General features: G+C 39.9%; 6 protein-coding genes across 24 annotated transcripts in view; 4 read left to right on the top strand and 2 right to left on the bottom strand.

Moving 5' to 3' along the window:
• Positions 1–6,456, top strand: part of cacna1aa (calcium voltage-gated channel subunit alpha1 Aa) — a 66,203-nt gene extending 59,747 nt beyond the window's left edge. For all 14 annotated transcript variants that reach the window (XM_089019160.1, XM_089019166.1, XM_089019163.1 and 11 more), the window contains 3 exons: positions 265–484; positions 1,960–2,219; positions 3,203–6,456. In XM_089019160.1, the coding sequence (XP_088875286.1) occupies positions 265–484; positions 1,960–2,219; positions 3,203–3,910 (1,188 nt within the window). In that variant the 3' untranslated portion in view covers positions 3,911–6,456. The remainder of the gene's footprint in view (positions 1–264; positions 485–1,959; positions 2,220–3,202) is intronic.
• A 9,137-nt stretch (positions 6,457–15,593) lies between these two features.
• Positions 15,594–26,498, bottom strand: nacc1a (nucleus accumbens associated 1, BEN and BTB (POZ) domain containing a). Its single transcript, XM_089018487.1, has 8 exons — positions 26,224–26,498; positions 22,586–22,740; positions 21,456–21,710; positions 19,633–20,254; positions 19,389–19,559; positions 18,515–18,620; positions 17,602–17,699; positions 15,594–16,697 (listed from the first exon to the last, which is right to left on the bottom strand). The coding sequence occupies exons 2-8, from the start codon at positions 22,709–22,711 to the stop codon at positions 16,387–16,389; spliced, it is 1,689 nt and encodes a 562-aa protein (XP_088874613.1). The 5' UTR covers positions 22,712–22,740; positions 26,224–26,498; the 3' UTR covers positions 15,594–16,386.
• A 2,112-nt stretch (positions 26,499–28,610) lies between these two features.
• On the bottom strand, positions 28,611–48,187 carry ighd (immunoglobulin heavy constant delta). 4 transcript variants are annotated; one of them, XM_089018230.1, is made up of 8 exons: positions 40,400–40,506; positions 40,041–40,334; positions 38,522–38,542; positions 36,405–36,455; positions 35,320–35,613; positions 33,918–34,262; positions 32,233–32,559; positions 28,613–29,722 (listed from the first exon to the last, which is right to left on the bottom strand). In XM_089018230.1, exons 1-8 carry the CDS (start codon positions 40,440–40,442, stop codon positions 29,577–29,579), a joined length of 1,521 nt encoding a protein of 506 aa, XP_088874356.1. In that variant the 5' UTR covers positions 40,443–40,506; the 3' UTR covers positions 28,613–29,576. The 4 variants fall into 4 exon arrangements, with proteins under 4 accessions (XP_088874358.1, XP_088874356.1, XP_088874355.1 ...); XM_089018229.1 differs by lacking the exon at positions 28,613–29,722 and adding an exon at positions 29,758–31,191; XM_089018232.1 differs by lacking the exon at positions 32,233–32,559 and having other exon boundaries at positions 28,611–29,722.
• Positions 42,064–46,301, top strand: cabp5b (calcium binding protein 5b). The gene is made up of 6 exons (XM_089018399.1): positions 42,064–42,129; positions 43,322–43,349; positions 43,449–43,592; positions 43,980–44,089; positions 44,156–44,303; positions 44,923–46,301. Exons 1-6 carry the CDS (start codon positions 42,079–42,081, stop codon positions 44,949–44,951), a joined length of 510 nt encoding a protein of 169 aa, XP_088874525.1. The 5' UTR covers positions 42,064–42,078; the 3' UTR covers positions 44,952–46,301.
• A 108-nt stretch (positions 48,188–48,295) lies between the features above and the next one.
• Positions 48,296–65,536, top strand: sez6l2 (seizure related 6 homolog (mouse)-like 2). 2 transcript variants are annotated; one of them, XM_089018228.1, is made up of 19 exons: positions 48,296–48,441; positions 49,193–49,271; positions 50,367–50,459; positions 50,538–50,756; positions 52,201–52,340; positions 52,456–52,648; positions 53,859–54,044; positions 54,143–54,326; positions 55,883–56,046; positions 56,155–56,349; positions 57,459–57,597; positions 58,830–59,026; positions 59,103–59,297; positions 59,496–59,690; positions 60,794–60,985; positions 61,071–61,109; positions 61,265–61,382; positions 62,204–62,315; positions 63,471–65,536. In XM_089018228.1, the coding sequence occupies exons 2-19, from the start codon at positions 49,214–49,216 to the stop codon at positions 63,498–63,500; spliced, it is 2,649 nt and encodes an 882-aa protein (XP_088874354.1). In that variant the 5' UTR covers positions 48,296–48,441; positions 49,193–49,213; the 3' UTR covers positions 63,501–65,536. The 2 variants fall into 2 exon arrangements, with proteins under 2 accessions (XP_088874354.1, XP_088874353.1); XM_089018227.1 differs by having other exon boundaries at positions 50,535–50,756.
• An 827-nt stretch (positions 65,537–66,363) lies between these two features.
• Positions 66,364–70,881, top strand: part of kctd13 (potassium channel tetramerization domain containing 13) — a 7,175-nt gene continuing 2,657 nt past the window's right edge. Inside the window, exons 1-7 of one of the 2 annotated variants that reach the window (XM_089019296.1) lie at positions 66,364–66,762; positions 67,462–67,533; positions 67,880–68,140; positions 68,634–68,803; positions 68,904–68,993; positions 70,143–70,195; positions 70,314–70,509. In XM_089019296.1, coding sequence (XP_088875422.1) covers positions 67,530–67,533; positions 67,880–68,140; positions 68,634–68,803; positions 68,904–68,993; positions 70,143–70,195; positions 70,314–70,509 — 774 coding nt within the window. In that variant the 5' untranslated portion in view covers positions 66,364–66,762; positions 67,462–67,529. The remainder of the gene's footprint in view (positions 66,763–67,461; positions 67,534–67,879; positions 68,141–68,633; positions 68,804–68,903; positions 68,994–70,142; positions 70,196–70,313; positions 70,510–70,881) is intronic. The other variant, XM_089019297.1, reaches the window with a different exon arrangement.

Below are 70,881 nucleotides of genomic sequence, written 5' to 3'. Positions count from 1 at the left end.
GACTGACACGTCAATGCCTTTTTTTTAAAGAATTTTCAGAAGCATGAAATGAAGGCATGGCTGCTTGCCATCATCGTAAATTTTCTTTGGGATATTTGTTGTACCCGCAAGCTTTTCGCAGTGCTATGAGGGCGACTTTACTGCAAACTTTGCAATGACGCAAAGGGGGATGAAAGATGGCGTCGGTTGTCAATTAAGCCCCTCCCCCCCCAAAAAAAAAAAACAATCTCTCATCAAACGTCCCTCCCTGTTTTTCTCCCACAGACCATCGATGACAACAGCCCCATGAAGCGTTCGGCCTCGTCGTTAGGTCACAGCAGGTCGGGACGCGGCAGTAGAGACAAAGGAGGCCCGGATGGCTACAATATGGAGCGCGTTATACCCGAGGAAGGTCGTGCTGCTTCCAGGCACGGGCATAGAAGAAAAGAACGCAGCCATCGTGCCTCCGAGAGGTCGCTGAGTCGCTACGCGGAAGTGGACGCAGGTTGTGTTCAACTTTATACTCATTATATGATGGTGAAAACCCGATGAACACTCACATAGGAACACCATTCAATTACTTAGCTGAATACGTACTAGTGAACCTATGACATTTTCAAAATACTTTCACTATTTTTCAATGTTAGAAGCTTTACAGCATCAGCTCCATTTATTAGCTAGCGAGCTTTCTATCTGAGTTACTTCCGGGTTGAGTGAAGGCTATTAGCTAGCTTTCTATCTATTTGAGTTACTTATATTCTGGTGTGCCTTATAAACCGTAAAATATGGTAATAGAATCTTGAAAAGAACTTTAATATGCATTAAGAGCCAGTGAAGGGATGCTAGAGTTACAGTATATGCTCCCTCTTACGAGTACCAGTCAAGATACGTCTGTGTAAGCTCTCAGTCGTACCTGAGTGGTCCATCGATGAAAAGGTTTCTTCAGCCGTCATCTGTACTTCTTTGAAGGTGTCGGATGTTTCGCTTCTTATCCAAGAAACTTCGTCAGCAAACTAAAGTCTTACTGGTAGTTTAACTAACTAACTACCTAACTACCAGTAAGACTGAGGGTTGAAGGTTAGGGTTGTTTACGGGGTGCAGGTTGTCGTTAGGTAGTTAGTTAGTTAAACTACCAGTAAGACTTTAGTTTGCTGACGAAGTTTCTTGGATAAGAAGCGAAACGTCCGACACCTTTAAAGAAGTACAGATGACGGCTGAAGAAACCTTTTCATCAATACCAGTCAAGATGCAAGGAGCATTATTCTGGATCAGCTGGAGACGCTTCATGGAGGATTGGCTGACTCCAAAGTAAAGCTAGCACGACAGTCATCGAGCAGAGATATGACAGAGGGTTGAATTACTGAAAAATATGATGATTATTATATACAGTAAAGTCTCGTTATATCGATATCGGATATATCGATAGTCCCGGTTATATCGATACTATTTCTATGCACGCACGGAGAAAATTACATGCAAACAGGGTCGGATATATCGATAGTCCCGGTTATATCGATATTTTTTCGGACTCCCTTGAATATCGATATAACGAGACTTTACTGTATAATATATATGATATATAATATATAATACAGTAAAGTCTCGTTATATCGATATTCTCGGGAGTCGGAAAAAATATCGATAAAACCGGACTATCGATATATCCGATCCTGCGCGCATGTAATTTTCTCCTGGCGTTCATAGAAATAGTATCGTAATAAGCGGTACTATCACTATCGATATAACGAGACTTTACTGTATATGAAAACTAGTCGTTAGAGGGCAACAATATTGGCATTAGGTGATTGAAAAGTAACAAAAGAAGTAACTTAACATCAGGACCAGTATTTCAGGTAATGCAGAATGTAATTATGATGCACCCCCTCCACCCCAAAATATGTAAACCTATCATTTCCATCAACTACTAAATGAATATAATTTACCGCTGTACTAATCCTCTGCTGTCGGGTTTGGGCGCAGACACCCAGTCCGGAGACCTGATATCCAGGGACAGGGATCGGGATCGAGATCGTGGTCGGTCTAAGGACCGCAAGCACCATCACCATCATCACCACCATCACGGCTCGGTGGATAAAGAACGCTACACGGCGGAGCGTGGCGGCGATTACACCCGCAAGCCTTCTTGCGACAGAGAGCCCGACCGGGAGAGAGAAAGGGAGCGAGACCCGCGATGGTCGCGATCCCCCAGCGAAGGTCGAGACTGCATCGCGCATAGACAGGTAGGATTCTGGGTATTTGGGTGATCTAGGGTCTTCGGTTAAAGCCACGTGATTGGTCAAAAAGGCTGCAGTGAGGGGGTGTGGGGGGGTAAACAGAGACAGGCAGACGACAGAGAGTTACAAAATGGATAGAAAACAGTGAAATTTGGACTCGTTTCAACTTTGATGGTTCAAAAGCAGAGTGTAGACCGCAAGGTTAAAATATCCCATCAATCAGGCTCCACAAATAAACCGCACAAGCAATCTGTACACTTGATGCAAAATGGATAGAAAACTGTGAAATTTAGACTCGTTTCAACTTTGATAGTTCAAAAGCAGAGTGTAGACCGCAAGGTTAAAATATCCCATCAATCAGGCTCCACAAATAACCCGCACAAGCCATCTGTACGCTTGATGCAAAAAGCTATCAACTCAGCTAAACAGAACACAATTAATGAGGAACAAGGTAAAATTATGGCAGAGAAAGCACCTACAAGGGATTATTCCTCAAGATGGTGAAAGAAGAAGGCTACGTTCCTCATCAACTGTTTAATGCTAATGAAACCGGCCACTCCGTTCCATCAAGCCATCAATGACCATCACAAAGGTAAATAAAAAAAACTTTATTATACCGCAGTTTATTTCTTTAATTATAATACCATAGCACATTTATTATACATAAAATAAGGTATATTTGGTGTACTTTTAAGGCTTAGAAAATTACAAAGTAGAAAATTATGTTTTATGGGGACCTAGGAACGGATTATTCTCATTTTAATGGTTTCCTATGGGAAATTATTTTTTGGGATACACACTTTTCGCCTTACATACTGTCTGAGAAGCAATTAAGTTCATAAGCCAAGGTATCACTGTACTTTATCACTGGCGCTTGTCTTTACGTCCTTTTCACCTTCTGGTTCTTTGTCCGTCATCCCGGACTCTATGTTGCGTCATTGACTCTGTGGTTCGTACTTTTTATTTGCCTTCTTTCACTTTTGCTGTAGGGCAGTAGTTCGGTCAGCGCAAGTCCCGTCCCATCAACCTCCGGGACGAGCACGCCGCGCCGAGGCCGCCGTCAGTTGCCTCAGACGCCCGCAAAGCCACGCCCCCACGTGACGTACTCCCCTGTAGTCCGTAAGGCCGTGCCCGCACAACCTCGCCGATTGTCTCCGGACGTTCCCCAAGGTCCGCTTCCCGTTGGCGGCGTCCCGCCGGCCCACCACGGCGTTCCGCGTCAGAGTCATCACCCTCCGCTTCGCTGGGCGGACGCGGACGGGGGATCCTTAGAAGGGGACGGTAGCTTTTACAACCAAAACTACCACCACGAACCGCCAGCCCATGAACCGGGCGGTAACCCCCACCTTCACCCGTTGGTCAGCCACCAACTGCCGCCTCCTCCGCAGCCGCGCAACGTGCACCCCGTAAACAACCCTAACCCGCACCCCTTGCCGCCACACCCGCAGCCAAACCGTTCCTCGCCCAGGACCGTCCACCACATGCCTCCATCCGGCGCTCCTCTTCAAGGCCAAGCGCAACCTCCCGTCCAACGTCGCCTACCCAACGGTTACCGCTCTTCGTCACCTTCCACGCATCTTCACGGACCCCAACACAGTGGGCCTCATAAGGTCCCGCCCCCGGCGGGACACCCTCGGGGACCCCGCAAGGGTCTGCATGAACCTTATTGCGAGAAGGAGCAGGACGACTGGTGCTAGCCCACGTTTGGTGGCCAGTCTTAGGGCAACGAATGAAACAAGAACGCTCAAACGTGAAAACAAACAAACACACAAAAAAATCATAAAGGAAAAGGAAGTAAGAATTGACGACAAATGCCAAGGGACAGTTTTGAAGGACGATTGAAAGTTTTGTCTCTGATCAAGAGCTACAGCCACTTACAAGATGTCAAGAGTTGCAATTAACTCATTCACTGCCATTCACTAATTTATTCGGGAAATTGAAAATAGGACGTTGAGCGCCATTTTTTTCTCAATACTTGGGTGCTGATAAAGCGCTGACCATGGCCTCTGGCAATGTTTTTTTTTCTTTTCCACAATGGGGCAGTATTTCCCTTTTTTTACATGTTTGCGCTTTGTTCCAGCTTCAGCTGTTGTTAAAGCGCTATATAAACCAATACGTATGTATTGCATTGTATTTTGGACAGTCACCCTAATTTCAAGCTCATATAACTCCAGACCCATATAATTTAGGAATTAACTTGTTTTTTTTCTGATGAAAAAGATGTTAGCGCTTTATTCCAACTTCAGCTGTTGTTAAAGCGCTATGTAAATTAATACGTATGTATTGCATTGTATTTTGGACATATGCCCTCATTTCAAGGCCACATAACTCCAGACCCATACAATTTAGGAATTAACTCTTTATTTCTGATGAAAGAAGAAAGTTTAAGGCACGGGTGTAAAAGTCATTTTTTGCCACGGGCCACATTGTAGTTATGGTTTTGTCCTGAGGGCCGTTATGAATTTTGGGAAGCCATTAGAATCTTTAATCCCCTCCACATATTACATATAGAGCGCACAACAAATTAATAAATAACTAGTTTTCAAATCTGAAGTCAAGAATAATGACTGTTATTGTGGTTTACATCCCAAAATATGACATTTTGGTTAGGATTTTAGCAAGCATTATGGAATTTCACAAGTTTGATTTGCTTTCGCGGGCCGAAACAAATGATGTGGCGGACCGGATTTGGCCCCCGGGCCTTGACTTAGACATCCCTTCCCAAAGGTTTCTTATGCTGCATTGCATGTTGTCCTAAAACTAATGTATCTTTATTCATCTCGCAGTGGAGACATTTACATTTCACAGCAGCAATATTCTGCGTGTCCTGGAATTATAGTGACAATGACAAAAACCCTGGCACTGGATCGGCCACATTTTTTACACGTCTGGCAGTGAATGAGTTAAAAAAAAAGATACACTATTTTTATTTATTTATTTTACTTCCGAAAGCTAACTTGAATTATGTTAGCTAGGAAGAATGTCAACTCTAAAAGCCACCCAGCCACTTGTAGAAATATTGATGAGTTTTATCATCTCTTTTTAAATTAGAACAAAAATAGACGACGAGAGGCTACGAGAGTTCGTATAGAGGGGGGGGGGGGTGTTGACTTTAGGATCAGATTCCAACTGGGAGGACAAAAAAAACTATTCACGCCCCTCCCCCCTCGTCATGATGGAGAAACAAAGCGATGACGGGTTTTAAAGCACCAAACTAGTTCTCTTCTCGTCTTACTACAACGGCCTGCTTCTTCCGCTTTTTTCTCCTCTTTCAAAACACGCGAGCTTGAATCTCCTCTTGCAACCTTCACACGCCTTTAAAAAAAAAAAAGACTTTAAACCCGGTTTGATCTTGCATGAATGACCAAGAAAAAAAAGTAACAAGGAATTTACTGTATGTCAGGGGGGGTGGAGGGACATTTTTCTTCCGGTTGTAGCTTTTCAAAATGCAATGAATCGCCGTTTGGTTTCTTTCTTTTTCGCCCCCTTTTTTGAAATCCGTTCAAAAAAATCTCATCTTCACTCCAAAAAAATGACGTTTCGTGTCATTGTATGAAAAAAAAAAGACTTTTTTTGCTTGCGTGCCTCCATGTTGTGTGCCAAATGCCTGCCACTCATACAGATGGAAATGCACTTTTTTTGAAAATGTTCGAACAAAAAGTGATCATTATACAACGGTCAACTTGGCAAGCAGGGTAAAGTAAATATGGCGCCGTTTATGTTTATTGGAAATATTTAAGAGCTCTTCCCTAAAAAGAGATTGATGGAGAGAAAGTTGGAGAATGAAGAGAAACTGGTTGTTTTCTTTGACCATAATAAATAAGGGAGCGCAAGTGACATGCAATAATAATAATAATAATAATAATAATAATAATAATTGTCCCTAGGTGTGGTTGTTTGTCCCCCACTTAATGCCTGAAGACCAACCCCGCAACCCTAATGAGGATAAAAGCGGTCTGGAAAATTGATGCATATAAAATATAGTATAAATATAATATAAAAATAAAATAGCAATATAAAATAAAAATATTGGACTTCAACTCGCTAGCTATTAGCTATCTATTTGCTAGCTAGCTACCTAGCTAGCTTGTATTCTATTTGAGTTATTTCCGGGTTGAGTGAATGCTGTGGCTGCTCACCCACAGAAGAAAAAAACTTATCCTGTGACTGTAAAGTGACCTTGAGAGTTTTGAAAGGCGCTTATAAATGAATTATTATTATTATTATTATTATTATTATTATTATTATTATTATTATTATTGGATTGGCCTTTATTAGTCTTGCAGTGAAGAAATTTACATTTCACAGCAGCAAAGTGTGATGATGATGATGGATGATTATTATTATTATTATTATTATTATTATTATTATTAGACTGGATTTGCCTTTATTAGTCTCGCAGTGGAGAAATTTACATTTCACAGAAGCAAAGTGTGATTATTATTATTATTATTATTATTATTATTATTATAAAACTTACAGGCATTACGGAATTAAATAAATATAAAAACATTTTGTTTGTCCAGTACTTTGAATGGCCATTGTGCTGCTCTCCAGCTTGACCACTAGGGGGCAGTATATGACAGGCAGACTTAAAGTGTTCAACAGTATCGAAGTACATTGAAGTACATACAGTACAGTAAGAAGTACATACAGTATTTGAATAACATGACGTCACTCAATGCCACTGAAAAGATGTCGGAGCTTTGTTATGGTTCAAGAAAACACCAAATGCTTTGTTTGCCTCACGTGTATATAGTGAATTTCTTTCTGTGTGATTCTTCTTATACGTGTGCCTCCAACTAACACCGCTGTCAGCGTTTTTTGTTGTTTTTTTTTAGCGTTATGTGTCACTGTTAATTTCTGTTTGATCACCTATTGACCACAGAATGCACCACAGGGAGAAAAAAAAAAGATAAACCTATCAGTGTCTTTCCAACTTGAGCGGAATGTCACTTTTTTTTCATAACACTTTGGAATGAGACTGCACACAAGGTATGTCGTGTGAATATTTGCGGTATGTGTGTGTAAGTGAGGTAGAGTGATGTAGTGACATTTTTTTTCTCATTGGTTGCACACTTTCTGCCTCAACACACACAAAAAAAAATGCGGGTGTGTATGTTTGAGCGGTCTTTCATTGTTTCTGTGACACAGTTTTTGACATCCCCACCTTAAAGGACAACCGACACCTCCGGACAAGTTGTGTCCATAATTTGTAAAATCATTTCAAATGACTTCTACTGAGCGTATTTTACAAAGATTCCACCGCATATAGCTATATTTTACCTTTTAAGACTCACGTTGAATATTCAGGAAGTCTTGTTTTCGAGTTGATGACGATGCCTGATGTGACGTCACGGAGGGAACGCCCCTGACAGAGAAAGCAACACACAATGCATTTTAGGTACTTTGTCTGGTCTGAAAACTTTGTGTTGATCCGTGTTGATGGCGAAATTAGAAAGAAAAAAAAAACAAATAACGCGATGGTGAATCGTTGTGTGTTGCAACAAGACTACTATTTGATACTAGTTGACACAAATTCCCAGCAGACAAATCAGCCCATTTCCAACGGAGCTTGGGCACCATCTTGTGCATTTTGTGGGTGCTACATTGGAGTCCAGACGCCTCAAAATGAGACGGAAGGACTTCTTAAATTGATAGAAAACATGTATGCTTTCCTCTTCAGAACTATTTGAATCGTATTCATAACTGGATGAGTAACAAGAAAGCATCTTCTCCGAATCTGAACTCTCTGAAGCCATTGTTTTGATTCTGGAGCAAGGCAGTCTGTGACCAAAAGTAACGTCACAAACAAGGGGGCGGGACTTTCTCAATCTGCCCAGTTCCGAGCTCATTTTGTGGCAGTTTTGGGACACTTTGAGTCATTTTTATTGGTGTTTTGCATTTGACTAAAACTATCATACTGTGTGTTTTGGGTATTTTAGATGCTATAAAACATTTTTCTGATGTCAGTTAGGAAACAATAAAAGGGTGTCGGTTGTCCTTTAAATTTGGTGATATTTTTTTTTGGGGGGGGGGGGATATTTTGACTGGTCTATCGAGAACAAACAAAAAAAGATGGCGTGCGTGTGTATGCATGTGTCAGTTGTCGTTATCAATCACCATCCTTATTTTTTTTTGTCTATGCTGCAGTGAAAGCAACACTAATTAACCACACTGAGTTTCAAAGAACAATGTAAAGCCGTAAATGAGAAGAAAATGATGTTTTTTATTTTATAAATAGGAAAGTTTAAAAAAAAAAATCTAGTTCAAGAACTGCATGTGCTATGTGCATGCCACACTGTGGGTTAACAGTCATCTTCAGGACAAAAAAAAAAAAGAAAAATAGACGAATGAATTCATAGATATTGAAAAAAAAAGATATATAAATAGATGTTTTTTTTAAAGAAGCAAGCTTTTTTTCCTTCTATTTTTGAAAACAAAAAATATTATGAAAACAAAGGACCAAAAAAAACGGGATCAAAACACAAAAGGACACTTTTGGTGAGAGTCTATTTTTTTTCTTGTTATGGGCTCGAGGCACAACACAATGTTGAATGTTGAAGACACTACTGCATATATGGAGGGAAAAAAACAAAGAAAAAAAGTGCAGATCTAATGATGATGATGTGTTTTGCCGATATTTGTCGCGTATGAGGGGAGGGGGGGGGACCAAACTGGAGCATACTTGGCTATATGGGACCCTCTGATCTCTCACTCTCTCTCTCCTTTTTCCTCTCCTTTTCTGTCTTTCCGACGCTGTCTCTTTCACACTCTTATCTCTCCAATCACTCTCGACCTGTCTCACCACAATTTCTACCAGTGCATTTTGTAATTCCAAGCAACTCTTCCTAAAGAATTAAAAAAGTAATAATAATAAAATATTTAAAAAATGAGAGAATGCACACTGGATTCCCTGAGAGTCATTTCTACGTCACCGGGTTGTTTGCCACTTTTACCACAATCACCTCGAACACACACATATTTTTAAACAGGTACACTTGTACCATAAGAAAAAAATAGTTAAATGATATGAGTCTGGAGCAGGCAGGGCAGGCCATGTCAAAAAAAAATAAATTTAAAAACGGATGGCAAGATGGCCCTAAAACGCTACAAACATGAAGAAGAAAGCAACATGATGGGTAAACTATTGGCATATCAACCCAACGCTAGACAGAAAAAGGGACAAATCACCCCAATTGTGCTTTTGTTATTAATGTAGAGTAACATGCCAGCGGTAACATAAAATAAAGAAACTTCCTTAAATCGTTTTCTTGTTCTTTCATTTTTACACCCAAGTATTCGTCTATGAAAATACAGACCGCTACATTAACTTGCAAAATGGCCGCCCATCGTGGATAAAAAAAAAACGGTTGCCATGAATATCGGACTTGGACTATTGTGGCTGCCATAGACAATATTTTTGTAATAAACATTTTTATGTGATGAATACACTCGTTTTGGTCATCAAGAGTAGTTTGTTATTGGCTTGCAATCTGTTTACTCGCCTAAAGAGGGCAGCACTGCCTTGCAAATAGAAATGTGCATGGCTTTTCGAAACAAAATGAAAAGGATGCTTCTAAAAATGATGAACGACAGTGTCGTAAAATTTATTCAGATCGTGTCGGACCTGATCTGAATACATTTAGATTTATATATTAATTGGCATATTTTATATTAATAAAAACACTACTCGGAAAGTAAAAAATATGTATATGACATGTAGGTATTACTTTCAAATAATGGTATTCTCACAAACAAATATTAGGGATGTGACAATATTTTTCAATAATTCATCACACATTTTTAAATACCATATTAAAGTGCATTTAAATAGCTTTCAAATCATGTATAGATTATTGTTCTATGACAAATAATAAGGAAATAATGGAATTTTTATTTTTTTAAAATATGAGTGGATTTTCTGCCTGTAATTACAGTTAAAAAATGAAAATAAGTGACCGAGTGCATTATTAAAGTTTAAACTGTATCATAACTTTCTTAATATTTGGCAGATCTTAACGAGTAAGGTGCCATTGGAAAGCTTGTGAAATTCTAAACAAGAACAGAAAACAAGAAATGATTCAAAATATAAATTAGCAAATATCAATGGGGTGACATCACGAACAAGGAGGCGGGACCTTCTGAAACTGGCCACTTCCGGGTTCATTTTTTGTTGCAGATTTTGGACACTTTTAAGTCATTTTTATTGGCGTTTTGCATTTGACGAAAAATATCATACTGCGTGTTTTGGGTATTTTAGATGCTATAAAACGTTTTTCTGATGTCAGTTAAGAAACAAAAAAGTGATGTCGGTTGTCCTTAAAATATCTATATTTTGCTCACCACAAATCCCGCCCCAAATGTGAACTTTTGGAATAATTGGAATTAAATAACAGCGATCAAAAATCACAACAACTCATCAAAAAAAAAAAAAGAGTGAAAACTTGTTACAAATCTTTTATTAAGATATTCATCATTGATTCCATTTGGACATGTCTTTATTTTACAGTTTGTTAATGTGCAATTACCGTCAATAAGGTCGGGGGGGGGGTCACAGTTACAGGGCTTTCACGAAATTATTGGCACTTAGAACACAGAAAAAAAAGAGGTGAAGAGGTGGCGGCGCTGCTGCGGGGTTTGACACAAGGGGGGGGGGGGATGAGGGGCCAAGCCAGTTACTGCAAGGTTAATTAAGCAGCGCCATTTTTTTTTTTCAAGGTAAATACTGGATACACCTCATGCTGTGAGTGGACAACAAACAACCTGACCTCTACGCGTGTCTATGCGTTATATACAGTATTCCTCTATACATGTATATATATATTGATCATATTTATATATGTACCGTTGTGTGACACTAGGACACACTTTATACGTTCAAGTGTGTATAGGTTGACGTGCGTGGAGTGTAAACACATTTTGAGGGGGGGGGAAGGGGCAATCATTCAAAAAGTCTTGTCGTTGATAGACACGTGAAGATAAAGGTTGACATAGAAAGGTTCCACCTTGAAATTAGGAGCGGGCGAGGCCGAAATCAAGCACTCTGCCCAGACTGCTGACGTCAAAGTGAAAAAAAAAAATGCTCGCTTCCTTGGACAAAAAAAAAAAGACTGCTGATTCACAGCGTCGACTGCAGCAGCGCGGGAGCCAATGAGTCATCAGTTCGAAGGGAATCCGGATCAGTCAGTGCATTTGTGCCATGCTGATTTAGGTCCTCCTTGTTAGTCAGACGTCTCCCGTCGCCAATGTTCTTGTTTTTTGTTTTGTTGTATTTTTTTTTTTTTGCAGTGGGACGAGAGAAAAATTCAGTGCATTTCTCCAACTACAGTGATACATTGGCTCACAAACTTAATTGGTTCGCAGACAGAGTGTGTAAGGCGAAAAGAGTGTATCCCAAAAAGTAAGTTCCCATAGGAAACCATTAAAATGAGAATAATCCGTTCCCTGGTTCCCGTAAAAACATAATTTTCTACTTTCTAATTTTCTAAGTCTTAAAACTACACAAACTATAACTTACTTTATGTATAATAAATGTGCTATGGTATTATAATTAAAGAAATAAACTGTACTGCATAATAAAGTTGTTTTATTTACCTTTTTGATGGTCGTTGATGGCTTGATGGAATGGAGTGACCGGTTTAATCAGCATTAAACACTTGATGAGGAACGTAGTAACCTTCTTCTTTCACTATCTTGAGGAATGATCACTTGCAGGTGCTTTCTCTGCGATAATTTTACCTTGTTCCTCATCAATTGTTTAGCTGGGTTGATAGCTTTTTGCATCAAGCGTACAGATGGCTTGTGCGGGTTATTTGTGGAGCCGGATTGATGGGATATTTCAACCTTGCAGTCTTCACTCTGCCTTTGAACTATCAATAAAGTTGAAATGAGTCAGAATTTCACTTTTTCAATTTTATCACTCTCTCTCTCTGTCGTCTGCCTGTCTCTTTAATGTTTAACCCCCCGCCTCCTTCACTGCTGCGTTCTTGACCAGTCACGTGGCTTTCACCGAACTCTGGGGGCGGGGAATAGAGGACAAAAACATTCGGCTGCCATTTTATTGTGAGGAGAACGGGCTCGTTCGCGAACGACACATCACTCATTGTGGCGTTCCGTGTGTATCCCAAAAAAAAGTTCGTATGCCAAGGTAAAATTTTCATAAATTTAACGTGCGTAAACTGAAAAGTTCGTAAGCCAAGGGGTTCGTAAACCGAGGTATCACTGTAGTACCAGACTACAACAGTGCAGGTACACGGTCAACTCACAAAAGGGGGATGAGCATCAAAACGCTTTTGTGAAGAAATCTGCTGATTGTAGGGAACTGATTGTTGATTAATTGGGGAGGGGGGGGGGGGACACAAACTGGAGTCCAAAATTTGGCACTGTTGAATCAGTCTTGAATCATTTGCAAGCCCTCGACGTAGCCCACAAGTAGCCCGCAGATCCCAGTTCTGAAATTAGCTTAATTTCATGGGAGATTGGCAGCAGAATAAAGCTGACTAAGGGAGTTTTTTTTTTACTCAATTCTCTGATGACAATTCCAAACAGACAACAAATACATGTCACGATTACAACCTAAAAAAATAAAATTAAAAACACACACGGGAGAAAATCGTCGTTAAGTATTTGAAAGTTGAGTCCAAGCACAACGTGAACAAAACACCGGGAAGCACAACAGTCTAAAAGATTCTGAAGAGGTATGTGGAGTGTTCATTATGAGGTTTTGTAGTTATTTACTGCTTCATCCCCAAAAAGTACTGCATTACTTTCTTTGCATTTTCTTCCTGTTTTTTTTTAAATCTCACAACACACATTCTTGTGGTTTCAAAAAAAAAAGGATGAATGGGGGCCTTGATGCGTATTTTAAAGTGAGGTTGAGCAAGCCACTAAAGGACAAGAGACACCTCCGGACAAGTTGCGTCCATGATTTGTAAAATCACTTCTACTGAGCGCATTTTACCAAGATTCCACCGCATATAGCTATATTTTACGTGTTAAGACTTGCAGTGAATATTCAGGAAGTCTTGTTTTCGAGTTGATGACGATTCCCGAAGTGACGTCACGGAAGGAACGCCCGTGAGCGAGAAAGCGACACACAATGCATTTTGGGTACTTTTTTTTCATCTGAAAACACTGTGTTGATGGCGAAATTAGAAGGAAAACTAAATAAATAACACAATGGTGAATCGTTGTGTGTCGCAGCCAATTGCGGTAACACGCATAAAGAAGGTGTAAGTTCACACAAATTCACAGTGGACAAATCAGCCCATTTCTAACAGAGCGTGTGCGCCATCTTGTACATTTTATGGGCGCTACATTGGAGTCCAGACGCCTCAAAATGAGACAGAAGGACTTCTTTAATCGATTGCAAACATTTATGCTTTCCTCTTCAGAACTATTTGAATCATATTCATAACTGGATGATTAACAAGAAAGCATCTCCGAATCTGAACTGTCTGAAGCCATTGTTTTGATTCTGGAGCAAGGCAGTTTGTGAAGGAGTATCCTGGCGTGACGTTACGAACAAGGGGGCGGGACTTTCTGAATCTGCCCAGTTCCGAGCTCATTTTGTGGCAGTTTTGGGACACTAAGTCATTTTTATTTGTTCTAAAAATATCAGTGTCATGATCTGGTTGGCGACCAACGGGTGGTGCTGTCGGCTCCGCCTGCACCTGCACAGGTGCTGGTCGTTCCAATCAGTGGCAGTCAAAAGGACTCCCGGCACGACCATTCGGCGTCGGGTCATTGTATGCTGTGTATGTGTTTGTTTCATCTTGGCAGACTTTTACTCTTGGTTTTTATTTGATACGTTGTATTTTTCTGTTAGATTTTGTTCCTGTTGACTTTATTTTAATACAATTTCTCAAATACAACCTGCTGCTCCCTCTTGCCTGCTTTTTGGGATCCACAACTTCCATCGCCACCTTGCAAACCGTGACAATCAGCCTGCGTGTTTTGGGTATTTTAGATGCTATAACACGTTTTTCTGATGTCAGTTAGGAAACAAAAAAAATGGTGTCGGTTGTCCTTGAGGTGGGCGGGAACAACAACAACAACAAAAAAAACGCTTTCGTGTCAGGCGTGTTGAGGATTTTCCCAAAGACAGGAACGACACATTCAGTAACAGAAAAAAACATTGAAATCATCAGGTCTTGCCATTTTAGAACTGATCCGGTTGCAGATTGGAGGGACAAATTCTACCTTGACGGGTTCAATCAAAACATCACTTTGTCAATAAGGTGCACGAACTGCCGGTTCTTCTCCCTAAGGTGCGAAAATCTCCACCCCCTTTGCCTCATATGGAAGGACCTCCAAAATAAAAGGGTATCAACACACCCGATTCCCCTTCACATCCACACAAAACACAGAGAAAAAGTCAACCGGAGTGATTTTGCTGCAGACGATTTGGTACAGAGCAAAATGACCGCATATTGTTCTCCATTTTAAAGGCACATTCCACTATACCGTAAAACGACTTCCCCCACGAGGAACACAATTGGAATACAAAGTACAGTAGTCATTTTTTTGGGGGGGGGGGGGGCTTAACTTCCCTGCACGTCATTGTCAAAACAGTCAAGCCAGCTGATTCCATCCACCGATTTTTCGGCTCATCAACAGAAGATGAAATGCGTCCATCGTGGCAGTTCCACTGCCCATTTCATCCGTAAAGCACGCCGTAAAATAACCAATAATTCATTATTCACTGTGCCGTCTCACACTTCTTTTCACTGTATAAAATTAGCACTTCTCCTCACGAGTCGTCGCCTCCTTCAACAAAATGTCAAGAATTTAAAACAACCCCATCCACCGACTCCCCCCCCCCCCCCCCCACGTGGGCACGCGTACAAATATAGCTTCTCTTCTAAAAATACAGTATGACCACCTTTTTGATGTACCTGTTGACCACCAAATTTTCATTGGAGTCATCCCGGTAAAAAACGACTCTAATTGCACCGGACAAGCTTGCTAAAAATATATAAAACTAAAGATGGGGGGGGGGGGGGGATATTTATATAACACTGCACAGTACAAGACAGCAAAAGGTAGATTTGGTCAAAATCAGTCATGGGGGGGGGGGGGGGGGGGGGGGGGGGGCACACGAAAACTTGCAGACGAATAAGTGGCGGATCAATAGGAGGACAATATATAGACATATATATAATTACATATACTGTGTATATGTACTATATATACTGTGTATATGTACTATATATATTGTATATATATATATATATATATATATATGATATAATTATATATACTGTGTATATGTACTATATATACTGTATATATATATGTTGTATATAGTATATATATATACACAAAATATATAAATATATATATTTGTGTGTATATATATATATATACACACATACACATTATGTACTGTAAACATATACACCCATAATGTATACATACACTGTATACGCACATTGTGCACTGTATAAATATACACACACAATGTATACATACACTGTATACACTAAATGTCTACATATACACGTAACGTATACATGTACACATGTAATGTATACATATAATATATGTGTGTATATACATATCCATACATACATACACACATTTACTGGCACTCTCATTTTTGGAAGTTGTGGAACAAAATCGGCATTCTTGCACTGGGGTTAATTTAAAATTTAAAATAATGCCACCAACATTTACATTCAATAGAAACTACGAACTATGGGGAGCTTTTGCGCATTGCAAAGATCGTCTTGATATTTACAATTGCGGAATACTTGGATTTTAAATTGAACACGGCTTTAAAAGTTCAAATAGCTTACTTGACACTTTGGGGCCTCCGTAGTGCAACACAGACGTTCCACTTCTGGTTCAATTACGTACTATAATAGGCCAAAAGTAGTCCATTGGACTTCAAACGGGATATTCAAGTCTATCCAAAATAAAGGGTCCAAGTTCCAGAACTAAGTGGCTACCTTGTCATACACACCCCTCCCCCGTCAACTGCGAGCACAACTGGGAATGTATTTCATATGAGACAACCTTAAAAGGACAAGGAGAGGCAAAACGCGCTTTACAGTCTGAAAAGAAAAGCAAAAGGTCGCTTGCGTGTCCCGGTATAGACAGACAGTCATGTGTGAGAGTGAGGAGGAAAAGCACAAGTGGGAAATAATCCCTCGCCCAAACGCCACGTTTAAAATAACGCTCCCACGTCCCCGCTCACGCCCGGTAAGGATTCACCTGAAGAGCCGCCCGACTCGGCGCCGGCTGAGGCAGACGCTTCCAGGGAGGCGGGGTCGAACGCCGGGTCGGGGCCCAAGGCGTCGTCCTCCGTTTTGACTCCGTCGGAGAGGAAGGCGGAATAAGCGTCGCTCTCGGCGATCAGTAGCTTGAGTTTGGGGATCCAGCTCTTGCGCACCACGCGCCGGGCGTTGGTGCACATGTCGGCGGCGATGGCGTTCATCTCGCTTTCTTTGAAGCTGGTGGCAAAGTTCTGGCAGTAAACTGGCGGCGGGGGAGAAGCACAATGTAAGCGGAGATCTCGCTGCTTGCCCATCAAATATTCAACATTGCTTGTTCTGGAACCAATTACAGTGATACCTCGGTTTACGAACTTTTCGGTTTACGAACGTTAAATTTATGAAAATTTTACCTTGTCATACAAACTATTTCTTGGGATACACACGGAACTGACTCAATGAGTGATGTGTCGTTCGCGAACGAGCCCGTTCTAACAACAAAATGGCAGCCGACTGTTTTTGTCCTCTATTCCCCGCCCCCAGTCTTCAATTAAAGCCATGTGATTGGTCAAGAACGCAGCAGTGAGGGGAGGTGGTTTAAACATTAAAGAGACAGGCAGACGACAGTGAGACAGTGACAAAATGGATATAAAACTGTGAAATTTAGACTCGTTTCAACTTTGAGAGTTCAAATTTAAGGTGAAGAGTTCAAAGTTCAGGCGCCACAAATAACCCGCAAAAGCCATCTGTACACGTGATGCAAAAAGCTATCAACCCAGCTAAACAGAACACAATTGATGAGGAACTAGATAAAATTATCGCAGAGAAAGCACCTACAAGGGATCATCCCTCAAAATGGCGAAAGAAGAAGGCTACATTCCATCATGTAGCTCGATATCTATTACCTATATAGCTAGCTAGCTATCAGTCAGGAAACAGCTAGCTAGCTAGCTAGCATTCTATCTTTTTGAGTTATTCCAGGTTGAGTGAACGCTGGCGCATGACAGAAACAATTATCCTGTGACTGTAAAGTGACCTTGAGAGTTTTGAAAGGCACTTATCAATGAAATGTATTATTATTATTATTATTATTATTATTATTATTATCACATGTCCAATTTGCCCGGTAAAAAAAAAAAAAAATAATAATAATAATAATGTATGCTCACATTTGACTGCATGCAGAACTCTGTTGTCCAGGGGCTTGCGGCTGGGGTCGTTGGTGGATGAGCGGATGCCGGTTCCGCAGCTATTGGCCAGTGTGTTCCTGATGAAGGATGTCAATGGAACGTCCAGAAATAAGAAAAGGCAAATATAACATCATAAAGATGATATAACAAGTCCAAGATGGCGCCCGAGTAGGCAGCCGTCAGCATTTTTTGGCCAAAACTTTCATCAAGGAGGAGACTCTGCTGAGCAAGGTTACGCCTTATCAGCAGCATGAATATGCCAGCACAGTTTTTGATTTGGGAGGAATGTCAGTGCCATTTGACTGTCATCGCTGGACAGCTCTGCGGCCATTGTGCTTATTTTGCGCCTGTAATGGGCAGCATTTACACAGCCCCGCTTTGTTCAGCGGAAAGAGCGTCGACTGCATGGAATGTATGTGGAACTGCCGCGGCATGGAATTGAAGCGGATTTACGTGAGATGTGAGGCAATTTCTTTTCGTCAATGGATGCTTCAGCTTCGTGTTTGCTTTTCAACATTTAGCTTGTGGCAGACGTACACATTTCACCGTGACGTTCCTGATCCACTGGTGAAAAGGACGCTTTGAGCCTCTCCTCTTTCATCTAAAACTGCTTCATGCAAAAAAGAGGGTGCAGAAAGTGCTTAATATTGAAGACCGTCTTTTGTGTTGCAACACATTATTTGTTATTTGATGTTTTTGTTGTCGTTTTGATTTCAAGATGGCGCCATGAGAATGGCTGGCTGCCTTTACAGCAGCTCCTGTATTTTGTTTTTCTACTTCTTCCTTTCCTCACTTTGCTGCAGTGAAATGTAAATTCCTTCGCTGCGAGACTATTAAAAGCTAATCCAATATTCATCCAACACTGAAAGCAAGATGGACACGGGGAAGCAACCTGTCAAAGAAGGCGGCCAGCAACCTCCTCAGCAGCACCTTGTGTCTGGTCCCCGCACTCACGTGACAGTTCATCAGCTGGGCCCGCGAAATGAAGACGGACGTACCTGCGGACACGCGCGTCCAAACAAGAGCATTAATTAATACGGGGGTGTCAAAATATTGGTATTATATTTTACATTGTAGTTACGATTTCCTCTCGAGGACCTTTGAATGAATTTGGGGAAACCATTAAAATGTATCATTTCCTCCACATTTTGCATACAGGTTATGAATAATAAATAACTACAGTATTTTCCAATGTATAATAATAATAATAATACATTCCATTTTTAAGCGCCTTTCAAAACTCTCAAGGTCACTTAACACTCACTGTTAGATGTTTTTCTGCGGGTGAGCAGCGGCAGCCACACGCGCCAGCGTTCACTCAACCCTGAAGTAACTCAAATAGATAGAAAGCTAGCTAGCTAATACATAGCTAATAGATAGCTAGACAGACAGCCAGCTAGATAGCCAGACGGCTAATGGATAGCTTGTGAGATAGCTAGCGAGATAGCTTGCGAGATAGCTAGCGAGATAGCTAGCGAGATAGCCAGATGATTCTGATTCATTGAGGGTGCGCCTTATACACCGATGCGCCTTATAAACCGGAAAATACGGTAGTTTTCAAATCTGAAGTCAAGAATAATGACTGTTATTGTGGTTTAGATACGACAATTTGACATTTTGGTTCACACTTCCGCAAGCATCATGGCACTTGACATGCTTTATTTGCTTTTGCGGGCCCAATAAAATGATGTGACGGGCCAGATTTGGCCCACGGGCCTTAACTTTGACACCATTTTTTTTTTAACCTATCGGTGAGACACGAGTACCTGAAACCAGCTCGAGTTTCTCAGCAGGATCCCCCTCTTCATACAGTTTAGGATGACAACGGTTGCCGATTTGGGCAATCAACTCCGTCGGCAGACAAGTGAGGTCACGGCCACGCATCCGCCCCCGTGTCTCCGTGTGGTCGGGAAGGGCTTCCACCCGCTCGCCGGCAGCTGAGACAAACGCCACGTTGACATATTTAGAAGCGGCAAAATTCGGATTGCGATCGGGTGTCACGACGGTTACCTGCGGCGCCCATGTTGAGCATGCTGTACATGGTGTACATGTTGCAGATTTGCCTGTACTGCTCTTCGGCACATTCCTCCGTGCCTTCTTCCTCTTCTTCGTCGTCGTGGTAACTGATGGGTGAGTCGCTAGCGTAGGTGCTCAGGGTGCCCGGGCTGGCGCCCTCCGACACGCCCACCCCGGATGCGGAGGTCCCATTGGCGCCGCCACCCGCCACCATGCCGGCAAGGCTGGTGGTTGTGGTTCCCATCCCCATAGCCAATCCCAGCGCTCCGGGGCTTTGGATGGTACTTCCTCGTACCGCCTCTTGGGAATAACGCGCGGCCTTTCTGGCGCTTCCTCCCGCCCCGGAGCCGCCTCCTCCTCCGCTTCCGGCTCCGTCGCGGCTGCTGCCGCCCTCCCAAAGCCGCTTGGCGACAGGAGTGCAGACCACGGAATGAGCGGCGGCTTCGGGTTGGCTTGCGGGTTGCTCCGTCTTCACCCGTGACACTAACGGGAGAGGCGTCAAGCAGGCGGCGGGCCGGGTGGCGACGGGAGCCGTTTGTGTGACGGGGCTCTGAGGCTCCGACGGTGGAGCCTCTTCGGCGTTAAGGCCTTGGGAGTCGCAACTTGGGGAGGAGACCTGGAAATTAGCATGTCGACAAAAATCGCAGTCAGGATTGTATTTTCAAGAACAAATGAACAAATCTGCTGTCAAAAAATATATTAAAAAAAACTCATTGACTGCCATTCTAGAATTTATTTGGGAATTGAAAGTATGACGAAGAGCGCCATTTCCGAATTTGTTCGTGTTTTGTTTTTTCTTGCATGGGGTGCCGATAAAGCGCTGGTCAGACCTCTGGCAATGGTTATTCAGTTCCATGAGGGGGAAGCATTTGCCTTTTGTCCATGTTCGCGCTTTGTTCCAGTTTCAGCTGTTGTTAAAGCGCAATATAAACCAATATGTATGTACTGTATTTCATTGTATTTTGGACGGCCGCCCTCATTTCAAGCTCATATAACTCCAGACCCATATTAATTAGGAATTAACCATTCCCGAATTTGTACAGGTTTTGGTTTTTCTTGCAAAGGGGCTGATAAAGCGGTAGTCAGACCTCTGGCAATGTTTTGCCCCGCTCTGTTTAGCTGGGTTGATAGCTTTTTGCATCAAGTGTACAGATGGCTTGTGCGGCTTATTTGTGGAGTCTGATTGATGGGAATTTTAACCTTGCAGTCTACACTCTGCCTTTGAACTATCAAAGTTGAAACAAGTCCAAATGTCACTGTTTTCTATCCATTTTATCACTCTCTCTTTGTCATCTGCCTGTCTAATGTTTAAACCACCTCCCCTCATTGCTGCGTTCTTGACCAATCACGTGGCTTTAACCAAAGACTGGGGGCGGGGAATAGAGGACAAAAACAGTTGGCTGCCATTTTGTTGTTAAAAGAACAGGCTTGTTTGCGAACGACACATCGCTCATTGAGGCAGCTTTGTGTACGAAAAAAGTTCGTATGCCTTTCATAAATGTAACGTTCGTAAGCCGAAAAGTTCGTAAACCGTGGGGTTCGTAAACCGAGGTATCACTGTATCAGACTTGCAAAGGAGATTAAATCCCACATGAACAACACACGTGAAATGTAAATCAAGGCAAATCCAATCCAATCCAAATTCTCACAAAGCTACCAACGGTCAGAGTCGGCACCAATCAAACGTTGCCCTTTTATAATGTTGGCTGGGGAATTAATTTTGAATGAAAATCTTACAGTGTTCATTTCTATGATTGGCCAACATGGACAATTGAACATGCGACAGCAAATCGAAAAGAAACGTGGGAAGTTTTGACCTTGAGGAAGAATTCGGTGCCTTTTTCCATGATCTGTTGGATCTGCAGGAAGCCAGCGGTGTACATGAGAAGAAACTGGTCCCCCACCGTCATGCTGAGACGGCCGGTGTAGCAGAAGGCCAGGATCTGTTGGAAGCTCTGCGGCTGCACAGCCGGTGGAAGCTCCACCACGGTGGGGCTGCCCTCATTGCCGCCGCCGTTACTGAACAGATCCCGGAAATAAGAACTGCTCGCAGCCAAAACAGCACGGTGAGCCTTTCACAAAACAAAACAATCAGAATCAGAATCAGAATCAGAATACCTTTATTCGTCCCGCAATGGGGAAATTTGCAAAACAAGCCGGTTACAATCTGATTCAATCCGATTACAAAAGCGTAAGAAACCTTAGACTCTCTTTTTTCATCAGAAAAAAATACAGTGAGACCTCAACTTACAAACTTTTTGTCTTACAAACGTCAAATTTATGAAAATTAAACCTTATAATAAGCACTATTTTCAGAATACAGACCCACCACGGCTGGCGGAGTGATCTTCGGCGGAACGACACGACCGAACAGCACTAGAGGTTAAGTTACCAACAGTCCTTATGGAAGGTGACTCTCCTTCCATAAGCCATCAACGACCATCAAAAAGGTCAATAAAACTTTATTTTACAGCACAGTTAATTTATTTAATTACAGTCGTCATGTAATACGCCTCTCTTTCCAAACAGCAATTCCCTTTGACCTTCGACCTCCAACGCCATTCCATCAAGCCATAAATGACCATCACAAATGTAAATAAAGTGACTTTATGATACAATGCAGTGTATTTCTTTCATTACAATACAATAGCATAAGGTATACATAGAATAAGGTATGTTGTGTGTAGTTTTAAGGCTTATTTAGTTGAAAAGTATATTTTATGGAAACCCGGGAACGGATTATTCCCATTTTAATGGTTTCCTATGGGAAAATCTTTTTTAAGATACACACTTTTCGCCTTACACACTCTGTCTGGGAACCAATTAAGTTCGTACGTTGAGGTCTCACTGTAGTTCCTTCCGAAATTATACGAGTTTTGATTTATTTTCATTTATTCCCATCTTTCGTTGGAATGTTTTTGAAAGGGAGAAAAAGCACGGTCCCTACCTTGAAGGCGTGCCCCTTCACCACCACCGAGACGTCACAATAGAGGCCCTGCAGACGTTGCTCGTTCAGACATTCTAAAACGTTATTGCCAAAGTTTGGGATCGCCATTTGGAGGGTTTGGGCCATGGTGCGCCGATGCACACCAACAAGGGGCTCTGTTTGGGAAGAGAAAAGACAAAAATGAGTACTAGTATGATTTACGATCAGGAATTCAGAGTCAGTGGTGGGTCGTCAGCTGTCGTCTATTAGCTAGCTTTGTACCGACAGAAAAACTTATCCAGTGACAGTAGAGTGACCTTGAGAGTTTTGAAAGGCGCTTATAAATACAATGTATTATTATTATTATCATCATTATTATTATTAGCTATCTATTAGCTAGCTAGCTTTCTATCTTTGACAGACTTCCAGGTTGAGTGAATGCAAGCGCGTGTGGCTGCCACTGCTCACCCACAGAAAAACTTAACCTGTGACTATAGAGTGACCTTGACAGTTTTGAAAGGCGCTTATAAATACAATGTACAGTAAAGTCTCGTTATATCGATATTCAAGGGAGTCCGAAAAAATATCGATATAACCGGGACTATCGATATATCCGACCCTGTTTGCATGTAATTTTCTCCGTGCGTGCATAGAAATAGTATCAATATAACCGGGACTATCGATATAACCAGGACTATCGATATATCCAATATCAATATAACGAGACTTTACTGTATTATTATTATCATCATTATTATTATTAGCTATCTATTAGTTAGCTAGCTTTCTATCTTTGACAGACTTCCGGGTTGAGTGAATGCAAGCGCGTGTGGCTGCCACTGCTCACCCACAGAAAAACTTATCCTGTGACTATAGAGTGACCTTGAGAGTTTTGAAAGGCGCTTATAAATACAATGTATTATTATTATCATCATTATTATTATTAGCTATCTATTAGCTAGCTAGCTTTCTATCTTTGACAGACTTCCGGGTTGAGTGAATGCAAGCGCGTGTGGCTGCCACTGCTCACCCACAGAAAAACTTATCCTGTGACTATAGAGTGACCTTGAGAGTTTTGAAAGGCGCTGATAAATGAAATGTATGATGATGATGAATTCTTTACATTGGAGGCACTGACGAAACGACGATATTTGTTCAAGATTTGGCGGACAATCGACATTCCATTAATCCCATACGTCACGTCGGCCTCTCAGGCGCCGCGACTGACCGAGCTCAATGAAAGCCTGTTTTATGTTCTGTCTTCCATGAGCCATAAAATCCAGTGTCCTTAGCTAACTGGGTCGTGTGCTGTCGTTCTGTCTTTGTGTGAGCGTGTAAACAGTTTGCTTTAGTCAATCACATAAAATGATGTAAAAACATGGAGGTATCGTCACGACTGAGACTTGTATGGCTTTTTCTGGGATGAGCTCACTTTACCGTCGTCCGTCATGGAAGGCGACAGTGGAGACACTTGAATTACCGTATTTTCTGCACTATAAGGCGCACCTAAAAGAAAAGATTTTTTTTTCAAAAGCTGACCATGCGCCTCATAATGTGGTGCGCCTTATGCATGAAAAATTATTTAAAATGTTATTGGGTGAAGGTGCCTCTTATAATGCGGTGCACCTTATGTATGGAAAACGTTTTTAAAATATGTCATTCGTTGAAGGTGCGCCTTATATTCCAGATCTCATCAGTACGGCACTAGTTTATTGTTCAGGATTATCTTTGCGATGCAATTTTATGTTTTAATAGTCATTTAATTTTTGCCAACTTGCCCTGCCTAGAAAGTGGGGTTACTAATAACCTCTCAATTACTTTCTGATCCCATCAATACGGCACTAGTTAATTGTTCAGGACTATCTTTGCGATGCGAATTTGTGTTTGCATAGTCATCAAATTTTTGCCAATTTTGAGGTGTTACGTGTCCCGTCTTAGAAAGTGGGGTTACTACTAACCTCTCAATTACTTTCTGATCTCATCAGTACGGCACTAGTTAATTGTTCAGGACTATCTTTGCGATGCTAATTTGTGTTTGCAGAGTCATCACATTTTTGCCAATGTTGAGGTGTTAGAAAGTGGGGTTACTACTAACCTCTCAATTCCTTTCTGATCTCATCAGTACGGCACTAGTTAAGTGTTCTGAACTATTTTTTTCAATGTTTTATATTTGAGTTAGTGGTGTACATTCCCGGGTTGAGTGAACGGTGGCGCGTCTGGCTGCCGCTGCTCACCCGCTGAAAAAAAAAGTTCTTATCCTGTGCCTGTAAAGTGCCCTTGAGAGTTTTGAAAGGCGCTTATAAATACAATGTATTATTATTATTATTATTATCAGATGCGGAAAAGCTGAAACGACCCCCGGTCTGACATTATGCCTTTTGATGTCCACAGCAAACAAAATGAATGTATGGATGGGAGTGACCGGAGAAGGCCGGTGAGAGCAGCCCCATCATATCCAAAGCCTTTAATTTGGGACGTCGCCAAGCTCCAGGGTAAAGAGAAATGCTCTCTTTGTCTCACTCCAACTCCCTCTCCCTCATACTAAAACACAGATGCGCATACACAACAACTCAAACAAACCCACAAAAGACACACTGACTCGCACACAGACAATACAGCTTGTTTACGGATTGGCGAGCCGCAGTGTGGCACACATACTTGCACATGAAGACACACCAACACTGGGTTTAGAGAGGAGGGGCCTGGTGGTGGTGGTGGTGGGGGGTTTGCACAGTTTGCTCTGACAGCAAAAGAGATGTGACGAAGCATGCATGCGTCTTTATGCACCAAGGAGGGGCAACCGAGTCTTGGAAGAGAACAGAGGGGGATCATCCCAGGTCGCCTTTCCGTTCAAGCGAGTGCTCAGAATGTCATTTAACTTCAAATCAAAACGCTCAACTGAGCTAGGTTGAGGAAAAGTGGGTCAAAAGACAAAGCACACACATGATATTTTAATCATGTCGAGCGAGTGACTTGCGTGCTTTTTCAAATTGCACATTTGGGTGGTGTGACGGTGAGCACTGGAGAAAATGAAGCAGCTCTTTTTTGAGCTGCTGGACTGTGGAGTCATTGCTGCAGCTGGCACACAATGCTGATTTTTTTTTCTTCCTGCAGGAATTTCCTGGTTCTGGTGTGCCCGCATCAAGTTATGGTAGACGTGTTCGCTCATTCCCGCATTGAAATCCGCCTACTGTACGTTAGTCTCGAAACATTAGACATAAAGCATCTGCGTTTAGATGTTTTACTCGAAAGGGATGCTGGGTAACCGGGGGCACACGAGGACTCGGTGCCAGTCTACCAAGCCGGCTGGGCTCTCTCGACTGTCGGCTGGCACCGGAGGCGACGCGAGGGAGGCGGCACAGGCTGGCAGCGAGCGCCACGTCGGTTAAATTGTACTCCCAATGCACCCCCCCTTCCGCCCTTAAAAGCCCCCCCACGCCGCCCCGTCGCGAACGACGACGTTCGTCGCGACAGTCTCGTGGGACACACCGCCGTCCTCTCCCCTATCCGCAGTGGGCCTGCTAACGGCTAAAGCTAACTGTTAAATATTTTGGGCTCACCATCCACCTCGTGCGAACACAATCCAACAAATAGTCAACATTCCCACGTCGTCTCGCACTCCTCAACACACGTTTAAAAGAAAGACACAAAGCACTTACTGTCAAGGCGGGCGAGGTAGCTCGGCTGCGACGTCGCTTATCAAGCGCCCAAATGTGGCTTATTTAAATATTTTGGTGATGGGGGAAATCGCTCCCCCTGCCAGTCTCCATTCTACCGACATCAACAGGTCATCCCGGGACACGCAGCAGCTGAGCGCGAGCCAGACGGAACCAGTGCGGCAGCGAGCGGGGGTGGGGGAGGGCGCACAACAACCAGTAATTCTTCCCAAGTGCACTTAGCGAGTGTTGTCTCGACGCACACCTGACCGATGTCGCATTTTGGCGTGTTAGTGACAAAGGGAAACGTGGTAGGGGGGATTTCACACCCTCGGTTTATGAGCAACAGGCGGCTAAAGAAGTCGGGGGGAACCTGGAGTCGCCCCCTTACTTTCTCCCGAATTTTAAAGGACAACCGACACCATTTTTTGTTTCCTAACTGACGTCAGAAGAGCGTTTTATAGCTTCTAAAATACCCAAATCGTGCAGGTTGATGTTTTTAGTCAAATGCAAAACCACCAATAAAAATGAGTTAAAGTGTCCCAAAAAGTACTTCAAAATGACCTCAGAAAGTTTCAGTTTCAGAAGGTCCCGCCCCCTTGTTCGTGACGTCACGCCAGGACGTCTTGCCTTGCTGGAGAATCAAAACAATGGCTTCAGATTCGGAGAAGATGCTTTCTTGTTACTCATCCAGTTATGAATGTGATTCAACTGTGAGACTAATAAAGGCATATCCAATCCAATCCAAATAGTTCTGAAGAGGAAAGCATAAATGTTTGCAATCGATTAAAGAAGTCCTTTCGTTTAATTTTGAGGCGTCTGGACTCCTCTTCACACACACACACACACACACACACACACACACACACACACACACACACACACACACACACACACACACACACACACACATATATATATATATATATATATATATATATATATATATATATATATATATATATACAGTAAAGTCTCGTTATATCGATATCGGATATATCGATAGTCCCGGTTATATCGATACTATTTCTATGCACGCACGGAGAAAATTACATGCAAACAGGGTCGGATATATCGATAGTCCCGGTTATATCGATATTTTTTCGGACTCCCTTGAATATCGATATAACGAGACTTTACTGTATATCTTCTTTTCCTTTCGGCTTTTCCCTTCAAGGGGTCGCCACAGCGAATCAGTGACCTCCATCTTCAGCAGTATGAAGAATGAATGACTCTCTGTGTCTTTGTGTTGTCATGTTATTTGCTATTTAGTTTTTTTTTTTTACTTCAAAATGGTGCCACGAGAGTGGCTGCCTTTCCAGCAGCTCCTGTATTTTGTTTTTCTACTTCTTTCTTTCCTTTCCTCTTCCTTTCATAATTTCTCCATTGCGAGATGAATAAAGGTACATCCAATCCAAATCCAATCCAATCCAATATATACATAATTCACATTGGTCTGTGATTCAGATATTTTTTAGGCCAGCAGAGAAGGCCTTGCAGGCCCTGACGGCCCACCACTTCTAAAATTCTTGGTGTGTCTTTTATTCCCATCAATTATCAAGTTATTTTTTCCCCCCAAGCAGACTGCTCTATGATCAATAAAACATTTTACAACTTTTTAACCCCAATTCACCATATTTCTAACTCATGGCCGCACATTTGGAAAAGAATTCGATAGCGTGCATGATCAAAGTTCATATTGTTACGAGTATGGGACACTCTGGCGGTCATAGACAGTGACCCAGTCTCAGGAAGCCTGCCGGGCCTGATGCCATGCTTGCCAAATGCCGGCCCCCTGGCATTTTGGGTTGGCATCCATATGCTGTGTTTGCATCCCAGCAACAGCGTCACTGATTTGGGCAGGCTCCCATCAGCTCCCCAGCCAATCATATGCAGACAGAAGCAAATTATTCCGCAGCTAGCCAATAGTGATCCTGGATGTGCATAGTGTCATCCGTCCCTGATGGAAATTCCATCAACCCACTATATACACAAAACACAGACAGTGTTTACATAGTGGGAGTGTGTACATACTTGTGTATAAATATGCAGACGTTGTATAAAAAAATAAAGAAAGAAAAAAAAGAAGAAGAAAAAGAAAATGGAATGTTTCTCTTAATACTCTGGCGTAGGACTGTTTAAACCTAAAATTATTTTCTATTTTGCATCTCAGGTGATAATGAAGCTTTCAAATGCTCATGTTTGAGCTTTGGCTCCCTCTAGTGGACAGTTGTAACCACTGCAGTTGTGTTCCCGTTAGGTCACTATTGTAATGTATTCATAGAATACTATTCTATGAATACATGTACTACTTTCAATTGTAAAAAATGAACCATAAACCAAAATAAACAATATAAGCGTATTATTAGTTTTATTTTGAAAATTTACTTCATTTTCAATCAAATTGGACTGAAACCCAAATACACACGCAAACACAAACATACAGAAAATGTACTTGTATGTATAAAACAACAACAACGATAACATTACTTACATATGGTATGCATTTACAGTAGGATACCATTTATACAGGCAATAGCTGTTTTTTTCATTTAACCTGAAAAGAAAATGAAGAAAATGAATCTCCATTTTCAGAATAAAAATCATCCTAATCATCATCGTCATCATCATCGTCATCATCATAGTCCTTATCATAAAAATAACCCATATCATTTTTAAGCGCCTTTCAAAACTCTCAAGGTCACTTTACAGTCTCAGGATAAGTTTTTATCTGTGGGTGAGCAGCGGCAGCCACACACGCCAGAATTCACTCAACCTGGAATAACTCAGATAAAAAGCCATCTAGCGCATCGCTAGCTAGCTTTTTATCTAGCTAATAGCTAGCTAGCCAGCCAATAGCTAGCCAGTCGGCCAACAGCGAGCCAGGCAGCCAATAGCCAGTCGTCTGCCTCCTATTGGCTGGCTTGCTAACTGGCTATTCGCTGGCTTGCTGGCTGGCTATTGGCACTTTAACACAGAAAGAACACTCGTTTAGCTGGGTTAATAGCTTTTTGCATCAAGTGTACATATGGCTTGTGTGCGGGTGTTGAATGCTGATGAAACCAGCCACTCCATTCCATCAAGCCATCAACGACCATCACAAAGGTAAATAAAACGACTTTATTACGCAGTACAGTTTATTTCTTTAATTATAATACCATAGCACATTTATTCTACATAAAATAAGGTATATTTTGTGTAGTTTTAAGGCTTAGAACATTAGAAAATTCTGTTTTATGGGTACCTGGGAACGGATTATTCTCATTTTAATGGCTTCCTATGGGAAATTCATTTTTGGGATACACACTTTTCGCCTTACACTGTCTGGGAACCAATTAAGTTCGTAAGCCAAGGTATCACTGTACCTTGAAAAGAGTTACTCCAATGCTGAACAGTAGTGTGATGAGGAAGAGGAGGATGAAGGTTAGCGCTGTGCCCCCCGTGATATCTTCCTCGGCGTCCACGCCATTGTTCCATTGGCCATTTGTATCCACAAGGAAGTCTAATGGATGCACATGATGAATTCAGTGAAAGCTCGAAATTAACTAACGTAGCCATTTTTTTCCCATCAATGACTCCTCAAACACAGCTAGTCTGTGGTTCCTTGACAATATTTTGGTTACCTCATCAATTTTCAAACCGGTCGCTCGGTACTGTTTTTCAAAAGGCTTTAAAGCCCAATGGGCCACCATGAAATTTTGACTATGTCATTGAAAATGATAATAAGGACTGGAGATACTGAGTGGCCTTTGAAAGGCTCCATTATTTGTGTATGTGTGCGTTTGTATGGCTATTCTTGTGAGGACCACTATGATTTTATACCACATGTACTGAGGACATTTTTGAATAAATATAAATATAACACTAGTTCTTCTCTAAACTTTTCAAAAAGGGTAGTCCTCACTCCTTATCTGGAGTTCCCCAGACCTCACAAAAACGTTCAAGCAGGAAGGTGTGTGTGTGTGTGTGTGTGTGTGTGTGTGTGTGTGTGTGTGTGTGTGTGTGTGTGTGTATGTGTTTGTACGGGTATTCTTGTCAGGACCACTATGATTTTATACCATATCTAGTGAGGACATTTTTGATAAGTGAGGACCTTTTGGCCGGTCCTCACAAGTTTTTCATTCTAAAGGGTTCTATAGGGTCTATAAAGATGTTGAAGTGGGAAATGCAGTTAGGGGGACATCTCGTGTACAAATGTAATACTAGTTCTTCTCTAAACCTTTCAGAAAGGGTAGTCGTCACTCCTTATCTGGAGTTCCCTGGAACTCACAAAAATATTTAAACAGGAAGGTGTGTGTGTGTGTATGTGTGCTATTTTCGTGAGGTTCGCTATGATTTTAGACCAAATGCAGTAAGGACATTTTTTGACAAATTCGTGTGTGCGTGTACATTTGTGATTCTCCAACACACATCCAACAATGAATATTTGCTCGGAATAAAGACAACGTGGACAGCTTGCAACATATAACAGTTGCTACGTGAGTTTTGTTTTTGATTTTTTTATTTGGATTTTCAATCTGCAAAATGTGAATGAACAAAACAGCATACATCCAAGAGCAAACAGGAGAAGACGGAGCGACACAGAAGACAACTACTGAGTCTTGCGCAATTAAGGATTTGGGATTCTTAAGTCGGTCCCACGTCGGCAGAACGTGCTCTCAATGTTGCGGGAAATGAAATTGTGGCCCAGAGATTCGTGGTAAAGCAAACAGCTGTAGGTCGGGTGACGTTTTTCCCACTCATCAAGGCTGACCGTTAACTGACCATAGACTGAATAAGTGCCTTGATTTAATACAGGTTTGGTGGTGCTTTGCATGTAGGCGGGGCTAATGGGCTCATCGTTAACAAGCCAGGTCAGCAGAATATGGTGAGGGAAGAAGCCTTTGGCAAAGCAAGTCAGGGTAACCGTGTTTGTTTTTAAATCTTCCACTGGCTCCATCATAAAAAGTGAAGGACGCCTTAAAGGTTGATCTGTAAGAAGGGCAAAACAACATGTGCAAACTCGTGGTACAAAAAAGGCCATCAACTCATGCACACAGACATATACACACACACACACACCTTCCTGTTGTTACGTTTTTGTGAGGTCCGGGTAACTCCAGATAAGGAGTGAGGACCACCCTTTCTGATAAGTTTAAAGAAGAACGAGTGTTACATTTGTACACTAGATGTCCCTCTAACTGAATTTCCCACTTCAACTCATTTATAGACCCTCTAGAAGCTTTTAGAATGAAAAACTTATGAGGACCGGCCAAAAGGTCTTTACTTATCAAAAATGTCCTTACTATATATGGTATAAAATCATAGCAGTCCTTACAAGAATAGCCATACAAACAGACACACACACACACACACACACACACACACACACACACACACACACACACACACACACACACACACACACACACACATTCCTGTTTCAACGGTTTGTGAGGTCCGCATAACTGCAGATAAGGAGTGAGGACCACCGTTGCTGATAAGTTTAGAGAAGAACTAGTGTTCCATTTTAACACTAAATGTCACCCTATTTGCTACTTCAACTTCTTTAAAAACAAATAAATAAAAAGTGGACTTGAAACTAAAATAACAGCAGGAGTGAGGTTTCTGAATGGCTACATTCAAAGATCTCGCCCCTGTAGTGAATTTGGTTAAAATATCGTTTTACTTTTTGTGGTATGAACCTTTTCCTCTCATTAACCACACACACACACACACACACACACACATAAACACAAACAGTGAGTAAAAAGTGTGTGTATCCGAGTGAAATGAAAATACACAACAAAAAATCATTTTGGGTGAATTTGTGAGGACAGATGCACATATAGATCCTCTAGAAGCCTTTAGAATGGAAAAACTTGTGAGGACCGGCCAAAAGGTCCTCACTTGTCAAAAATCTTCTCACTAAGTATGGTATAAAATGTTAGTGGTCCTCACAAGACTAGTCATACAAACACACACACACACACACACACATACACTTTTGATCATGAGTGAAAGATTTCTTACCGAAATGTCTTTGGTAGGATACCTTCATCAAGTCCTTCGTATTTAGACGCAGCACAACGCAGTTGTACTTAACAAGATATCTCCATTCGTCATACGTGATATCAAGCAAAGTGTGAAATACGCCCGTTTGTCCGGGTTCGATGGATACCAAGGTATCAGCAATTTTCTTGCCATCCATGTGCTCCCATACAATGCTCTTCACGGTCGGTTCGTTGATATGGACTTCACATATCAACGATCCTCGTTTGTGCAAAAACATCTCATCCAGTGCGGGGCCCATGATCTTCACGTGTACACCCAGGTCAGGGTAGCTAACATCTGTAGAAACTGCAATTTTTGCCAACACGTTTTGAAGCTGGTTACATTGGAGGTACTTCATTTTAAAAGAATTCATTCAGTGCCAGACGATGTGCAAAGATATAATAATAATAATAATAATAATAATAATAATAATAATAATAATAATAATAATAATAATACATTTCATTTATAAGCGCCTTTCAAAACTCTCAAGGTCACTTTACAGTCACAGGATCAGTTTTTCTGTGGGTGAGCAATGGCAGCCACACGCGAAATATATCAAATAGATAGAAAGTTAGCTAGGTAGCTGATAGACAACTTATAGATAGCTAGCTAGCTTGTTAGATAGCGAATATATAGCAAATAGATAGCAAATGGATAGCAAATGGATAGCTAGCTAGGTAGCCAACTAGCTAGTTAGATAGCAAATAGATAGCTTGGTAGCCAGCAAGCTAGTTAGATAGTGAATAGATAGCAAATAGATAGCAAATAGATAGCTAGCTAGGTTGCCAGCTAGCTAGTTACGTAGCAAATGGATAGCATATAGATAGCAAATAAATAGCTATCTAGGTAGCCAGCTACCTAGCTAGCTAAGTAGCCAACCTTTCAAAACTCTAAAAGTCAGTCACACCGTTACAGTCACAGGATCAGTTTTTCTGTGGGTGAGCCGTGGCAGCCACACGTGCCAGCATTCACTCAACCCGGAAATAACTGGGATAGAATAGTAAGGCAAATACAGAGAAAGGTATAGCTAGCAAGCCAGTCGATAGCTAATAGCTAGCCAGCTAGATAGCGAGCCAGCCAGCCAGATAGCAATTGTACGGTATTACAGAAAAGACAAAGACAATTGACTTAGCACAATATTTCTTACTAATGTCTACATAAACAAAAGTCAAAAGAACAAAATATATATATATATATATAACAAATAGTATGACAACACAAAGACACAGAGAGAAATGTGTCCACTCTAGTGCCAGGGTTTTTGTCATTTTCACTCAAATTCTAGGACCCCCAGAATATTGAGTTTTAGGACTACAATTATTTATGTAGTCCTAAAACTCCATATTCTGCAGCATAAGAAACCTTAGACTCTCTTAATTCATCAGGAAACAAAAAGTTAATTCCTAAGTTATATGGGTCTGGAGTTATATGAGCTTGAAATGAGGGTGGCTGTTCAAAATACAATGCAAAACATACATATTAGTTTATATAGCGCTTTAACAACAGCTGAAGCTGTTACAAAGCTATAACTTGGACAAAAGGTAAATACTGCCCCCTTTTGGAAGGGAAAAACATTGCCAGAGGTCTGACCAGCGCTTTATCAACACCCTCTTCCCCCGCAAAATAAACAAAAACAAAAACCATAATTAAAACGTTCTTACCAGATGAATTGGAGTCACACTTCTGGGGCAAATATGCCGCCGCAAAAACATTTCGGCGCGCGCCTCTCCCTTGAAACTCGCACGTGATGTTGGTGTCAGGTGACCACTGGTTGGGCGCGATCGTGAGAAAGCTTGCGGCGCTGTACAGCAGCGTGCCACCTGGGCCCCTCCGGGAGATAGAAGGGGTCTTGATCTCGTCCATTTTGTTGGAGATGTAGAGCCCGTTGCGCAGCCATTTGAACCCATAATCATTGGGGAAAAAATCTTTGGCAAAGCAGGCAAAGGATATCTCGTCTTGCCCATCGGGAGTGGCCAACACTTTCATTGTAGGTAATATGAAGGGGTCTGAAAAACAAACAAAGAAAAAATATGCAGGAAGCAGTGGTGGGGCGTCAGGGCCTGCAAAGCCTTCTCTGCTGGCCTAAAAATATCTGAATCACGGACTGATGTTAAAGAGTTTATTTTTTATTTTTTTTACTTTGTTACTTCCAGGTTTGGGTGAACGCTGGCGTGTGTGGCTACCACTGCTCACCCAAAGAAAAACGTATCCTGTGACTGTAAAGTGACCTTGAGAGTTTTGAAAGGCGCTTAGAAATTAAATGTATTATTATTATTATTATTATTATTATTATTATTATTATTATTATTATTATTATTATTATTATTATTATTATTATTATTATTATATTACATTTCAGCCATCATTTGTTACTAGGGCCAGAAATCTACCTGAACGCCTTCACAATCAGTTGCGCAGGCCCCGGATTTCGACTTGACAACCCAAGGGCTGCTCGAAGGCGCTGAAAACGTCGGAGTTTTTGCAAACTATGATTGGCTAATCTAATGATTGGCTAGTCACCAGCCAATCATAGTATCACTAGCCGCTAGCGATAAGAGCATACTGGCCAGAGCTAGCACACTGTATATGTAGCGAGCTGCATAAGCAAATATATTGCTGTGTTTATTTAATAATGGTTTCGTCAACCCGCAATGGCTGAAGGAGGAGAAGAAATGGATCTGGTTGCAGATATATTGTAAAAGCCATTTTCAAGACGCACTTTTCAAGAATGGTTGGACATCATTAAGAAAGGTTGGACAGCTCCGAAGCTAACAAAAATAGCAAATAATATTGTAATTTTACGATGTTTTCATAAATCCACACGTTCATAGTAAAAATTCAAACTGCTTAATGACTGGATTTTCTTCAAGTCACAAGTTATTCACTGGCCCACGGAATCCCTATAGTGGACGTGTAGTAAATCACACCACACTTGCAGCTGACTAATTCAGACGTAGCACTACTGAAGGCCTAGGAGTGATATGCACGGTCCGTCAACAAATATTCCTTGAAAATTCATATGAATTTTTGCTTAAAAAAAAACAACAACAATCTTTGTATTACCTTCAGGTTTGGCGATGGTCAGGTCAACATCTGAGTTCAAATGTTTGGCAACACATCGGTACTTGGCCATGTTATCCCAGTCATCTCTCCTCACTTGGATTTGACTGAGCCCCGTATAAAGTTTGTTATTTACAATCAAGGGGTACTGATTAAAGTCAGTCAAGACGCTGCCGTCCTTGCTCCAGGTAAATGTCAGGGAGGAAGGTGTGAAGCCGGTGGCGAGACAGCCGAGACTGAGCATTGCTTTCGAGCTACATTGCATCACAGGGAAGAGGGTCGGTTTGATTGATGGGCCTGGCAAAGGAACAGAAATAAACGGTGGTCGATTAGGGGAATTGTTTTTTTTTATTTTTTCTAATTTCATTCGCAACACATCATCTTTCATAAAAGCATTTTGCAGGACTGAACAAACATTAATAAACTGACATTTTACTCAAAAGACAATAAAAAAAATGATTACATAAGAAAGATTGGTGAAACCGGAAATCGAGTATATAAAAAGCCATAGTATGTATTTTTCTTGGCTTATTTTCATGGCTTAGGGCTCAAAATGAATTGATAAAAATGGCACCAAAAATGCTGTATGTCACATCTGTGCAACATAGAAGGAATAATTGGATTGGATTTGCCTTTATTAGTCTCGCAGTGGAGACATTTACATTTCACAGCAGCAAAGTGATGAAAGGAATGAAAGTAGAAAAACAAAATACATGAGCTGCTGGAAAGGCAGCTACTCTCGCGGCACCGTCTTAAAGTCAAAAGAACAAAAAAAAAACTAAAATAACAAATAATATGACACACAACGAATAAATAATTGAAGAATAAATGCTAAAAAAATGTTTTTTTTTTTCAGTAATGCTTATAGAGAGATAATAAAAAAACCCGAAACACAACAAATAAAAAAGCAAGCAAAAACCAAATTGACATTCAGTACTTACCGTGTTTAAATATTACTTTTCACTCCTCAACCGGAAAGAATAATCAATATGCATTAACACAAAACACATTAAAAACAAAGCACAACATTTTTCCTCTTTCATATTTCATATGGCAGCTTCCAAACACAAAAAAACCTGATAACTTACCTTCCATAACTGTAACTTGGGTTCCAGAGCCCCAGTAGTCAAAGTAGCTACACTGCGATACAGAGCGAGCTGTAGGCAATGCTAATACCGTACCCTTAAAAAAACACACACAGGAAAACAACGACCAGAAATATTCTTGTACTGCGGTTCTCGATCACCTTCCTTGAGAAGTATTTCCTGACATCTGGCGTGTCTGTGTTGTTGTTTTTCTGCCACTCGTCACTTTGACCACGGTCTCGGGCATTGGTACCCACGCGTCGACGCTGCATGCTAGCAAAATAAAACAATGGGTAAAGTAGTTAAAATAGCACAACTGTCCATATTTTTATGTTCATGTTGTGTTTATTATTTTGCTTTGTGCTGACTATTATGTGAAGCGCTTTGTAACAGCTGTAGCTGTTGTAAAAGCGCTATATAAATATCATCCCCAATCCACCCATCATCCTCATTGTGGACTTCCTGTGTGGAGTTTGCCAGTTTCCCCCCATACCTGGTTATTTTTTCGGGTGTCCACATTCAAAAAACATGCTTGGCAGTCTGATTGAACACTCTAAATCACATGGGCCAAATAATAATAATCTGGCCCGCCACATCATTTATTCGTCCCGCAAAAGCAAATCAAACTTGTGAAATTCCATGATGCTAGCTAAAGTCCGAATCATCGTTTGAAATTGTTGAATGTGAACCACAATAACAGTAAATATAATATTTTACTACTTCAAATTTGAAAACTAGTTAGCTCGCCTACTTACAAACATTAGAGTTACGAACAACGGTCCATACGAACTTTTTGCTGGCAGTTTACAAACACAAAACACTGACTTAACTCCCGTAACTGTCACTTGGGTTAAAATGTTTAGACAGAAATGCTGTAAATTTGATTTTGTATTGCGCATATGTATTTCCGAGTAGTTCTTTTCGCCGACGTGAGGCGCTGTGAGAGCACCTACGGACAAATAGGCTGCCGATCGATTCACCTACGTGTTGAAAGAGATCATTAAGGAAGGTGTCTATTCGGTTAAACAGGTCTTCAATGTCGACGAAACGGGTGTTTTTTTGGAAGAAAATGCCAGAGAAGACCTACATTAGCCGTGAGGAGAAGACGATGCCCGGATATAAAGCGGCCAACCTTAATGCTTGGGGCGAATGCTAACGAGAGCTTCAAGCTAAAGCCGCTGCTAATTTAGCGGGCCTTCGAGTACATCTTCCAAAAGTAAGTTAAACTTCATTTTATTTATCTTATTACGTACATGTACATACTATGTGTGTCTCTATCTTTCTCTTTCTAACATATGTAGTATTCTCTCCAGTTGTACTAGTACATATCTTGATCGAGCATATACAGTATTTTATTAAATGTTTATTTTTCAATACAAACCAATACACGTTACTCATACAAATCTTAAACACACGTATACAGACATTAAACACACTTATATAAGCCTTAAACATACATTCCATACAAAATATAGCACTGAAGCAACTTACGAACGAATTCACCACAGGAACAACCATTCGGAACGTATCTCGTTCGTAAGTTGGGGAGTGTCTGTATTCATAATTTGATGTGCGCTCGATATGTAATATGTAGGGGAATCAATTAGATGAATTAAACCATCAAAATAGTGTGTGTTTGTATTTCAGTGACCATTATGTAGATTAAAAGTGAAATTACAATTTGGGGATTTTATTTTTAACTTGAGTATCAAATTTGATCCAGGCATTTTAACACAATATAATTATAATATAAAAAATGAGCTACTCAATAAATGTGCATTATTTCAATGGATAATACACTTATCTTTAAAAAATAACTTTGTATTTTGATGTTATTCTTACCGTAACTTCCCTATAAAGGTCTCAGATTATAATGGGTTCCTCGAATTCAATGTAACCCAAAAAGTGACTGACAGCCTTGCTCAAAATGATCCTAAGGTGAAAGTGTGAGCTGTACTCACCTGCCAACCGGTTCAGGGTGTGCCCCCACCGACTGCCCAGTTTAAAAAAAAATCTTGCCATTAGTCTGTGAAGAAATGTGTGACATTTTGGACACATTCTGTCAACAAAATCCGACCAGATGATCACATGTTTTTGTTATGATGTGTGGCACTGTGTACTGTTAGATATCAGCCGAATTCACAGTGACACACACCCTGTCAAAAACCTCACAGCTGCAACCTGTGTCAGGCTATTTTCAAAAGAGAGAATTTTAAGAGCCATTCAAGCACAAAATGAAATGGAATAGCATTGTGGAATTTTTCATTATTTATTGATATTTTTCATTATTCAGGATGACGTGGGAGCAATTTATTTTCCTGCTCTTTCCACAATAATATCCCAAATATAGATATTCATTTATATAACTATTTTACTAGCTATATAAGGGTCGATAAAACAATATTATCCCAAATATACATATTCACTTATTAAAATGATGTGTTTGTTGTTGTGGAGCTTATGCTAGCTAGCTATCTATGTTAGCTATGTTCTTGAGAGTTTTGAAAGGCCCTTATAAATACAATGTATTATTATTATTATTATTATTATTATTATTATTATTATTATTAGCTATCTATTAGCTATCTATTAGCTATCTATTAGCTAGCTAGCTTTCTATCTTTGAGTTACTTCCGGGTTGAGTGAATGCTGGCGCGTGTGGCTGCCGCTGCTCACACACAGAAAAACTTATCCTGTGACTGTAAAGTAACCTTGAGAGTTTTGAAAGGTGCTTATAAATGATTTTTATTATTATTATTATTATTATTATTATTATTATTATTATAATAATAAAATAAACTGATCAAACGTAACATGCCTTTTGAACTCTTGAACAGATCATAATTGAGATTCATCTTGGTGTCTGTGTGTGTGTGTGTGTGTGTGTGTGTGTGTGTGTGTGTGTGTGTGTGTGTGTGTGTGTGTGTGTGTGTGTGTGTGTGCGCGCGCGACTGTGCGTGCGTGTGTGTGTGTGTGTCTGTGTGTGTTTTCCTAGGGTCACTTGAAATTGTTTTTGAATTAACTCATTCACTGCCAGACGATGTGCAAAAATGTGTCCACTCCTGTGCCAGGGTTTTTGTCATTGTCACTGGAATTCCAGCATCCACAGAATTATTGAGTTTTAGGTCTACATTCAATGCACCGTAAGAAACCATAGGTTATTTTCTTTTATCAGAAAAACGAGTTGATTCCTAAATTATATGGGTCTGGAGTTAATCTGATCTTGAAATGAGGGAGGGTATCCTGACGTGACATCACGAACAAGGAGGCGGGACTTTCTGAATCTGCCCAGTTTCCGAGCTCATTTTGTGGCAGTTTTGGGACACTTTAAGTCATTTTTATTGGTGTTATTGGTGTAAAAATAGCAGTCTGCGTGTTTTGGGTATTTTAGATGCTATAAAACGTTTTTCTGATGTCAGTTAGGAAACAAAAAAATGGTGTCGGTTGTCCTTGAAGATGCCATGTATGCACAATCAAGCTTGCCCCCAACTGAGTGGGCGTTTATCACATGCTCCATGAAACACAAAGTTTCTCGCTCCATCAGCTCAAGAACTCCTCCCTTTTGTTTCTCTCTCTCTTTTTTTCTGATTGTTAGTTTTTTGTGCAGGTCTCCTGATGGTTTGTATTATTGTGGAATTCTGACACAGTAATACACAGATGTGTCTTCAGGTTGCATATTCTGTCCATTTAGCGTTACTATTTGGCTGGACGAGTTTACTTTAAGACTGAACTTGCTCCCCAGGGATTTTTTCAGATAATATTTCCCGGTGTCTCTTATGTTCCCGATCCATTCCAGTCCTTTCCCCGCCAACTGCCTGACGAAGGCGGTGTTGTAGACCGTAATCGAATAAGACACATGGCAGGCAATGTCAAAGCCCAGACCGGACCGCAGAGTCAAAGATGGCGGCTGGTTCAACTTTTCGCAGTCGACACCTACGGAGGATAGCGTGTTACATGTTGGGCATGAGGAGTCAAAGGTTATCGCGGCTGCCACTTACTGGAAACGGCGGCCAGCAGCATGAGCGCAAGCACGCAGAACATGATTGCAAATGCAAGTGTCCCGAAGGGAGCGTTTATTCTGCCGTGCCTGACTTCAAGTTTTTGTAGCGCATGAGGAACGGGGTGGGAGGGTCTTCACTTTGCATAGTGCCACTCCATGTGCTATTTTAGACGACCGATCTGTATTTGCAAATTGCAAAGAACATCTGCGGCGTTGGCATAAGACCAGACGAGCTGTTTCGGATCAAGGGTGTTTTTTCTGGTTCCTGTTTCACATGAGCAGGTGGCGTCCCAGAGGTGCCGTCCGAAGATATGTTTGGGAAGTGAAAACGCTCAACTTGTCTGAAATGACGTTTCTGGCATGATAACTGCTTTGCATCTGTTTTAAATGTAATAAATAAATACATGTCACTAGATAGATAGATACATATATACATTGTTTGATTTATATAGATCTTAAACAACAGATGAAGCTGTAGATAGATAGATAGCTAGATGGGAAGATAGCTAGCTAGCTACCGAGAGATAAATGGATATTATTGAGTATGTAGATCGAATAAATGAGCAGATAGATAATAATAATAATAATAACCCATTTCATTTATAAGTGCCTTTCAAAACTCTCGAGGACACTTTACAGTCACAGGTTATTTTTTTCTGTGGGTGAGCAGCGGTAGCCACACGCGCCAACCCGGAAGTAACATAAATACGAATAAAACCAAGTAAATGAACTGATGGAGACATAATAAAATAAATAGTCCATACATAAATAAATACATAAAAAATAATGAAAGTAAATGAATAAATAAAAATAAATGGATACAATAAAGGAAAAATAAATGAAAATACATACAAATGAATAAACTTATGGGAGAATATATGAGTAGGTAGAATAAATGAGAGAGAGATAGAATAAACAAGTACATAGAATAAGTAAGTAGATGCAATAAGTAGATATAGATAAATAACTAGCTAGGTCGCGGGCTAGCTAAGTCGCTAGGTCGCTACCATTCATCAGTTCATCTGTTTCACCTCAAATTTATCTTTAACTATATCTACCTAGGTTGCTAGCTAGCTAGCAACCTAGCTAGCTAGCAACCTAGCTAGCTAGCGACCTAGATAGATAGATAGTTAAAGATAAATTTGAGATGACACTGATGAATGTTCATTTTTGTTATGGGAGGGTTTTTTGCTGATTATAATTATTTTACTTGTATTTTTTTCCAGCACAATGTTTAAAATGTCCACTGTTTGACTCTGTCAAAGTATCTGATGTATTTTAGTACTTTCTGATTCACTCACTTCATGACTTGTTATCAACGAATCGCGAAAAGTGTCTACTTTAGAAACCCATTTGAAGTACTGGTCGTAAAAATGATGTGGTTATATGTTAAAAGCATACATTGATGGAAATTTATTAATATATAAAATTGTGTTGTAGAGAAAAAGCCTCAAAAGATCACATATATGTAATTCTGCATCATTAAGCCCGTATTTCTCTTCCAGACCAAAGCGGCGGAGATAATCCGTCGGAGACTTCATCCCTCCTCTCGGACATAACACACATCACTCGCGATAACATTTTACACTCATGTAAAGACGGCATACATGCTAACCTACATACGTGGCGTCGTGTATCCCATATACGTTCGGGCATTTTAACGCAAGCAGAGACAGCATGAGTCTGAAACAAGCTTGCATCTTCCTCCGAGGGGCGAAAAACCGACAAGTAAGTCAACGCCACTTTTTTCTACTTAAATTGTTTTTAAGGAAGAAAAAAATGGCATCAAATCTAATTTCATTTGTCAAATTATTATTTTGATGGTGTGTAATATTAATATTATTATTATATTAATCATTGAACCGCTGTGCTTGGATTTGTTTAATGTAGATGTAAACAAATAATTCAGAGTTAAAAGTCGGAATTCAGAGTTAAAAGTCGGAATTTTGAGTTAAATGTCGGAATTTTGAGTTAAAGGTTGGAATTTTGAGTTAAAAGTCAGAATTCTGAGTTAAAAGTCGGAATTCTGTGTTAAAAATCGGAATTCAGAGTTAAAAATTGGAATTCAGAGTTCAAAGTCAGAATTCAGAGTTCAAAGTCGGAATTCAGAGTTCAAAGTCGGAATTAGGAGTTCAAAGTCGGAATTCAGAGTTCAAAGTCGGAATTAGGAGTTCAAAGTCGGAATTCAGAGTTCAAAGTCGGAATTCAGAGTTCAAAGTCGGAATTCTGAGTTAAAAGTCGGAATTCAGAGTTAAAAGTCAGAATTCTGAGTTAAAAGTCGGAATTCAGAGTTAAAAGTCAGAATACTGAGTTAAAAGTTGGAATTCTGAGTTAAAAGTCAGAATTCTGAGTTCAAAGTCATAATTCTGAGTTAAAAGTTAAAATTGCGGTAAAACGCATAAAGAAGGTATTAAGTTGACACACAAATTCCCAGCAGATAAATCAGCCCATTTTCAACAGAGCTTATGCGCCATCTTGTGCATTTTCTGTACGCTACTTTGGAGTCCAGACGGAAGAACTTTTTTAATCGATTGCAAACATTTATACTTTACTCTTCAGAACTATTTGAATTATTCATAACTTGATGAGTAACAAGAAAGCATCTTCTCCGAATCTGAACTCTCTGAAGCCATTGTTTTGATTCTGGAGCAAGGCAGTGTGTGACCAGTAGTGATGTCACAAACAAGGGGGCGGGACTTTCTGAATCTGCCCAGTTCCAAGTTCATTTTGTGGCAGTTTTGGTACACTTTAAGTCATTTTTATTTGTGTTTTTCATTTGACTAAAAATATCAGCCTGCATGTTTTGGGTATTTTAGATGCTATAAAACGATTTTCTGATGTCAGTTAGGAAACAAAAAAATGGTGTCGGTTGTCCTTTAAATCGATGCCCTGATTTCTGCACATCCCTCTTGTTTTGCAGAGAGCTCTCACTCACGATGAGGTAGAAGGTAATTCACGTTTTGAACACCCCCTCTACCCCCACGTGGAGATTTTGGATCACAGGACAACTTTTGTACCTCTTGCCCTCTCGCCTTTGTGCTCTCTAGAATTACGCGTGGCCTTTGTGGAGTTTGACAAAGACAAAGATGGCTTCATCACCTGCAAAGACTTGGGCAACCTGATGAGGACGATGGGCTACATGCCAACTGAAATGGAACTGATAGAACTGAGCCAAAACATCAACATGAACCGTAAGAACCGGGAAATTACATCATACAATACAATACAATTCAATACGATACATATTGATTTATATAGCAACAGTTGAAGCTGTAACACAGCGATCTAGCTGGCTACCTAGCTAGCTAGCTATTTGCAATCTATTAGCTGGATGGATGTCTATCTAGCTAGCTATATATTTACTATCCAGATAGAGCTGAAAGAAGTGGCTGGAGAGAGGGAAGTCTGGGCTTCCATATTGAAGCTTCTGACCCCGCGACCTGACCTTGGATAAGGGTCACATAGTGGATGGATAGACAGTTTATACATTTATGTTCGAAGCCTGAAATGTGGTATAAGGTCAAAGGGGGCCCAATATTGAACTGATTTTTGATGCGTACATGTACATGTCAACGCAGTGGGAGGACGGGTGGACTTTGAGGACTTTGTGGAACTTATGAGCCCCAAGCTACTGGCGGAAACTGCTGGCATGATTGGCCTCAAAGAACTGAAAGAAGCTTTCAGAGAGGTGAGCTCAGCCGGTTCCGTGCGGTCCATCTTCGGCACTGAATGCCTCCCCGATTATCTCTTACAGTTTGATATCGACGGCGATGGTTCGATCACGTCGGATGAGCTGAAGCACGCCATGTTGAAATTACTGGGCGAACACACCAGCAACAAAGAAGTGGAAGCAATGGTCAAAGAAGTGGACAACAACGGGGACGGCACTGTTGACTTTGAAGGTGAGAATCAAGAACATGCTAAGAACATACGTAAAAATAAATAAACAAATAAAACAAATAAATAGATACATAAATAAGGAGATAGATAAATAAATAGTCGCTAGCGAGGTTGCTAGCTAGAGAGGTCGCTAGCTGGATCAATAGGTCGCTAGCTAGGTCGATAGCTAGATGGGTCGCTAGCTGGCTCGCTATCTGGCTCGCTGGATGGGTCGCTAGCTAGCTCGCTAGATGGGTCGCTATCTGACTCGCTAGATGGGTCGCTAGGTCGCTCGCTAGATGGGTCGCTAGCTAGCTCACTAGCTCGCTCAATGGGTTGCCATCTCGCTTGCTAGATGGGTCGCTAGCTGGCTAGATGGGTCGCTAGCTAGCTGGCTAGATGGGTTGCTAGCTAGCTGGCTAGATGGGTCGCTAACTAGCTCGCTAGATTGGTCGCTAGCTCACTAGATGGGTCGCTGGCTAGCTCGCTAGATGGGTCGCTGGCTCGCTCGCTAGATGGGTCGCTAGCTTGCTCGCTAGATGGGTCGCTAGCTAGCTCGCTAATTGGGTCGCGAGCTCGGTCGCTAGATAGAAAGATTTTAAAACGTGTCTAATCAAATTTCTGTCCATTCTGTTTTTGCAGAGTTTGTCCAAATGATGTCAAAGAAGTGAAGACAACACCCGTGAATGCTTTAACCCACTTTACTGTCTCCCATTGTTTTTTTTTTTAAATTTTATTTTATGTAAAACATTGTCTATTTGATTGAATTTTAAAAATGTACAGAATAGACTTGTACATACAATAGAATCCTATACTCACTTTATAAGGTGGTTTTGCTAATTATTAGTATTTTTTTTAAACGCGTATCACATTCTATCTGTCATACATTACTCATTATCTCCAGATTTTTAGTTTCAATTATATCGTCAAATCTGTGCAGTCATATTAAGTTCTCCTCTAAGGTCTTCTCGTAAGCGAAAGACACGTGACGTATAGAACAAAGCCATACGTCATTAAACATACAGACATCATATAAAGTATCTCAGCATTAATCTGTCCCTCTGTGCTAGATTAGATCTGGCGGTTGTAATCCTTCATACCGGGAACCAACCCCCCCGCCCCGCCCTCTCAAACCCCTGAGATGAACAGATGGCAGATAAAACAAAATAACCTCACTAATTCTCAACGATTTTCTGTCAAATGTAACCAAAAAATATGCCATGGAAAATGAATACATGATAAAAATGTCATTGTAATTATGTTTGTCTGGTATCAAAATAAAAGCCCTAAATATTGGAACTGCCCCAAAATCATGCCTTTTGTTTTTGGAATACTCTTGAAATTACTCGGAAGATTTTTAATTGATAAATAATACGTTAGCGTGAATAATTATCTCCCGTGCTTGAATAAAAATGAGTTACGAGAAAACCGTCACAGTGAACGTGGCCTCAAAGGAAGCCATGTCGCTCATTTGAGTACATTTGCAGCTTCCTGCGGTATTTTTTCAAACCGAAAACAGATGCAAATCGGCTTTGAATGTTTAGTTTGATGATTTATGCTCTGATCTCACTCAATAATAATAATAATAATAATAATAATAACATGCCGGGAGACACCGCGGACTTTCTGGAGTTCATTTCCCCCCCCCCCCGCGTACGTGAAGCCCGCATTGGCAAATCCAAGCCCATCCGATAACAGTGCCACGGGGTCTACGAATGGCCTGATTGCCCCATTTGCTTTGGTATCACCTCATCAGCATAACTAAGCCTATGTGGTCTAAGAAGTCAGTTGTACGAACGATCCAAATTAAACCTCACCCGACCATGGCGATTTAGTGAAGGGTTTTGCTGTTTTATGAAAATAGCTTCTTTTACTCCCCTTTCAAACCATCTATTTTCTTTCACTAAGATTTTAACCTCATTGTCGTCAAATGAGTGGTTGCTAGCTTTTAGTGCATACGTACTGCAGATTGAGGCCCACTAGTATTATCCCTGTGATGTAGATAGTCTTTTTTGAGAATTTGTTTAGTCTCCCCAATCTATTGCTCTTTACAATTTTCATTTTTACAATGTATTGAATAAACTACATTACTTTTTTTTTTTTTTTGGCAGCCTATCTTTTGGATGCACTAATTTTAGTGTTTATCGATTTGAAATAAGTAGGAATTTTGTGTTGGAAAAGGACTCGTAGTTTTTCAGAAACCGCTGCAATGTAAGGTACTGCTACTCCTCTCCTTTTAGTATCTTCAGAATTTTTAGTTTCATTCCCTGATCTTTTCTTTTAACATTAAATGTTTTAGTTAGCTGACAAAGCCTTTTGGATAAGAAGTACAAATGACGGCTGAAGAAACCTCATCGATGGATCTGAGAGCTTACACAGACATGTAAGTGTTGAGTCTTGTGTAAAAAAAAAAAAAAAGATCATCAAAGACGTCATGTTTACCAACAAGAAAAGCCCGAACGCGCCATTGGCCGCTTTGACTTGCAGACAGCCTCATTCACTTATTTTCCTTTATTTAATCCCCTTCTGGCTGAGATCAAGCATTTTTTTTATCCGAACGGGGGTCACCGCATCTCTACAGAGCTCTGGCGAACTTGTTCTAGTTGCTTGTACGGGTTTTATGACTTCATCCCGAGGTCTCGAATTAAGGTCACTCGTGTGAGGAAAGGATCCTTCCTATATGTTTTGGTGACAGGGACAAAACATTGACGTGCAAACCGATACGTCAATAAGAGTGTTAACGTAAACGCACTGTGTTGTACTTCAAAATAATTTGAGCCAGCGAATACTTAGCTAGCTAATGGATAGCTAATAAAAAGCTAATAGATAGCCAATCATAGGATACATTTTGCTAGCATACATTGATGCATTGAAATAGTTGGTGTTTGTTTACATTCAAAATCTAATTTATGCGTTGTGGGGGGGTCCCAAAATATTTGGAGTGTGGGGGGTTATATCCAGCTTATAATAATAATAATAACGATAATAATACATTTACTGAGACTGAACAAATTGAAAAAAGTGGTGTGATTTACTACAAGTCCACTAGAGTGTCCATTAGCCAGGAAATTAATGGCCGGCCTTTCTTAATGATGTCCTTTTTTCAAGTCCGTCTTGAAAATGGCTTTAACAGTAAATCTCCAGCCAAATCAATTTCTTCTCGTCCTTCGGCCACTGCGGGTTGACAAAACCGCTATTAAATCAACATAATATATTTGCTTTTGCATCTCGCTAACGATACAGTGTGCTAGCTCTAGCTAGCTTTGTACGCGCTTGTCATAGCAGCTTGTGATCAGAGCAATGTTCGTAAAATATGATTGACTAATGACTAGCCAATCATAGACCAACGCCTTCAAGAAGGCGTTGCCTTTTGATTTGCTAATTCGAAATCTGATTGGCTAGAGCAACAGATAGATCAACCCATTTGATGCAGTTGGGCCCGCAGAACTGATTGTGAAGGCGTCCAGGTAGATTGTTGACCCTTATAACAAATTATGGGTGAAATGTGATTGGTTAAAAACCAAAATACACGTCTGGGAACAGCACAACAGGGGACATGTCGTCGATATACACATTAAAACTGTTCACGATGATGGAGTCGGCTACACTAAATACTGAGTGGGTGGACCCCACCTGAGTTGTCACCCGGAAGCTGTCCCACAAATAAGGTGGTTTGTCTCAAATCCATCCCCCCTTTTGCGATGTGGCTTACGTTGAACGTCCGCAATATTTTGACGTAGAAAACGACCATCAACAACCTCGAAACAACATTTTTGGCTCTTGTAGGTTTTACAAATCACACGCGATTCGCATTTTAACCCGGGATTTACACATTTTATAATTCTTATTACCTTGATGGACGGTGGCGAGATGTGTCACAAGCCTTTCCGCACCCCCCTTTTTGCTTGTTTAATGGTTGCTCCCAGACTGGATTTTTTTTTTTTTGGGGGGGGGGACGCACTGTTTCCTGCAGTTGCAGTACACGGCCGCTAGAGCACGCTTGGTATCTCCATTACAGAAACCTCACAATCAGAGCCGAATGCGTCAAGCCCCCAGTACTTAGCCATAGAGGTGGGAGGGGGAACCCCAGCATCTTGTTGACGGGGGCCTACAGCAACAGGATTTTATTTTAAAAAGTACAACGCAGGAAGCGAGATAAAGGTACGTAAGGCATTTTTATTCCATCTTGTTCATCTTGTAACAAGAACGAGCTAAGCCCCAAAATGATCCTCGATAAAAAAAGGGGGGGGGGGGGGGGTGCGAAGGATGCTGTTTTGCAAAGCCCTCCTGGTCATTTTGTGATATACAAGGCTGGTATCACCGAGGTAACGCCTTAATGTGATTTTTTTAGGGGGGGTGTTGTTGCAATCACAAAAACAAGACAGAAAAAAACGTTTGCGGTTTAGCTGCAGAAAGAGGGGGGTCGTTATGTGCGTTCGTATTTTTGGACATGCGTTTTCAGGTTCGGGGGAGAGAACGTAAATGCTAAGCATGGCTATTTCCCTGAAATGAGACGTAATTTGCGTTTAGTATTTCATTGAAATGTCGTGAAGAATATGATTTTTTGTCTGTTTATGAATATGGGATTTGATAGCGATGCAATTCCAATCGAAATCGGCATGGCCTGTGAAAGGTAAACGTCAAACCTGTCGTTTTTACTTCTTTTTGCGACAAATGTCAGTTTAATCACATTGATATGAATCGAGATGAATAAAGATTCTTTAATGTACCATGTAGGGCTAAAAAAAACAGACTTTGAGGTATACATTTGTATCTTTTTTTCCGCCTAAAATATTTAATTCCAAACTGTATAAATCGAAAAAGTGAAAAATCAATGGCATCAAATCATTCTACTCTTATTATTATTACGTTTTTCATCCAAACTAGCTTCTTCTTCTTTTCACATTTTCAGACCATCATTTCACCTTGAGCCATGGCGTTCACCTACCTCGCTGTGATACTCTCCGCCACCGTGATGCGCCAAGTTTCAGGTAATAGATGTGTGTATGCAGTTCTAAATCTTGTTGCGGTTCTATATGTGAGAACATTAACTCATTCACTGCTAGACAATGTGCAAAAATGTGTCCACTCCAGTGCCAGGGTTTTTGTCATTTTCACTCAAATTGCAGGATCCACAGAATATTGAGTTTTAGGATTATATAAACATTCAAAATAGCTAGTTAGAAATCTGAGACAATCTTTTTTAATCAGAAAAAAGAGGTAATTCCTAAATTAGATGGGTCTGGAGTTATCTGTGCTTGAAATGGGGGCGGCTGTACAAAATACAATACAATTGGTTTAAATAATAATAATAATAATAATAATAATAATAATAATAATAATAATAATAATAATACATTTAATTTTTAAGCGCCTTTCAAAACTTTCAAGGTCACTTTACAGTCACTGGATCAGTTTTTCTGTGGGTGAGCAGCGGCAGCCATATACGCCAGTATACACTCAACCCGGAATAACTCAAATAAATAAAAAAACTAGCCAGCTAGCTAATAAATAGCCAACAGATAGCCAGCTCGCTATGAGATAGCCATTAGATACCCAGCCAACTAGTTAGCTAGCCACGAGATAGCTAACAGACAGCCAGCTAGCTAGCTAATAGATAGCCAGCTAACTATCTAGCTAGCTAATAGATAGCCAGCTAACTAGCCAGCCAGCTAGCTACTACATAGCTAATAGATAGCTAGCTAACCAGGTAATATATAATAGGTCGGTAATAGATAATAGATAGGTAATAGATAAAATGATCCCCCCTAATTGTGCAGTTTTCCACGTGAAAGGACATTAAGTACTGTATGAGATGAAAGGGTAAAAATCTTAACAACAGCTGTAGCTGTAACAAAGCGCAAAGATGGACAACCCCCTCGTGGAAGGGAAAAAAAAAACGTTGTCAGAGGTCTGACCAGCGCTTTATCGGCACGCAAACAATAATAAAATAAAACCAGAAAAAAATCATGAATGGCGCTCTACAACATATTTTCAATTCGTGAATACATTCGGGAATGTCAGCGAATGAATTAATATTCATATATTTATAAGTTCTGACATTTTTTTTTCTTTTTTATTTCCAGGCATGAGCTTCATGATTCCTGAAACTGACACATCACCAACATCACCCCCAGAAGCTTACCCTCCGGACGGTCTGATCCACGCCGCCCTACAGAGTAAGGAATAGCTCAGTCATTCGCCATATTTCCGAAATGGCTCGCCAAAATAAAATATCTTGAATGAAAACTCAGCAGGCACGACCACCAATCCCACACGGGCGGCGCCAGATGTCAAGCGGAGCTTGTCGACTTCCACGGTTATTTCGCCAGGACTGCTCACCACGGCGCCGGGCTCGTCCTCCGCAGGCGGCCACGCGGGGTTAAGGAACCGCATGTCTTTCGTCCCCATCGAAGAGGAGACAACAACCACTCTCATCACCACCACCACCACGATAACCACGATGCACACGCCGGGTACCTTCATGAGTGCCGTGATCGTGATCGATTGTCATATTCTTACTCAGTTAGGGAATTAACATATTTTCCGGTATATAAGGCGCACCGGAGTATAAGGCGCACCCCCAATGAATGGCGTATTTTCAACATTTCTCCATATATAAGGCAAACCAGAGACGCACCTTCAATGAAAGCCACACGCGCCAGCGTTCACTCAACCCAGAAGTGACTCAAATAGATAGAAAGCTTACTAGCTAGCTAATATATATATACCGAATAGCTAGCTAGCTAGATTGATAGATTGCCAGCTAGATAGCAAAATAGAGAGCTAGCTAGCAGCCAGATACCCAATAGAGATCGAGCTAGCTAGCTAGATAGCTAACCAGCTAAATAGCAAATACAGAGCTTATAATAATAATAATAATAATAATAATAATAATAATAATAATAATAATAATAATAATAATAATAATAATAATACATTTAATTTATAAGCACCCTTCAAAACTCTCAAGGTCACTTTACAGTCACAGGATCAGTTTTTCTGTGGGTGAGCAGTGGCAGCCACACACGCCAGCGTTCACTCAACCCAGAATTAACTCAAATAGATAGAAAGCTAGCTCGCTAGCTACTATATAGCTAATAGCGAGCGAGATTGAAAAAAAATCCAAATATAATAATAATAATAATAATACATTTCATTTACTCACACCTTTCAAAACTCTCAAGGTCACTTTACAGTCACAGGATAAGTTTTTCTTTGTGGGTGAGCAGCGGCAGCCACACACGCCAGTGTATGCTCGACAAGAGAAAAAATATATATAATCTACCTGGTACTTATATAACCCCCTTCCCTGGATATATCATACGTGTCAACGTATACATTTTCCCAATATATTATGTTTTTTTTTAATCATAATTGTGAGTAATTGACCGTATTTTCCTGTATATAAGGCGCACCCAAAAGCCTTGATTTTCTTTAACAGATGACACACAGGTGCACCTTATAGGTGAAGTAATATTGAGCCTCAACTGGAAAATTGAGTAGTTTAAAATATAATGAGAATACACACCATAAAAAATAATAAAAATAATAATATTTATTTTTTTGTTTATTTATTTATTTATTTATTTATTTATTATCAGCCTGTGTGTTTTGGGTATTTTAGATGCTATAAAACGTTTTTCTGATGTCAGTTAGGAAACAAACAAATGGTGTCGGTTGTCCTTTAAAAAATAATAAAAATACACACCATAAAAAAAAATCATAATACAACTTTTTTTCATTCATTGGGGGTGCGCCTTATCGTACGGTGCGCCTTTTACACCGGAAAATACGATAGTTAAAAAAAAAAAACAATAAGAATAGATACCATAAAAAAATAATAATAGAAATGCTCTAAATAAATGTTGAATTCTTCAAATTCTTCAAAAATCAGTGTTGAATATCCTCTTTGTACAGTTCAGTGCAACACATCTTTGTCAGAAATGGAGGACATTGTCGGCTCACCATATTCCGCGTCGTCATCATCATCAATTATTTCCCCACTGGAATGCACCTACAGCATTACATTGTACGCAGGCTACGGCGTAGAAATTCAGGTCAAGTATAAATCGCAACGTCTTTTCTTTTGATAATTTCAATTTACATTCATTCCAAACACCATCTGCAAAAAATGAGATCCTTTCAGTATTTTAACATGACTTTCACTACCAGGTGAGAAAGATGAATCTAACCAAGGAGGAGTCCCTGATCATTTTGGGCCAGGGGGATTCAACACTCAAGCTATTAGCCAATGAGACCCTGATGAGGGAGGGTCAGGTGATTCGCAGTACCACCAATCAGGTCCACATCATGTACCGCAACGGCCGGTCGAACACCCACGGCAAGTTCTACCTGCACTATCGAGGTAAAATCTATTAACTGGCTAGCTAGCTGGCTGGCTATCTATTAGCTGGCTAGCTGGCTGGCTATCTGTTAGCTTTCTATCCAGCTAGCTAGCTCTCTATTAGTTAGCTGGCTGGTTGACTGGCTCTCTATTAGCTGTCTATTGATTAGCTAGCTAGCTAGCTGGCTATCTATTGGCTATTTAGTAGCTATCTAGCTAGCTAGTTTTTTATTTATTTGAGTGAACGCTGGCGCATGTGGCTGCCGCTGCTCACCCACAGAAAGGGACTATAAAGTGACCTTGAGAGTTTTGAAAGGAGCTTAGAAATTAAATGTATTATTATTATTATTATTATTATTATTATTATTATTATTATTATTGTTGTTGTTGTTGTTTTGATTATGATGATGATTATTATGATTATTATGATGATGATTATGCTTATTATTATTATGATGATGAGTATGATGATTATTATGATTATTATTAATATTTTTTTTATTATTGTTATTGTTGTTGTTGTTATGATTATGATGATGATGATGATTATGCTTATTATTATTAGGATTATTATTATGATGGTACTTATTATTATTATTATTATTATTATTATTATTATTATTATTATTATTATTATTATTATTAAAATGAAGCTTGAACAAAACTCAGAATCCTCTTTGTTGGCCAAGTGTGTAAAACACAAGGAATGTGTCTTCGGTAGAACACGCTGCACTAGTATCATACGTAGATACATATTGATTTATATAGCACTTCAACAACAACTGAAGCTGAATCGAAACAAGGGCACGAAAAAATCCTATTGGACCTTCCGCACCCTGCCCACCACCTCTTCCAGCGACTCCCCTCAGCACACCAAATCCAGCAAACATTTAAAGAGCTTCTTCCCCCGTCGCTATTAACTCTTTAAACTGTAATCCAAATATAACTGTAGTGCCTCTTTGCAATGTTTTTTTTTATGATGATACTAGTGCAGCGTGTTCTACCGGAGACGAATTCCTTGTGTGTTCTACATACTTGGCCAATAAAGATGATTCTGATTTTGATTCTGAAAGCGCTCACATGGACCTTAGTGTGGTGATTGTGATTGGTACTTGTGTACGTGAGACCTACAACTACTTGGCAACCGGTTCAGGTTGTACCCGGAAGACAACTGAGACCCATCTCACAGATGGGCAGATGACTCTACATTTGATCCTCTCTTGTCTTTCAGCTTTTCTGTTGTCCTGCACTTTTCCTCATTCTCCCGAAAGCGGCGGAGTGACCGTGACCGACATCCATCCCGGCGGTCAGGCTCACTTCCATTGCGATCCGGGTTTTCAAGTCCGCGGCCACGAGGTGGCGACGTGCGTCAACACCACACGACCGCACTGGAGCACACCTGAACCGCAGTGCGTTGGTCAGTGAGCTTATTTGGGATGCCCTAAATGTCAAAACGGGTGAAGGCGGAGCATAGCGTGAAACGATAGGTGGGATGTGATGTTTGTGTTTCCTCAGCTGTGTCGTGCGGGGGGTGGATTCGTAATGCGACTGTGGGGCGCATATTGTCGCCACCCCCTCCGTCGGTTGCCAACCACAGTAATGGAAACAATCTGAGCTGCCATTGGTTACTTGAGGCCAAGGAGGGTCACAGACTCCACTTGCATTTTGAGAGGATCGCGCTGGATGAAGATGATGATAAGTATGTTTTATTTATTTATTTATGTGTTCATTCATTTATTCATTCATTCATTTGGTTATATATGCATATATTTATGTGTTTATTTATTTGTTTATTGGTGTGTTTGGTTATTTATTTATGTATTTATTTTTTATTTTTTTATTTTTTTATTTGTTTGTTTGTTTTTATGTATGTATTTATTTTATTATTATTTCATTTATTATTTATTAGCTATTTCTCTATTTATGAATTTATTTATCTGTGTGTTGGACTGTTTATTTATTTTCCTGTTTGTTTATTTATTTATTGGATATGTATTTATCTATTTAGTTTTATATTTAATCATTTTTAAATTCATTTATTTGTTTTTCTTCTTTATTTATGTATTTATGTATTTATTTATTTGGTTATTTGGTTATTTATTTATTATTATTTTATTTATTATTTATTAGCTATTTCTGTATGTATGAATTTATTTGTGTGTTCGGCTCTTTGTTTGTTTATTTTTCTGTTTATTTATTTATTCATTCATTTATTTATTTATTTATTTATTTATGTGTTCATTCATTTATTCATTCATTCATTTGGTTATATATGCATATATTTATGTGTTTATTTATTTGTTTATTGGTGTGTTTGGTTATTTATTTATTTATTTATTTATTTATTTATTTATGTATTTGTTTGTTTGTTTGTTTTTATGTAGGTATTTATTTTATTATTATTTCATTTATTATTTATTAGCTATTTCTCTATTTATGAATTTATTTATCTGTGTGTTCGACTGTTTATTTATTTTCCTGTTTGTTTATTTATTTATTGAATATGTATTTAGTATAGTAATAGTGTATCTATTTAGTTTTATATTTATTTAATCATTTTTAAATTCATTTATTTGTTTTTTTTTCTTTCTTTATTTATTTGGTTGGTTATTTATTTATTATTATTTTATTTATTATTTATTAGCTATTTCTGTATGTATGAATTTATTTGTGTGTTCGGCTCTTTGTTTGTTTATTTTTCTGTTTGTTTATTTATTTGTTGGTTATTTATTTATATATTTAGTTTTCTATTCATTTAATCATTTTTAAATTCATTCAGCTATTTGTTTTTTGTCATTTATTTATTTATGTATGTATTTATTTATTTGTGCATTCATGTACAGTATTTGTTTATGTATGTGTGTATGCTTGTTTATGTATGTATGTTTTTATGTATTTATTTATTGGTGTGTTTGTTATTTCCTTTGTTCTTTTTTTATATATGTTTATTGATTTGTTTGGTTATTTATTTTAGTTATTTATTTATTTAGCTATTTGTGTATTTTGGTATTTATTTATTTTTGTGTTCAGCTGTTTGTTTATTTATGTATGTTTATTTATTTATTTATTTATTTGTTTATTTTTTTGTCTGGTTATTTGTTTATTTATTTAGTTTTCTAATTATTTCAGAATTTTTAAATGTATTTTTTAATGTATTTGTCCATTAATATATTGATTGTTACTTTATTTATTTATTCATTTTATTTTGTTTATTGGAACACTAATTGCATATGCCATGCATTTTCTCCCCTTGAGGTTGATTGTGCGCAGCGGCAACAGTTCGCTATCACCACTTCTCTTCGACTCAGATATGGACGATGTGCCCGAACATGGACTACTGAGTGAAGGCACCTCCCTCTACTTGGAGCTCACGGCTGATTCGTCTTCCATCCCTCTCCTCTTGGCGCTGCGATATGAGGGTGAGCGTCAACGCTGGAAATGTCCATATTTGGAGCACCCATCTTTCTCCCCTTTAAAAAAAAAATCATGATTTTATTTCTTAATTGTTTTTTTTTTTTTTTTGCTAGCATTTGATGATGAGCACTGCTGGGAGCCGTACATGCCACATGGCAACTTCAGCAGTAGTGACATTACCTACCAGCTGGGCACCACGGTGACCTTTAGCTGCTCGCCCGGTTTTGTCATGGAACAGGGCTCCGCCACTATTGAGTGTGTGGACCCCAGCAACCCACATTGGAATGATAGCGAGCCGGTGTGCAAAGGTATGATGCTGTGTGACTCTGTTTTTTTGTTTTCACAATGTTTGGGCACATATACAGTGATACCTTGGCTTACGAACTTAATTGGTTCTCAGACAGAGTGTGTAAGGCAAAAAGTGTGTATCCCAAAAACTAATTTCACATAGAAAACCATTAAAATGAGAATAATCTGTTCCCAGGTCCCCATAAAACATAATTTTCTACTAAATAAGCCTTAAAACGACACAAAATATACCTTATTTTATGTATAATAAATGTGTTATGTTATTATAATTAAAGAAATAAACTTTACTGTATAATAAAGTCGTTTTATTGACCTTTGTGATGATCGTTGATGGCTTGATGGAATGGAGTGGCTGGTTTCATCAGCATTAAACATTTGATGAGGAATGTAGCCTTCTTCTTTCACCATCTTGAGGAATGATCCCTTGTCGGTGCTTTCTCTGCGATAATTTTACCTAGTTCCTCATCAATAGTGTTCTGTTTAGCTGGGTTCTGTTTAGCTAGGTTTTTGCATCAAGTGTACAGATGGCTTGTGCGGGTTATTTGTGGAGCCTGATTGATGGGATATTTTAACCTTGCAGTCTACACTCTGTTTACCAAGGTAAATTTTTCATAAATTTAACGTTCGTAAACCGAAAAGTTCGTAAGCCAAGGGGTTCGTAAACCGAGGTATCACTGTACTTTACCTTGTCTTTTTTTGCAGGAGCGTTTTTGTCTTTTTTCCTCGACTTCTTTTGTCCACCATCTTGATCCTTTTACTTCTTTTGCTTGACTTTGTTTTCTTCCAGTCCAAATTTCACTGTTTTCTATCCACTTTGTCACTCTCTCTCTGTCGTCTGCCTGTCTCTTTAATGTTTAAACCACCTCCCCTCACTGCTGCGTTCTTGACCAATCACGTGGCTTTAACCGAAGACTAGAGGCGGGAAATACAGGACAAAAAAAAATGTCGGCGGCCATTTTCTTTTTTTCGAGAATGGCTTCACTCTGTGTGTTTTCCTTCAGAGGTTTTAACTTTTGTCGTCGGCCATCTTGCCTTACCGATATCGAGCTAAAATCACCTTGCATCATGATGCAATTTCTGCCTTTTTCATCCGTACCGTGTCTTTTAGCTTTGTGTGGAGGGGAGCTAACGGATCCGTCCGGTACCATCTTGTCTCCCGATTGGCCTCAGAGCTACTCGAAGGGTCTGGATTGTTTATGGCAGATCCACGGCAATGAAGAGAAGCGTATTGAACTGGACATCCATATGTGAGTCTGATTTTTTTTTTTTTTTAAGATATATTTTTTTCCCGCTCACCCTGGTCATTCGCTTACGTAACGGTGGTGCGTGTGTGAAAAGTTTCCTCTCTTCACTTCTTTTCATTTATCTAGCTATCGATCTGGCTATCTAGCTAGCCATATAGCGATCTAGCTGGCTACTTAGCTAGTTAGTGATTTGCTATCTAGCTAGTTAGCTACCTCATAGCTATCTATTAGCTAGCTAGCTAGCTTTCTATCTATTTGAGTTATTCCGGGTTGAGTGAGCGCTGGCGCATGTGGCTGCCGCTGCTCACCCACAGAAAAGCCTATTCTGTGATTGTAAAGTGACCTTGAAAATTTTGAAAGGCGCTTAGAAATTAAATGTATTATTTATGTATTTATTTATTAAGTTATTTTTTATTCATGTATTTAGTTATTTATTTAGTTATTTATTTAGTTATTATTTTAGTTGTGGCTGTGAAGGCATTTTGGATCTATTTTGGTCTTTTGAATTGATACACAAGGTCAACTCACAAATAGGATTGCATGTTATTTATTTACTTATTTTTGTATTTATTTATTTGTCTATTTATTTATAATATAATAATAATAATAATAATAATAATAATAATAATAATAATAATAATAATAATAATAATAGTACATTTCATTTCTAAGCGCCTTTCAAAACTCTCAAGGTCAATTTACAATCACAGGATAAAGTTTTTCTGTGAGTGAGCAGCGGCAGCCACATGCGCCAGTGTTCACTTAATCCCGAAGTTACTCAATTAGATCGAAAGCTCGCTAGCTAGCTAATGGATAGCAAATAAATAGCAAAGAATAGATAGCCAGATAGCCAACAGCTAGACGGCTTACATCCAGCCAGCTAATAGCTAGACAGCTAATCGCTAGCTAGCTAGCTAATGGATAACTAATAAATAGCTAATAGATACCCGACAGCTTACAGCCAGCCAGCTAATAGCTAGCTAATGGATAGCTAATAAATAGATAATAGTATTTATGTAGTTAGTTAGTTAGTTAGTTAGTTAGTTAGTTAGTTAGTTAGTTAGTTAGTTGGTGGCTGTGAATACATTTTGGATCTATTTTGGTCTGTTGAATTGCTACACAAGGTCAACACACAAATAAATAGGAATGCATGTTTTCAAGAAGTGCTGGTGTGGTGCAATATATGATATTTTTGTTTTCTTATTATTTTCTTCTTTTTTTTTTCTCTCAAAAAGCTTAAATATTCGTCACATGGACGTGTTGACCATTTTTGATGGCCGCGATCTCATGTCCCACGCCATCGGTCAGTACCTGGGTTCCAAAGAACGCTTCCAAGTTGTATCCGGTGGATCGGAAGTCACTATTCAATTTCAAAGCGATCCGGAGGATTCAAGTTTCATTCTAAGTCAGGGATTCTTGATTCATTACCGCGGTAAGCTTACAAGTATATTTTCCCAAAACGTGTACTTTAGAGCATAGTTAACACGATGCAAAATGTCCGTTGGCAGAGGTTGAGCCAAACGATACGTGTCCGACTCTCCCTCAAATCGAATTTGGGTGGATCAGCTCGTCCCATTCTTCCCCGGTGAGAGGAAGCGTCTTGACCTATCAGTGCCAACCAGGATATGACATCAGTGGCTCTGACATCATCACCTGTCAGTGGGATCTTTCCTGGAGCAGCAGTCCGCCCTCCTGTGTCAAAGGTCAGGGTCCACTGCGCTCGTTTTCAATGCAGTGAATATTGCGAAAATCCCCAAATAAATAATAATAAAAGCATTAGTCTTGTCGAAATGAAACTCCTCATGCTCACTTCGACAGAGTCCTCAACATTAGATGCAATGTGAGGGAAAATACATTTTTTTTTGGGGTGTAATCAAAACAACTTTCTGTTTTTATTTCAGTCCAACAGTGTCCTGACCCGGGAGAGGTCGTCAACGGCGCTCGCTCCGTACGCCCAGAAGCCGGTTTTGCGGTGGGAACCATCGTGCGCTTCTCCTGTAACCAAGGTTACCAGTTAGAGGGCCCCAACCAAATTTCCTGTCACGGTCGAGACACCGGTACCCCCAAATGGAACGACCATAGCCCAAAGTGTGTCTGTAAGTGTCATTGGATCTATTAGCTGGCTACCTAACTAGCTAGCTATTTGCTATTTATTAGTTCTTTAGTTAGCTCTTTGCTATTAATTAGCTATCTATTAGATATCTGTTAGCTGCCTGGCTGGCTGGCTATCTAGCTAGCTATCTATTAGCTGTCTGGCTGGCTATCTAGCTAGCTACTATATGTATTAGCTATGTATTGGCTATCTATTAGCTAGCTGACTAGCTTTCTATCTATTTGAGTTACTTCCGGGTTGAATGAACGCTAGCACGTGTGGCTGCCGCTGCTCACCCGCAGAAAAACGTATCCTGTGACCTTGACAGTTTTGAAAAGCGCTTACAAATGAAATGGATTATTATTATTATTATTATTATTATTTCTGCCCCCTCTTTGTTGTATGAAGCAGTTTTAGATGAAAGAGGAGAGGATCAAAGCGTCCTTTTCACCAGTGGATCATGGTGAAATGTGCACGTCTGCTACAAGCTAAATGTTGAAAGCAAACACGAAGCTGTAGCATCCACTGATGAAAAGAGATTGTCTCACATCGCCCGTCCCACAGTAAATCAGCTTCAATTCTAAGCCGCGACAGCCGCAGACTGTCCAACAGCACCGACCTTTCCGCTGAACAAAACGGGGCTGTAAAAATGCTGCCCATTACAGGCGCAAAAAAAGTACAATCGCCCCAGAGCTGTCCAGCGATGACAGTCAAATGGCACCGACATTCTTCCCAAATCAAAAACGGCATATCCATGCTGACAAAAAAGGCGCAACCACGCCTCCTCGATGAATCTCATGGCCAAAAATGCTTAAAAAAACAATCCGTATCTGTTACAAAAGACACACAACAACACAAAGTGACAAAAAAACACAAAAACAACAACAACAAAAGCAAGGATGGTGAGAGCACTTGCTGACAGTTGCCTACTCGGGCGCCATCTTGGATTTCCTTTGGTGCTGCTTACTCAAGCGCCATCTTGGATTTCCTTTGGTGCTGCTTACTCGGGCGCCATCTTGGATTTCCTTTGGACTTTCATCATCCTGCTCCACCGCCATCCAAATCCACTTTGACTATGTGACTATCCTCTCTGTGTTTTATTTCTAGTAAAATATGATCCATGCCCTAACCCTGGCGTCCCGGACAACGGCTACCAAACGTTGTACAAGCACAGCTACCAAGCGGGAGAAACTCTGCGTTTCTTCTGCTATGAAGGCTACGAGCTCATTGGTGAGGTGATTATCAGCTGCGTTCCTGGACATCCATCTCAGTGGAACAGCCCGCCACCATTTTGTAAAGGTAAATAGCGAAAAAGAGTAATAATTCAATGGCATTGTGACAGATTGGCGATTTATTTTGACACCATGTCCTTTATTTCACACAGTGGCCTATGAGGAGCTTCTAGATGATCACAAATTAGAGGGTGGTTATATTTCATCTTCTCTTTCCGTGGCAGTCCATCTTTTAAGGCCGTCGTAGTCAATAACTCTAATCGGGAATAGTGGATGACTTGATTTTCGGTTCTAACAGAGAGACCAATCATTTCCATGTGACTAATGCTTTTTGTTCATCTCGTAGTGTCTCAATCATTCGAGCCCTCCCATCAGATCCTGAGTGAGAACATCGCACTTGCAATCATTCTGCCCATCATCCTGGTTATCCTCCTGATTGGAGGCATTTACATGTACTATACAAAGTAATTATTACCGCTCGTTGTTTTAACTAACACAGTGATACCTCGGCTTAAGAACGCTTTAGCTAACAAACTTATCACTTTACGGACATTAAATTCGGATACACACAGCAGTGAGCAGGGGGAGGGGTTACAGAAACACACACACACACACACACACACACGAAAGGGAGACGACAGAGCTTGAAACAAAAAAAAAGTGAAATGGTGAGAAAATGGATAGAAAACACAGTGAAACTTGGATTTGTTGATAGTTCAAAGGCTGAGTGTAGACTGCACGGTTAAAATATTTCATCAATCACAAATAGAATGCAATAAATAAAAACAATTATAAATAGAAACGAGGGAGAACTACACAGAAAACCAGCTATTAATGAAGTTTCCTGCATCTGTTGCAATATCACAACTTCCAAGATGTACAACCTAGAGCTCCTTGAAACACTTTATGCAAAAATGTATCCATTCCATCAAGCCATCAACGACCACCACAAAGGTAAATAAAACAACTTTATGATACAGTACAGTTTATTTCTAAGTACAATACCATCGCACATTTATTATATATATAAAATAAGGTATATTTTGTGTAGTTTTAAGGTTTATTTAGTCGAAAATTATGTTTTATGGGGACCTGGGAACGGATTATTCTCATTTTAATGGTTTCCTATGGGAAATTAATTTTTGGAATACACACTTTTCGCCTTACACACACTTTCTGGGAACTGATTAAATTCGTAAGCCAAGGTATCACTGTACCGCCGCGCTTGGATACCTGGTTGCGAATTTATGGGATGACATGAAATGATATTTTCTTTCCCCTTTAGCATCTGCAGGCTAGAATGGAAGCCACTCTTCTGGAAGTCTCTTTCGCACACACACTCTTACAGTCCCATTACAGTCGAGTCGGATTTCAACAACCCTCTTTATGAGGCGGGGGTGAGGAAATCTTCCATTGTCTTGCTTTGTTTTGATAATTATGCTAATGTGTTTGTTGTATTTGTCAGTATTTGTCAACCTTTGTTAAGCACGTTTTTTACATTGGAAAAAAAATGCGGCACACTACTAACCAAAAATGTTATAAAATGACACTCTGAACAGTATATTTAACAATATAATTTCTCAATTTATGTATTTATACTCAGTCAGTGTGAAACTACTAGGTACCGACGCTCCCCATCTTACGAATATTCGAGTTATGAATAACATATGAATATTTTTGCGGGTACAATAATAATAATAATACATTTCATTTCTAAGCGCCTTTCAAAACTCAATATGTTAGTGATGTGTCGTTCGTGAACGAGCCGGTTCTTAGAGCCGGATCTCTGAAGTGAACGAAGAGAGCTGGCTATCTGGCTATCTATTAGCTATTTATTAGCTGTCCATTAGCTAGCTGGCTAGCTATTAGCTGTGTAGCTGGCTGACTGTTAGTTGGCTAGCTGTTGGCTATCTGGCTATTTATTAGGTATTTATTAGCTATCCTTTAGCTAGCTCGCTAGCTATTAACTGGCTGTATATTTGCTGGCTAGCTATCTGGCTATCTATTCGCTATTTATTTGCTATCCATTCGCTACCTAGCTAGCTATTAGCTGTCTAGCTGACTTGCTGTTAGCTGTGTATCTGGCTAGCTGTTGGCTATCTGGCTATATATTAGCTATTTATTTGCTATCCATTAGCTAGCTAGCTCGCTTTCTATCCATTTGAGTTACTTCGAGGTTGAGTGAACGCTGGCGCATGTGGTTGCCGCTGCTCACCCACAGAAAAACTTATCCTGTGCCTGTAAAGTGACCTTGAGAGTTTTGAAAAGCGCTTATAAATGAAATGTATTATTATTATTATTATTATTATTATTATTATTATTATTATTATTACAGTAGGTGTGAATTTATTTGACGACTGTTAGAACGTCTGTGTTTTATACTTCCCCGTTTTATACATTCCATCCAAAATTATAGCGCTGAAGCAACGTACGAACAAATTCACCTTACGAACTACCGCCCGGAAACGTATCTCGTTCGTAAAATGGGGAGCGTCTGTAAATGTCATAGGTTGAGATTGTTTCTGATTGCCTGCTTTTTTTGTTTTTCACAGGATACACGGGAGTATGAAGTTTCCATTTAAAGGCCAAATTATCTTTGGAAAGAATTGCATTGTTTGAAATCTCCTTTGCTTTTATTTATAATTCATCAATTTTACGACCACTATGTATTGATTTTTTTTGTTTGTAATTGAGAAAGCCCTATTTTGATTTGTTCGATCTTGATTGATCGTCAGTTAATGTTGCATTGGGACTTGTGCCTTACAAGGGTTAACAAATTGACTCCAGCGAAATAAAAAAAGGGCATGGGGACAGAAGAATTGTTTCTTTGTTTTTCGTTTGTGTGTAGTGAGGCCAAAATCTTAAAAAAAAAATGGTAATATAAATACAGTAAAGTCTCGTTATATCGATAGTATTGGTTATATCGATAGTACTGCTTATTACGATACTATTTTCATTTCCCGGCAAATTTCTAGTCTTTTATGATATAATTAGTTCCGGTTAGTACGATACCCGGTTATTACGATAATCCGGTTACTACGATGCCCTTTTCATCTCCCGCCAGCCAATTTGGTCTACTTATATCGATACAAAAGCAGCGTAAAGCTGAATCGATATTTGCTTAAAGGACAACCGACATCTCCGGACAAGTTTTGTCCATAATTTGTAAAATGGCTTCAAATGACTTCTACTGAGCGTATTTTACAAAGATTCCATCGCATATAGCTATATTTTACGTTTTAAGACTCGCGCTGAATATTCAGGAAGTCTTGTTTTTGAGTTGGTGACGAGTCCGTACGTGACGTCACTGAAGGAACGCCCCAGACCGAAAAAAGGATACATTGTAGCAGGATCGGATATATCAACAGTCCGGTTATATCGATACTTTTTTCCGACTCCCGAGAATATCGATATAACGATACTTTACTGTACATGATGAGCAAATGTTCCACTCATGACCAAACAAAACACACTTGAATGTTTTGTGCTTGTTTTTGTGGCTCGCGTCACAAACGGAAACGTGTGCTTGTTTGTCGTTTTTGACTCACTTTGTCTCTGTGTAAAATACACACAAACACAATGAATGTAAATATGATGACTTGATATTGGCTGAGGTTGATAATGTATACAGTATATACAATACAGTACTAAATTCAATATATATACATATACAGTAAACCTCATATTTACACTTTTAAATGGTGACGGGAGGTTGTATATTTTCACAAAAATAGATCATGAAAATTCTGTGCCAAAATGTCATGTTAAATAATGTCCTTAAGTGTTTCATCTGTTGTTGAAGTAGCGTTTACAAAGGCCAGTGTTTACATTTTATGCTTTGGTTTGTGTAAGCTCCCAGTCGTACAGGAGTGGTCCATCGATGAAAAGGTTTCTTCAGCCGTCATCTGTACTTTTTTGAAGGTGTCGGATGTTTCGCTTCTTATCCAAGACGCTTCGTCAGCAAACTAAAGTCTTACCGGTAGTTTCGGCCCTATATGGGGCAGTAGGGATAAAAATAGGGCCGAAACTACCAGTATATGGGGCAGTAGGGATATATATATAGGGCCAAACTACCAGTAAGACTTTATTTTGCTGACGAAGCTTCTTGGATAAGAAGCGAAACATCCGACACCTTCAAAGAAGTACAGATGACGGCTGAAGAAACCTTTTCATCGACTTTATGCTTTGCTGTTTCTGATAAACAGCCATTGTCTCATAATATATTGTACATGGAAAGTTGAGGATATGAATGTCATAATGCTTAAAGCACGCACTGATTGTAAATGATATTGCTTCTGCTCAATTTTATCATTTATCATTATAGGTATTGACATATCAGATTTGATGTTGTATGCACTATGTTGATGAAAAAAAAAATAATACAACCCTGGCTGTTTTTTGCTGTAAGGCATTATGTATTTATTTAAAATGGATTGTTTGGCTCGTACACTGTGCCAAATGGGAGCTGCTGGAGGCTGTCGCGTGGTAGATGTAATTATAATACGTAGCATTTTTTTTTTTGCTTCATATACGATTACATTGTTTTATAGGCGGTAATTTTATGGCGGAATTGGAAAATAAAGTCTGTGTTGAATGGCGTAAAATCTGTTGTGATGTCATTTTTATTATTAATGATTTTATAAGCATGGTGCAATATAGTGCAAAAGGGACAATTGCATGGGGTACAGGTGGGAATTCTTTATTTGATTTAATTTGTCTTAAATTATTCTTAAACTACAATAAGTGAACGAAAACTACCCAGATTTTAAAGTAAAGTGTAAATAAATATTGGATTGATTCGCCTTTACTATCTATAGCCTCACAGTGGAGAAATGTACATTTCATATATGTATTCCAAATGTGTTGTATAATAGAGATTAAATCGTTGTAGTAGCAGTCCTAGAATTACTTTGTGTTTTATTTACTATTTTTTTAGAGTTTTTGAATGAAATAAACAACGGGGATTTTTCCATGACATAACATGCTTGATTAAAAGCATGTCGATGGGTCGAAGTGTTGTTAGTTTTTAATTCGATAGGGGGCAGTAACCAATGATTCTTAAACTACAACAACGGTGAACTAAAACTACACCGATGTCAAAGTACTGTAAAGTGTAAATAAATATTGCATTGAATTAGCCTTTACTAGTCTCACAGTGGGGAAATTTACATTTCATATTATGTATTTCAAATGTGTTGTATACATTGAGATTAAATCGTTGTAGTAGCAGTCCTATAATTTACTTTGTGTTTCATTTACTATTTTTTTTGTTTTTGAATGAAAGAAACAACGGGGATTTTTTCCATGACATAACATGATTGATTAAAAGTTTAGGAATCACCTCGAAGGGTCGAAGTGTTGTGAGTTTTTAATTCGATAGGTGTCAGTAACGTGTCGATGTTTCGTTTAAACCGCGTCATTGAAGTAGTAGAAGAAGAAAAAAACCGGAAAAACTGTCGTGCCGTCATAATCGAATGACCCAGTTAGCTGCTAAGATTAACTGAAAAATCCGAAAGGCAAACAATAAATTTGCTTACGCTGTCTCTAAATACGTACTTCTTTTTATAATGACTCTTTAACGCAGTCGTATTTTGCGAGCACAAAGAATGTGAAAACAATAATTTTACGAAGCGAAATTGATGATTCGATGTTGCTATTTTGATTAGCTACGCTAGCCAACACACAAAAATGAATCGTCGAACGTTACTTTCGCTCTCGTTCAACTAGAAAGGTTTATCTTATTCAATACGAGCATATGTATTGTTCTCGGGCCGGTTAGTAAATAGGCAGTGAAAGTGGTCAAAGGATACTTCCATTCTCAGGATCCTTTTGATGTTCAGTGTCGTAAGTACTTTCTATTATCAACTATATACAAAGTCATAATACCGACCAGACGAACTGATATGTCAGGTTTTGTCGCGTGTGTTTACTTAAAGGACAACAGACACCATTTTTTGTTTCCCAACTGACATCAGAAAAACGTTTAATAGCATCTAAAATACCCAAAACACGCAGGCTGATATTTTTAGTCAAATGCAAAACACCAATAAAAATGACTTAAAGTGTCCTAAAACTACTTCAAAATGACCTCAGAAAGTTTGTTGCAGAAGGCCCCGCCCCCTTGTTCCTGACGTCACACCAGGACATCTTGCCTTGCTAGAAAATCAAAACAATGGCTTCAGATTCGGAGAAGATGCTTTCTTGTTACTCATCCAGTTATGACTATGATTCAAATAGTTCTGAAGAGGAAAGTATAAATGTTTGCAATCGATTAAAAAAGTTCTTCCATCTCATTTTGAGGCGTCTGGGCTCCAATGTTGCGCCCAGAAAATGCACAAGATGGCGCACAAGCTCCATTGGAAATGGGCTGATTTGTCTGCTGGGAATTTGTGTCAACTCGTATCAAATAGTAGTCTTGGTGTAACACACAACGATTCACCATTGTGTTATTTATGTAGTTTTCCTTCTAATTCCGCGATCAACACGAAGTTTTCAGACCAAACAAAGTACCCAAAATGCATTGTGTGTCACATTCTCGGTCAGGGGCGTTCCTTCAGTGATGTAACGTGAGGACTCGTCATCAACTCAAAAACAAGACTTCCTGAATATTCATGCGCGAGTATTAAAACGTAAAATATAGCTATATGTTGTGGAATCTTCGTAAAATACGATCATTAGAAGTCATTTGAAGTGATTTTACAAATTATGGACACAACCGTCGGTTTTCCTTTAAATTAGTCCTGAAGCTCTGCTGTTCAATATTTTTATCAACTTAAAAAACACATTTACCTTAACCCCACTCCACATATCAATGTCCATATATTTGCCTAACATTCACCAAAAAAATGAGCTTGAATCCTCCGCTCTATTTTCATTCTTATCGTCCCTAAAAACCAAGTGAGTTGACAAAGTACTCGTTCCGTTCTATTGCATTAAAACGACCTGCTTTGTGTGATTGCAGTCGAAAAGAAACCAATCAGTTCCATGTCTGCTGAGGCGTCCGTCGGCAGTCATGCTGCAAACACTGCCCAGTCTGCTGTTCTCCAGCCTGATTTCCAGAGAACTGTTGAAGACAGACATCAGGGTCTTTTGGGATGCAAATATGTCAAGTTAAATGTGGGTGGTTCACTCCATTATACAACTGTCCAGACATTAACCAAGGAGGAAAGCCTGCTGCACAGCATTTGCAATGGAGCAACCGAGGTCAACATTGACTCAGACGGTGAGTGGAGTCCAAAAACATTGACGATTTACAATAGGGGTGTCAAAGTCATTTTTTTTGCCGCGGGCCACATTGTAGTTATGGTTTCCTCTCGAGGGCCGTTATGAATTTGGGGAACGACATTAGAATGTTTAAATCCTTTCAAATATTACATAGAGAGCACACAGCAAATTAATGAATAACTCGTTTTCAAATCTGAAGTCAAGAATAATGACTTTTTTGTCGTTGACATCCAAAAATATGAAATTTTGGCTCAGATTATAGCAATCATCATGGAATTTAACAAGTTTGATTTGCTTTCGCGGGCCGAAAAAAATGATGTGGCGGGCCGGATTTGGCCCGCGGGCCTTGACTTTGACACATGTGATTTACAAAATTTCAAGCCTCCGCCATATGCGACATAGGTTGCCAATTTCAAATTGGTCCTCAGCGGAACCCCTTCCAATCCTGAAAACCAAGTCCCCGTGACTGACTGCTTCTCATTCTACATCAGGTTGGGTGATTCTAGATCGAAGTGGTCGACATTTTGGGCTGATTTTGAACTTCCTGCGGGATGGATCGGTACCGCTTCCTGATGACCACAGAGAACTGGATGAGATCCTGAAGGAGGCCAAATACTACAGGGTTCAGGGGCTTATCGAGCACTGTGTCAACGCCATGCAGGTAACGTGCTTCCTAGTTTTTTTTTATTTTGACTTAAGGAACATGAACGAACATGACCATTATTTGTTCTGACTGCAACAAGTATTTTTCTCCGCTTTAGAAGCAAAAGGACATATTTGAAAGTGTGTGTCGCATCCCAATGATCACGTCAGTCAAAGAAGAGCAGCGGATGATTGCGACGTGCAGAAAGGTGCCCACCATACTGTGTTTATTCATTCAGGAATTATGTTATAATTTTACGGGGAGGCGGCACGGTGAACGACGTGGTCCGCCTCACAGTGCAGAGTTACCAGGTACGATTTCAGCCTGCGGCATTGTGGGTTTTCTGCGGGTACTTCGGTTTACATGGCAAAAACATGCATGGTCGGTTTTTGTCATTGTCACTCGGATTCCAGGACCTACAGAATATTGAGTTTTAGGCCTACATAAACATTCAATGCAGTGTTAGAAACCTTAGACTCTCTTCTTTCATCAGAAAAATAAACAGTTAATTCCTAAATTATATGGGTGTGGAAGTATCTGAGCTTGAAATGAAGGCAGCAGTCCAAAATACAACGCAATACATAACATATTGGTTTCTATAATAATAATGATAATTATTGTAATACATTTCATTTATAAGCGACTTTCAAAACTCTCAAGGTCACCTTACAGTCACAGGATAGTTTTTCTGTGGGTGAGCAGCGGCAGCCACATGCGCCAGTGTTCACTCAACCTCAACTCAACAAGTAACTCAAATAGATAGAAAGCTAGCTAGCTAGTAGATAGCAAATAAATAGCGAACAGATAGGCAACAGCTACCAACTAAACAGCTTACAGCCAGCCAGCTAGACAGCTAACAGCCATCCAGCTAGCCAATGGGTAGCTAATAAATAGCTAATAGATAGCCAACAGCTAGCCAGCGAAGAACCAGACAGCTAACAGTTAGCCAGCCAGCCAATTGATAGCTCATAAATAGCTAATAAATAGCTGCCAGATAGCCAGCAAACAACCAGTCAGCTCGACAGCTAACAGTTAGCCAGCCAGCTAATGGATCTGTTATAAATAGCTAATAGATAGCCAGCTTTAACAACAGCTGAGGCTGGAACTAAGAGCTAACATGGGGCGGGGGGAATGGAAATGCTGCCCCCTTGTGGAAGAGAAAAAAAAACATTGCCAGAGGTCTGGCAAGCGCTTTATCGGCAACCAAGCATGAAAAAACAAACTAATTCGTGAATGGCGTTCCAAGTCATATTTTCACTTCCTGAATAAATTTGTGAATGGCAGTGAAAGAGTTAAAAATAAAAAAATAACTTGCAACTGTGGTTTTATTTTAATTTATTGTTTTCTTTTCTTCCAGCCGGTGGTGAAATTGCAAAACAACAGAGGAAATAACAAGTACTCGTATACCAGGTAAAATGGCGGATATATATATATATATTTTGTTGTTGCTCAATCTCACATCACATCAAGACATCTCCTTGAAAGAGCTTGAAACTTTTATTTTGTATACCTGTATTTTTGTTACCAGCAATTCAGACGACAACTTGTTGAAAAACATCGAACTTTTTGACAAACTCGTACTGCGCTTCAACGGCCGCGTCCTGTTCGTCAAAGACGTTCTCGGGGATGAGATTTGCTGCTGGTCTTTTTACGGCGAAGGTCGTAAAATAGCTGAAGTATGCTGCACGTCCATCGTCTATGCCACGGAGAAGAAGCAGACCAAAGTAAGGATCAAAAAGACACCATTTTATCACTTATAAAAACCTTCACAAAGAGCTATTACAGTGATACCTTGGCTAACGAACGCTTTAGCTTACGCACATTAAATTCGCCAGAGTATAGTCTTGGCATACAAACTAGTTTTCGACTAACTAATCAAACCACACGGAGCGCCACGGTGGCTGGTATACTACACTGTAAAACCCAACAAGTTGAAAGTACTCAATTTTTTTATGGCAACTGATTACGTCAAAATTTTTGAGTACAGTTTACTCAAAAGTTTTGAGTAACCTGTAACCTGTTTTGAGTAACCTGTACAGGTTACTCAAAACTTTTGAGTAAACTATACTCAAAAATTTTGACGTAATCAGTTGCCA

This window comes from Hippocampus bargibanti, linkage group LG17 (assembly GCF_051943395.1).
Source record: "Hippocampus bargibanti isolate YZ-2025 linkage group LG17, ASM5194339v1, whole genome shotgun sequence".
Taxonomy (NCBI): domain Eukaryota; kingdom Metazoa; phylum Chordata; class Actinopteri; order Syngnathiformes; family Syngnathidae; genus Hippocampus; species Hippocampus bargibanti.
This window is presented reverse-complemented; position numbering and strand designations above follow the sequence as displayed.

Bases quoted from the DNA above. Each gene is read 5' to 3' on its own strand.
- cabp5b (XM_089018399.1), top strand. From the start codon at position 42,079: ATGAGTCTGAAACAAGCTTGCATCTTCCTCCGAGGGGCGAAAAACCGA. The intron at 42,130-43,321 runs GTAAGTCAACGC...CTTGTTTTGCAG, and splicing joins GAGGGGCGAAAAACCGACAA to AGAGCTCTCACTCACGATGA. The intron at 44,304-44,922 runs GTGAGAATCAAG...CTGTTTTTGCAG, and splicing joins CGGCACTGTTGACTTTGAAG to AGTTTGTCCAAATGATGTCA.
- nacc1a (XM_089018487.1), bottom strand. From the start codon at position 22,711: ATGGCCCAAACCCTCCAAATGGCGATCCCAAACTTTGGCAATAACGTT. The intron at 20,255-21,455 runs GTCAAAACTTCC...GCTAATTTCCAG, and splicing joins GCACCGAATTCTTCCTCAAG to GTCTCCTCCCCAAGTTGCGA. The intron at 16,698-17,601 runs GTGAGCATACAT...CCCCGCCGCCAG, and splicing joins AGTTCTGCATGCAGTCAAAT to TTTACTGCCAGAACTTTGCC.
- ighd (XM_089018229.1), bottom strand. From the start codon at position 40,442: ATGTTCTGCGTGCTTGCGCTCATGCTGCTGGCCGCCGTTTCCA. The intron at 38,543-40,040 runs GAATTCCACAAT...GTGTGTCACTGT, and splicing joins ATCTGTGTATTACTGTGTCA to GAATTCGGCTGATATCTAAC. The intron at 36,456-38,521 runs GTACACAGTGCC...CTGTATCGCAGT, and splicing joins AATTCGGCTGATATCTAACA to GTAGCTACTTTGACTACTGG.
- sez6l2 (XM_089018227.1), top strand. From the start codon at position 49,214: ATGGCGTTCACCTACCTCGCTGTGATACTCTCCGCCACCGTGATGCGC. The intron at 50,757-52,200 runs GTACCTTCATGA...CTCTTTGTACAG, and splicing joins AACCACGATGCACACGCCGG to TTCAGTGCAACACATCTTTG. The intron at 59,691-60,793 runs GTAAGTGTCATT...TTTTATTTCTAG, and splicing joins CCATAGCCCAAAGTGTGTCT to TAAAATATGATCCATGCCCT.